The following is a 60,948-nucleotide window of genomic DNA, read 5'->3' as shown; positions in this document are numbered from 1 at the left end:
CTATTGACAAAATGACATTTATGAAGACTGGTCGTTTATGATGCAGCCATATTTTGAAAACAAGGAGATAATACATGTTAATCTCGGGAGTGGGAAGGATTCTAATAGTAACCCACACTTATAAGTCAATCTATAATAATAACCCACTACTCTAATAATAACCCATGGGGGTTAATATTAGAGTCAGAAAAACTATTGACAAAATGACATTTGTGAAGACTGGTCGTTTATGATGCAGCCATATTTTGAAGACAAGGAGATATGCATGTTAATCTTGGGAGTGGGAAGGATTGAGTGTTTTTTAGTTTACAAAATAAAGTTAGAGTTCAAACAAATTTATTTATTCATACTGTTTTATTATTTTGGTATGATTTGCTGACCGGAAAAGTTGGGGTGGGTTACTATTTTCAGGTGCCTAATTTAAGATTAGTAAAAGTAACCTACTACTCTAGTAACCCACTACTCTAATAGTAACCCACTACTCTAATAGTAACCCACTACTCTAATAGTAACCCACTACTCTAATAGTAACCCACTACTCTAATAGTAACCCACTACTCTAATAGTAACCCACTACTCTAATAGTAACCCACTACTCTAATATTAACCCACTACTCTAATATTAACCCACTACTCTAATAGTAACCCACTACTCTAATAGTAACCCACTACTCTAATAGTAACCCACTACTCTAATAGTAACCCACTACTCTAATAGTAACCCACTACTCTAATATTAACCCACTACTCTAATATTAACCCACTACTCTAATAGTAACCCACTACTCTAATAGTAACCCACTACTCTAATAGTAACCCACTACTCTAATATTAACCCACTACTCTAATAGTAACCCACTACTCTAATATTAACCCACTACTCTAATAGTAACCCACTACTCTAATAGTAACCCACTACTCTAATAGTAACCCACTACTCTAATATTAACCCACTACTCTAATAGTAACCCACTACTCTAATAGTAACCCACTACTCTAATAGTAACCCACTACTCTAATAGTAACCCACTACTCTAATAGTAACCCACTACTCTAATAGTAACCCACTACTCTAATAGTAACCCACTACTCTAATAGTAACCCACTACTCTAATAGTAACCCACTACTCTAATAGTAACCCACTACTCTAATATTAACCCACTCTAAAAAACAATTAGAAGATTTACAGTATCTATTTACATTGTACATGAAGCCGACGGAATATCACTGTCACTGAACCTGACGCTACCTGTCATAATCACACAGTCCTTCATTTACATAGCAATAATTAGTGTATGTACGTGTTGTTGAGACCTAGACGGATCGAGAGAACCTGGGAACCTGATAGGCTATCCTAGCGAGATTAAACTTCCAATCTGTCCATAAAACAAACTAGGTTGTGGGACTCTTCCGGTGGTCCGTTTATTTGAAGGAGCATACTCCTTCCGACAAGCTGAGTACCTTACTTTTTAATTCTATAATGAATAACTAGGCTAGCCATGCTCTAGGCCTAACGAATGAGATTGCTACCGGGCTAAAAAGGGACCCGATAAAACGTGCATAGTACACAGTAGAGACAGGCGGAGGAAAAACGTTACAATATTTTTAAATTCATGTTATTTAATAGCATCACCATATAATACTATATAATGTAGTAAGGATTGAAACAGGTTTTTCGGTAAAGGACAATAATCCTTTATATGTTTACATTTTATGTAATTTAATAGCATCACCATATAATATAATAAAATAGATTTTAAGAGTCGAGGTAATTCAATATTGGAATATTTAATTATTTCAGTGCTGCCATATCATTTTTGTATGGAAATAGATAAACACTATGGAAATACATATTAGGCAAATTTATGATTTGGCTTAAAATTATGAGAAACCCATAATAAAACACAAAATTATGATGGACAAATCATCGACCCACAATCCACGAAAAGCCATTGTTCTGGATTTCCATTTCATTTCTAGATTACAATTTGTCAAAACACAATCACAGTGTGATGGTCTTTCTGAATATCATTCTGTACATGCTCTGAAACATGTAGACAACTATTTTGTAATTACTACAGAATTTTTTTATCCAAACTACTGAAATCAATTATAGCAAGTTGAACTCTGAACTCATAAGATTTGAACTTACTAGGAAATATTTCAGGATAAACCAGCTGGTTAGGACACAAAGGAAGACACCCACAATGAACAGCTTCAAGCCTAAAAGAAAAGGAAGAACAAAATTAAATTTAACTTCTTTTTTAAATAATTTCACCAGTAAACTCACTAGGTAGGGTCTTATAACAGTCAAATATAGTTTTATTATTAGATCAGATTTCATTATTGGTCACTATTTTTTAAAAGCTGTTCAAAAATATACTATAGTTCAACACAGGGGCACGGAAATGATTCTTGGAGTGGGTGTTGAAAGTGATATTGAGGGTGAGGGATGGTTCCAAGTTCTGGAAATGTTGGATATGTTAAATCTCGATCAAAAGGGCTGTTTAAGAACATCAATGTTTTGTTTGTTGATCATCATATTATAATAGCACTAAGCCAAAGTTTGTAAACTGCAAATCCGATAATAGCGCTGTTCAAGCTGGGGCACCTTTTATTTCTCCTTTATTCATTTAAGCTCTGTTAGAATGGCACATTTTTTTATGAAAAATGTGTTTTTTAGACCAATTTCTTTGCAAATACTGAATGCTGCGTAGAAATTCTCGAACCATTTTACTACGTCACAATCAGGTCATTTAGATGTGAAGACAGCAAGTGGTCAGCAGCATGTGCACTTACATGCACCATTTCAAAAATGATTATCGAACGGGTGGTAACCCATAACAAAAAGTCTTAGTAGATATAGCTCTATATCTACTAGCCTTATAAGTTATTGCCTTAATAGATATAGCTCTATAACTATCTAAGCACCTACTAATAAGTAGATTAGGTAGATTTTAGATAGTTCCTAATAGGTTTTACCTCATTAGCATAATTCAAAACCCCCACTAATAGTATTAGATAGATTTTTCACTATTTTTAATCTTTGAGTAACACATTTGTATACATCTATCTATTGTCTACTTATAATAGCTATACAAAGGGCTACCAGCAACCTATTAATAGACATAAACAAACTGATAATAGCCAGTAACTGTTAATAAACTATCTATTTTATACAATAGATAGATATGGACTATCAGATAGCTATTAGAAATCTATGAGTATCATATCTATCTACTGTCTACTTATTATAGCTATACAAGGGCTACCAATGACCTATCAATAGACTATTAACAAATAATTAATAGCCAGTAACTATTAATCAACTATCTATTTTATATAGCTGGGAAGTAGTCATTCCATCGTTGACTCGTTGAGTTAAAATCCTTAGTAGGCGAGATAAAAAGGACTACTTAAAAACAATTAGGGCTACTAAAAATAGAGCTATTTCTACTTACGACTACTTAAATCTACTAATTTTTTTTGCTATGGGAAGTATTCTTGCTCGTTTCTACCTCATGCACGCTGCGAAACATAAGCTTGAGCCATCCCTTTAACCATTTTTCTAAACACCAAATGCAATGCTAGGTTATGTTAGCATACATTTCTTTCTAGGCCTAGGCTATAACTAGCTGAAGCTGTGATGGGCCGATATACGGTATGCCTGGCCAGGAGAGGCTTCTAATTCGATTATGGTTTTACAATATGAATTTTGATTGATTTATTTGGATATTTAATTATTCGTTTTATGTAATTTCTTTTCAGGGGATGTATAAGGAGGATGAAGTTGCAATCATGATTTACTTCTTTCTAATTACACCACCAGAAAACATTGTTATTCATCCTAAAGATTAAACATTCTTTCCACCACAAATCAAAATATTACACAAATTGAACAACAGGAGACTGCAAGAATATTCAACTACAGTAAGTCGCTGTTTTCCAGTCGCAACTGGTATTAACATGCTTTGGAAGCTTTACAAAAGAAGACAATTCCCCAGACTACAATGAAATGCAGTAAATGTACTACTGTACACAAAATATGATAGAAAATAACCGACTGACATTAAAAAATATTAAACAATAACATAATAAACGTCTATAATATTTACACAAACAAAACAAGAATGAAGATACAGTATATACAGTATGTATATTTAAATATATTAAACAAGATTCAGTTTTCTTTTTCATTTGCGACTGCATGCTTCAAAAGTTCATTTTACAATGCGCACTATATTATTATTTTTCCTTGACTTTTTAATTTTGTTTTTTAATTTGCTGGCTTTTAGAATTAATGAAATCAAAATAGACACTCACATTAACTATTAATACTATTAACTTTATCTTATAATTCTACAGTATATAATGGGTACGTACTGTATATCCACTCACATATTGATTTAAGAAATACAATAGGAACAACTTTATCTTATAATGCTATATAATGGGTATATACTGTATATCCATTTCTAGATCATATATACTGCATTGTACTATATTACTTTTTGATTCCTAAACCTCAACGTCAGTAACTAGACAATGCCAAAGTCAACATCTTAATTTAAAAAATGTGAGGTGGTTGGTTTTTTTTCCTGCCAGCAGAGGCGAGGAGAGTGCAGTGTGTTAAGTAATAATGTGGTAGCTATGTGAAAACAACATATGGAAAATTAATTAATGTCAAGTTTAATTTTCAAATAAGATACTAAATTTACAATAATGCAGCTGCTATTATTCTACATGCAGAGAGCGTGTTTTTAATAATGAGAATAATTTTAATTAGACTTAGAGGCATTATAAGATCTAAAAATAGAGAAACTTGAACCAAAACACTATTTGTTAAAAATTTATAATTAAAAAAAACCAACATTGATCACAGAATGTTATAATCCAGCTACATTTCAATTTATATTAATATATAATTAAAAAACTCCATGAATTTGATGGTTCGATTTGATAGGCTATTAGAAATTTGTTCATACATAGTTACAGTATAACTTATTATTACTAACACGTTTTTGATTGGTTCAATTTGATAGGCTATTAGAAAAAAAGCATCAAGTTTGTTCATACATTGTTATGTAATTACACCTTATTATTACTAACACGTTTTTGATTGGTGCAGACAACGTTCTATTGTATTATACTTGGATGGAACATCTATAATACGCACATCAGAAGATGAAAACGTACAGTAGTTCCTTGTTACCACAAATATTGGTGTACGACAAGTTGCATTTGAAGGCACATCATACAGTTTATTTTGTCAATACGTATTTCCAAAACGTCGCAATGCATACGTTTGCAACTTTGGTTGTCGTTCTTAATCTCCTGCCTATTGTCGTTCTTTCGACCAATTCATTATATAAAGTTATCCAGGCACAGGCTCTTGAGGGTTGGAGTTACGAGTTGAAGAATATAAACCGTGTAAATTGTTTGCTGGAATGTTCCCACAAATCTGATTGCTTGTCGGTCAACTATAACCAGAAAGATCGTGTTTGTCAAATCAGTAAGCAAATATTGGAAGAAGCATCAGTTGAAAACAACGTAATTCAAAAGCCAGAGTTTTGTTACATCGAAAGGGTGAGTTAAATTTTCTGATTTAGTGTACTGATAGAATGAACAACTTATGTAGTGTATTCAACAAAACTTGGTTTCGGGGAAACGCCTATTAGTAGGAATTGTTTTGGCTCCTGAAGGTGTTTTCTTACTTTGGTGATCTATTGTATCTCGGGTTCTGTTTTAAATTGATAGCTAGAATTTAAAACAAATTGTATACAGATTAAGCAACGCCATAGCAATTAAATTTACAGAGTGAAGTAATGCAAACATGGTTGGACCTCCCCAAAATTTATTTAGTATATAAAAGTAATAAACAAAAATATTATGAAGAATCACTTAAATCCAAATATAAATTAAATCCATATATAAAATAAAAAAATATCTATCAATATAAAAAAGAGAGTCAAGTATAAATTTATTTTACCATTTAAATATCATGAGGGATAAAAAACAAATGCTAGTATGGATGACCATAAGAGCAAAGCTTGTTTACCTGTAACCCATATTGTAGTTCATTAAAAACAACAAGGACAGGAAAAAGGTGCAGGTGGGGATTTTTTAAATGTTATAGTTTAAAAAAAGGTTCAATTGCAGTCACTTTGATACCTCATATGTATGGTTACGTGTATAGATATGATATTTCTTTTTAATTGTATATAAATCATTTGAAGTAAATTTAACATAAAGATTACATTTATTACTGGTACTGTATACATAGTAAATACAATCTATGTGTCTTCTTTTAGTTAAGACAAAATTTAAATGTTATTAATATATTTCTATTTTTAATATTTTAACATACTAATATTTATAAACTAGACAAATTTTCCTAGGACTTAGTAGTAAGAAAAGTACAATTTGCCTGCTGGCTATACAGAATAGCCAAGAAATTGTCATATCGGCTATAGTCTAGTTTGAAAGGGCACTTCAAGAAAAAGGGGGGTTTGTTCATAATCAAATATCTTATTACAATTGTTTGTTTATTAATTTCATATTCATACATAATTTTCATTTAAAAAATTATAATTGTCACTTCTGAGAAATTTTGGTTGGGTTTTTTCCTCATTTAGTGTTTATTGAAGTAATGATTGCAAAATCTGTATTTTCAAAACTTAATTTTCAACTGTTCTTAAGGATATTAAATTGCAATAGATTTAAACTTGTATTTTTTTTCACTTTGTAGATTTCATTCTTTGTGAATTTGCAACCATAAACCTTTATAAATCAGATACTAAATAGAAAGAATATTAAATTCAAGCAAGGATAGAAGAAAATTTCAGGTGCAACTAAGAAATCCACTAAGAAATTCAGACGTCAAATTCCAACGTCAATTTTTAAAGAATCGCCTTAAATGTGTTAATAGCTTGAAGATTTGTTTATACGAAACCTAACTTTTAAATTAATGATGTTTTTTTAAATAAATGAATTTAACAATTATTTCTTCTCTTTATAACTCTTTGAATAATTAATTTTATAAATAATATTTTATATTATTTTATGAATTTTAATATTTTCACTTGACCTAAACTTTCAACAGTGTTTCAAAGGTTGAATAATATTTTGATTTGTAATAAAAGAATAAACTGATGTAATTTTATTTTTGTTAATATCAAAATACAATTTTTTTAACCTGGACAAAAGTGTCCTGTCCACGACGTTGGAAAAATCCCGTCTGTAACAACATATAAATCATATTTATTAATAAATTTGGAGTTAATTAACATTCAGTTATCTAAAACAACTATCTGGCAACATCATAATACAAAACAAATTTTAAGATTTCTTTTAAATGAGGAGAAATATTACAATACCTAAACCTTCTTAAAAGTCATGTACATTGCCTGTCTGTGACGCATACAATTTTAATAATTTTTTTGTACAGTCTTATAAATTGGTTTGACTTTCATAATTAACATTCATGGCCATATATGTTATGTATTCTTTTTTATTTCTAAAATATGGCTAGTTATATTCTCAAAAATGTCACGCCCATATTACAAAAATACTTTGGAATGCCCCCATGTTAGTGTTTCATCTATAATTACGCCCAAATAATTTTGAATGGGAAACCTGTGAAAAAGCAATATTGTCAATCATAATTTGAATATTATGTGTTGTCTACTACACATGGTTTAAGTATATTGAGTGATAAGTAATATTAGATTTGAGCAAAGAAGAAACTTTAGTAAAAAGGTTCATCTGGATCTCTGGATACTGTAGTATTCAAATATTTTCCAAAAGAAACAATTATTTGAAGGAAGAAACTTTATTTAGTTCTTGATTTACTGTCATGGTGAGATGTTTAATATCTTTTTATTTATTTTTTATTTTTTTTAATTTTATTTCCAAACCCAACCAACCAACAATTCTCGATCAGAATACATTTCTACGCATGCATGATGCGCGACTGTGTAGTGGACGTATGATCAAAAATAATGTCTTTGGTTGTGACTTCAAACTAGCATATCTACACTAATTGGCCAATGTGATGCACCTACATTATCATGTGGTCACTCTCCATGGGAAGTTCACTATTTCAACTACTGTAAAATGCTGTTCCTCTCTCTCTCTCTCACCAAGAAAACTAGTTTGTAATTATTAAATTACTGTAATAGCTGCATTCTATATCTATATACTGTCATTACTGTATGTTAATTATTTTATATTTCATTTTTCTTCATGTCCGGGCCACTGATTCCAAAATGAGTAAGTATACAATTTATTATTAAATAAATTTATTTCTTATATGGAGGTTCACATTTATTATTAGTGATTGGCTGCTGGTCGTGACTGTTGCTGTTGAATTTGCCTATAGGAAATGTTCTCTTTAATATTCTTAAAGTATTTTCACTTGTATTTACCTACTATAAAATTAATCTTATAACCAAATGGACGTTTCACTCAATGTATAGGCTTATTTCAATGTTATATCTAATATGTGATCTTCAAACTTTGTAATTTTAGAGTGTTTTATGAGGGATTGTAGTACGATTTTACAAAATAATCCTTCTGCTGTGAGTGGTGAATATGTGATACACCATACATGTGATGGAAGACCAGAGTTTACTGTGTACTGTGACATGAGGCATGATGCAGGATGGACAGTAAGTATAGGCAACAATTTATGTAAAGATATCAGAGGTAAATCTAACATCATTGCCACAGCTTACTAATTCATTACTAAAACACACATCACAATACGTTACTGTAAGAACTGCCAGCCATAGAGACACCAGCAAAACAATTAATAGAGAACAATGGTATGATTTCAGATAGAATCCGTTCCAGAAGTACAAGGACAAATTTACGATATTCAAGCCATTGTACAAGCATCTCTCATAATTAATAAACGGAAAGGGGATTCCATTCACATATGACGTCGCACTTTAACGAATGACATCAACATTCTACTCATTTACACAACATAGTTAAGCGAACAGTTGTTTAGGAATGTTTAAAACTTGCATATGGATAAATAGCTTATTGCAATGAACAATTCCTAATAATACAGTATTTGGCTTTATTAAAAACATAACTTTAGATTTATCATTTTGTTCAACAGAAATTAATGATTCTTCCACATTTTTTACTAACGTTACTTTTCAGAAATAGGGTTCTCGACCCACACATAACTATACCTGCGCACACGCAGAGCGATTTGTTGAAGTGTTGTCTGGAGGTCACAACAAAACTATGTTCTAAACATAATGCAAGAACAATCACACTAAATGTTCAAAAACTTGCATAATTATTGTAAAATGAGTGTAATCAAATTGTAGAAAATGAGGAACATCAAAATTAAATTGTAAAATATTGACGTACCTTAATCGTAATATTACTGGTCAGATTCTTAATTCATTTACTTCTATTTACTCAAGTTGATGGGCTTGACATCACTGTTTTAGTAAGAATGTAGATTACTATCCTTTCATTATCAGGTGATACAGAGAAGACAAGATGGATCAGTTGATTTCTACCGTAATTGGGCAGAATACAAAGAGGGTTTTGGAAATGTGAACACAGAGTTCTGGCTTGGTAATGAACAAATCAACCGTTTAACAGCTGATGGCAGTTTTGAGCTTCTATAGAGATGACTGACCACTTGGATGACATGAAGTTTGCAAGATATTCTCACTTTCGTATTGATACTGAGGACTCTAACTATGCTTTGAAAATCAGTGGATACACAGGAACGGCAGGTTAGTACATTCAATCAATTTTTACACTAAAAAACACATTTCAAGTAAACAAAGAATTAAAAGTATTATTTTTCTTTATAGGCCTCACCTTTGTACCTTGCATTAAAAATACACACTGTGCACTTTTGTTGTTGCATTTATCACTTTAAGAGTATTAAAAACTGAATTTTCAAACCAATTATGACTACCTATAATTGAGTTTAAACTAGATGGTACACTCGTTCGAAAACCACTTCTATTCGGGGCAAATCATAAATTTGATTTAATCGTCAATAAATAGTAAATTATCTAACTCAACTTAATTAGTAGGCCTAATGGTTTTCAATTGTTTCTTAGAGCCAAATTCATACTTTAAGTCGGTTCCTACCCTACCCACCAAAGTTGTTCTGCGTTTAGGGCATGTGATGCACCGTAGGCCTATCCTCTACTGGCTTTACAACGCTCATGCCAGTGAGGAAAGGGTGATGATGTGGGTGGTTTAACTGCAATAATAAAGATTTGTACATAAAATACAGCGACTGAAAACTCTAGCTCATTCCATTTAAAAACAATCTATGACCGTGTTCGTACGGCGATTGAAATACACGTTTATTTGGTTTTTACCCTTGGGGTAAAACCCATACGACGTTCGTACGAATAAACAAAGTACCGGTAAGCTGACACGAAACCAATTAAGATCGGAATTCTTAGGTCAAAAAGCGCCCTCTGTGCGTCGACCCATATCAATTGACATGGCGTGTTGACAAATTCAACTGGATATTGCATGTCGTTTCGCGCGCGAATCGTTCAATTATTATTTTTCAATCGACAACCAGACCTATATATTTATAATACATCGAATACAATTTACTTTTTAAATAAATAATGATCGAAAATCCTGCTAACGTATGTTGTTTGTTGACCACGTGTATTTATCGTGCGAGCCGAACTATTGTTGTGGAAATTCCATTTAATGTACACGCACTGTACCCCTCTTGTAAAAATCACCACGTGTATTTATCGTGCGAGCCGAACTATTGTTGTGGAAATTCCATTTAATGTACACGCACTGTACCCCTCTTGTAAAAATCACCACGTGTATTTATCGTGCGAGCCGAACTATTGTTGTGAAAATTCCATTTAATGTACACGCACTGTACCCCTCTTGTAAAAATCACCACGTGTATTCATCGTGCGAGCCGAACTATTGTTGTAAAAATTCCATTTAACACGCACTGTACCCCTCTTATCGTGCGAGCCGAACGGTTGATGTGGTAATTCACAGACACCAGGCTACCACAATACAGAACTCCCTGCCGTTACATGTACATTATAAGCCACCGATTCGCAAGTTCAGGTCACCGGAAAAAAAACCAACGAGTTGATTATTTATATATAATTTTACAAAACAATAGATATACATTCGCATTAACGAAAAAGAACATTTTAAACAATAATTGTTAAACAATCAGAAAGCTTATTTGAGGTCGCGATTTGACATGATCCCGTTAACGCTTGATTAATTATACCCCGAGGCAGCGTGTAATTGGAATGGGATTGAAATAACCAGTAAAGTTGGTGGATTTTTCGTCCAGATGGTTTTCTAATTTTTTATAGCCAGAGGCGGAAGTTAATTGCCACACGCGACCTCACAGTTGGAAGTACACGGTAGTTTCAGTCCCGTCCGAACGGGCCCAAAATCCAACCTCTGCAGCACATATTGAAAAAAAAAATGGATCAAGTTTCTGTTATGAGTATACAGTACTTGCCTTTACGACGCCTGAGGGAATAGACACTTGTGGATCAGAGATTGGAATGTTCCATTCATCACAAATCAATACACTTGTATAAACATATATTAAATCTATTAAAATAGTAGGCCTATTTTTTAAAGAAAATCGGCCTGTCTTCAACATTATGATGCTGTACTCGAACTGTTCAACCGGTTTTCAGTCATTAAAAACAATTATCGTAGGAGGAGATAGGAAAATGCGAAGCATTCTCGTAATATTGTCTGTGGGTATTTTTCAAGATGGACATCCATTAGACAGTGTATACCACGATCGAAAAACACCCCTATTTGGGGCAAATCGTTGAACCTAAATTCGTTTTAATTGTCAATAACTAATTATCGAACTCAATTTAATTAGTAAACAGGGTTACATCAGGTGGTTAAAATCAGTACCGAAAGTACGAACCGACTTTATATACCATCGAGAAAACATTCTAGAAATAACGCGTGATTTACCGAATTTTGCCCTTACGTAAATTTATATATAGATGATAAGAACATTGAATGGGATTAAACGGTTTAAACAAGCTTACAGAACAGTAAATTTAGCATACCTTAATGTTCACACATTTATATGTCTTCATCACAAGAATCCCATGTTGCATCTAGTTATGTACCAGCATTTATAAATAGTCACTGGAATATTGACTGGGACATAATGACTCATACATGGCCAATGTTCCAATTTAATTTTAAAGTACTACACCATACTTTAGATAGATTTGAGATACAAAAGATGTTAGCTTGCCAACGAAATGAATAAAAATGGAACACTTACCACAAATGAAATAGAAAATGAGGAAAAAATGTTCTAATAGTATTAAATCAAGTTCGGAAATGTTCACTGCACTGACTACGGTAGGTCAGGTATAATGAAGTTTTCCTTTGGTACTGTATAATATAAGCTATAAAAACAGTTGTGTTTAATAATTAATTAATTTTTAATCATGTGCAAACGCGACTCTACAGCTCACTCGGTTGGTCGGTAAACACTAACTCAAATTTGAACACGTGACCGCAGCCATGTATGGCCTTGTTTTATTTACAAATCATGTATTATGTGAAAAATATAGAAAAAGAAAAACAGAAATTTGAAATTGATAAAGATAAAAAGGCAACATGAAATCAAATCTGAAAGAAATTGGACCAATATTAAAGAAAAGCTACTATATACACAACCAACTAAAATTAATTAATCAAACTAACAATTCTAAAAATGATATCAAAATGTTCAATGGATTAGCTCCAACATTTAACAACATTTCAATTTAATATTTAAAAATGTTATTATTTTAAATGTTGTAGTTACTAAACACTTTGGAAATTAGTTTTCGCTTCCATTGTTTTTTTTAAATCAGTACATTTGTATTGAAAGTATATTTCAGTTAAAATATAAAAATTATATTAATGTTTTATTAATGTCAATTTTATCATATTTTCATAATTTCATGTTGTATGTAATATACTGTAGTATAGTTTATTTGTATTTTTCTTGTATATGGTTTTATCTTAACTGTTTATGTTGTATGGAGTGAGTGCAGAATCTGTTTGGGCTTTAGCCTATTCTCATTCCTGGTTATTTTTACATTGATGATCGAATAAATATTATTATATGAATTAATATGGTTCATATACATTAAAAGGAAAACAAGTAAAATAATAAGCAAACATTGAATGAGCAACAAATTATAATTATAATATAGTAAAATAAATCAACCATATTGTATAATTTATAGAATAAGAAAAGACAAGAACACTATTTTTGAAAAAAAAAAAAAGTTTTTTGATTTTAAACAAATAAAAAATCCCCTAAAACAGGATGTGAAAAAAAACATAAATTAATTAAAACACTCATTAGGTATGCATCATTTTACATAGCATATATTAATTTTTTACATGTTTAAATAAAACAATTGTATTAAAAAAACTGCATGTATGCAGTAAACTAAAGATGATATGTTTTGTTTGTTTAGGTGATTCAATTTACAACCAAAGACAGAGACAATGATAAGTACAGTGTTAACTGTGCTGAGCAACACAAAGGTGGTTGGTGGTACTATAGCTGTCAGTATTCAAACCTGAATGGGCTTTACCTTACACCAGGTACATATGATATCGAAGGAATTTCCTGGTCACGAAATTATATCAGTCTAAAAATGACAGTGATGATGGTTAAGAGAGCACCATAACAAATCAGAATCTGTAATCATTAAATATTACTTATGAATTATTACATTTAAGAATAATATTTAGTTCATCTTTTGTTTCTTTTAGCTATTATTTATTTTAGTTTTATCATTAAATAATTATTGTATTATAACAAAAGCTAGTTAAATTTTTAATCCAAGTGTTAACAAATTAAAAAGCAAATATATTTTCATATCAAATAACTTTGATTTTTAAAAATTATGATATCATTATTAATTTTATTATTAGCATTTTAAGTTATATAATAATAGTAACAATGAACATGTGCTATTAATTCTTATTAAATATTATATCAAATAATATAGTCATATCAACTTTTGATTACAATAATTGATTGCATAAAATTATTAATTTTATTATTTTTTAAATTTATTCAAAAGTAACATTATTATTATTCCATGTTTTTAATTATCAATAATATAAAATTAGTATTTCTTGTATTTTCATTAATGATAATTAGTATAATTGTATGAGTATTTTCAGTAGATATTTGCTGCAGTTTTAAAGTGATGTGTTGAATCTTGTTTTGAAATGATTAAAAATGAAATAAAAACTTACAATGAATGTAGGCCTACATGTTATATATCTTATTATATTGGTTTTGATCAAAGAAATTAGTGACATAAGCAAACACGAGATGAATGTTTATGTATTTTCCAAGGTAAAGGTGAAAGTAAATTTAAGAAAAACTTTCATTTTTCATGTAGTGGGGCCTGTAGCAAAGCGAATTTTGTTAAATGACAACCCTAGATGACTGGAAATGGTAATCTCGCAATGGTGACCAATTTTCAACGTATGATAGAGACAATGATAAGCACAGTGTTAACTGTGCTGAGCTATTCAAAGGTGCTTGGTGGTACGATAGCTGTCATGTTGTTGTTTAGGTGATTCTTTGGCATACCACAATGGTCAACAATTTACAACGTATGATACAGACAATGATGTGTGGAGTGGTAACTGTGCTGAGATACGCAAAGGTGGTTGGTGGTACAATAGCTGTGCTCTTTCAAACCTGAATGGGCTTTACTTTACACCAGGTACATATGATTGGTCAGGCATCAACTGGTATCATTTCCATAATAATTACAACAGTCTCAAGAAGACAGTGATGATGGTTAAAAGAGCACCATAAGAAAATTAATTATAACTTTAGTAATTTGACTTTAATTTGGCTCATAAATATAAAAAATGGAAAAATATTGATTTTATTAAAGATGCAGTGAGATCAAAAATCATGTTTGGTTATCATACTTTTTGTGTTATATTAATTATTTTAAATGAATAATAAAACCTTGGTTTAATAACATAATGACGAAATAAAATTAATTTGAATATACAGTATCTTAATTTAATCACATACAGTACATAAGTTTATGATTACGATAATTTATTAAATAATAATTATAGTATTGTCAGAATTGTTAAAAATATATGCCACTATATAATACTACATATTAATATCAAATTTCATTATTATTAAAAGATACTACTGTACTTGGATGTGTTATAATGTTTAGTAAATCATAATATTGGTATTTATTTTAGTTTTACTAATTTAATTAAAAGGTTATCTGGTGTTAAATGGTTATATTCTTTATAATTCATTCATTCAATCTTTTATTTTGGAATTTTGCAAAGTAATATTGGATATAAATTAATTAAAAAATAAACTACTAATTATTAAGTAAAATTTTGCCTTATCATTAAATGATTATTTATTATAATAATCCACATTTTATAACATCAATAATAAAATATATTGTCATATCAACTGTAATTTATTTTTTTGGGAATTTTTTATTAGTTAGTAACAATGGATGTTTTATTATTAATCATTTTTAAATATTATAGTAATACCAAATAATTTAATCAATTCATTCTGTAAAAAAATCTTATTTTATTATTTAAAACTATGCTAATACATACATAATAGTAACATTATTATTGTTTTAATATAATAATAACAAATTGATATCTAATCATAAATCAGTATTTCCTATATTTTCATTAATAATTAGTAGTGTTTTAATCTAATATTTGCTGAAGTTCTTAAATTGAATCTCGTTTTGAAATGATTAAAAATGAAATAAAAACTTACAATGAATGTAGGCCTACATATTATATATCTTATTATATTGGTTTTTATAGAAATTAGTGACATAAGCAACACAAGATGAATGTTTATCTATTTTCCAAGGTAAAGTGAAAGTAATTGAATTTGAATTGAATTATTATTATTGCTTTTTAATTAATAAAATCAAATTGATATCTAATCATAAATCAGTATTTCCTATATTTTAATTAATGATATTCTAATTAAATGTATTCTAGTAGTTTTAGGAGTATTTGTAATGGTGTTTGCTGAAGTTTTTAAATTGAATCTTGTTTTGAATTGATTAAAAATGAAATAAAAATGTACATGTAGCTACATATATCTTATTATATTGGTTTTGATCTAAGAAATTAGTGACATAAGCAAAAACAAGATGAATGTTGATGTATTTTCCAAAGTAAAGTGAAAGTATCAAACAAAATTTAAGATCTAAATCTAAAGCTTTGAATGTATTAGTGTAAAAAATCACTTTCAGCTAAAACAAAAAAAAACATAAAGGGGTTTGACCTATTAAAGATGTATTGTCCCCCAAAAACATGAAAAAAAAAGGTTAATTAAATCAGACTTTGAATATGTTATTTTGTGGTTTTAAAAAAGTTAATCAGTTCCATATAGAAAAAAAAAATGTTTTCACCTACAAATTGATTAAATAAATGGTTAAATTCAACCAAAAACCCACTGGCTGGTCAATTTGGCCATTCTTTGCTTTAAATTACAGTTTTTTTCAGATAAATACATTTTTTTTCAATCCAATTTTTGGTCAAAGTCGATAACTATTATGTTACATTAAAATGGCATATTCAATAAAAATGTTGTTAAGAATTATTTTTTCAGGGGGACAATACATCTTTAACCCCTAAATGTTCTAATAAAAGTTCAGTTGCTATAGCAACAAAAGAAAGTACGGTTACAAGAGGGCAGTAATAAAGAGAACACCAATCTTTAGGAGTTCATACTTAGGACCTTGCAGCACCTTAAATATCAACATATGCCATGTTGTATATTTATTGAATGTTACTACGTTTCAATGGCCCCGTTTCTGCTGCCAAAAATATACCGTATATATACGGTATATTTTATATACGGTATATTTTTTGGCAGTAGAAATGGGTCTCATAAAAAATATACCGTATATATTTGCGGTATATATACTGCATAAATATCCCCATCGTTTGTAGATATTATACGGTATATTCCAAAATATACCGTATATTTCGTTCCCCGTTTCTGCTGCACCCAAAATATACCGTAAATGTGACCCGACTCATGACACGAGGTCAAAAACTAACAGAGCGCGACGCGTTTGTTTTGGTTTTTCTGCTGCATTGAAAGTTGAAACACACGTGTAAAAGCAAGCAACAGATCAAAATGTCACTGTGGACCGAACAAATCACTATTTTTCCAATTCAATTGTGGGGGGAAGCGAAGGTTGGGGGGAGACTGCATGGCAACAGAAGCGATACCAAGATTTTAATTACAATAAATCGAATGTTTTTACACAACGTGATGTAAAATCATGGTAAAATACTGTATAATAGAAAATGGAAATTAAAACGGCAATATAGGATAATATAGCATAATATAAACTCAATTTGAATAACAGAGTTTATTTATAGTGACATTTCTAGATTGTGCTTGTATGTGCGGTGTAAATTCGTTGCTACTTCTGCTCATTAGATTTAAAATAGAAAGCAATGCTACGACGTTTTGAGAAACCATCATTGTTTTGTTTTTGTCAGCATGTACCGGTAGTTAAAAACCTCACTACACGAGGTCAATCCATACTTCCGTCTCACGAAATGCATTTTGGGTAATGAAAGCCAACTTTTTTACAACCCACCCACGAAGTATGTGCAGCGGAAACGGTGCACGAATTTCATATACGGTATCTATACGGTATATTTATACGGTATATTTATACGGTATATTTATACGGTATATTTTGGGTTGGCAGCAGAAACGGGCCCAATGACAAAAGTAACTGAGCAAAAATAAAACAAACTGAAATAATTCTAAGGGCCTGTTTCTGCTGCAACTGCTCAAAATACGGTATAAAAATACGGTATAAAATACGGTATTTTTTATACCGTATTTTTTAGTACCCCGTTTCTGCTAACAATACTTCTTGGGTGGTCGTGTTAAATTTCATCTTTTTTACCCAAATTGCCATTCATTTATTTGATCGATAATTAAAAGTTGCAATAAAGGAAGTTTTACGTCTCACTTTCAACAGCCTAGCCCTAGTGAAAGAGATGTTGTGAGAGCACAGAAAACATCGTAATGGGGACAATTAATTCATTCCCTCCCCGAGTTATTGTATTTTGCAATGTTGTACTGCTTTCGCAGGCTCTTCAGCTTTGAGTTTACTTGCTTTGGAGACAAGTCTATTCCATACTCCTGCTTTATTTTTTTAGAAATGTCTTTATAAATGTGGTTGTCCCTTTTATTACCTTTTAGTTGGCCAGACATTTTAGCTTCCCCACACAAATTTATTTAGTAAAACTGTGACGTCTTCGCTCCCCATTTTCGCCGAATATATATATACACGTGTGTAAAACAGCTGACAGCGACAGAAAATAAAAATACGAATGTTGACCTTTTGTCATGTAAAAAAAAAATACGGTATTTTTTATTGGCAGCAGAAACGGGTACAAAAAATACGGTATAAATTTGTAAATACCATATTTTATCCACAAATTTTGTGGGGAAAATACGGTATACAAAATACGGTATATTTTTTATGAGCGCAGTTTCTGCTGCCAAAAATATACCGTATATATACGGCAGGGCTGCAAATTAACTTTTTTACTTGGTAGCACTATCAAATTTGTATGATGGCTCATAATAATTTTTGGTAGCACCACCAATTTTTTTAGTAGCACCTTTTCATCGACAACTAACCCCCTTCCCTCAAACCCCATCCGCGCAGATCCGTTTTTAGTTTAGTGGGGGGGGGGGGGGTGGTGTATAAAAATGAAATACAGTACAACCTTAGGCTGGGGGTCAGGGGGCTGCCAATGGCCCGCTTTAGGGGGGGGATTTTTGAGTAATTATAGGTTGTTTCAATCGATTTCTGAGCACATAAAAATTCAGCACTGAAGAATTCAATTAATTTGGGTTATGCACATTTAGGCACTGGTCCTGATGCGCCAGTTATATTCACGCAATATCTATTATTTTTACGGTACAGAAAGAAATTACTGCTTTGTATATACGCGTAACCTTTCATAGCCTACGCGTAAATAGATCGTAGGTCATTGTTCGCTAAACATATCCTGTAATTTCCAAAGTATTGTTCGTTGGCATGCCTACGATTTTATGATAATATCTACGCGTCGATCGTAGGGTGGTTTGTAGGGTTAGTAATTTGTAAACACCAATGGCATCGCCTTTAGTTAGGAGCATAAACAATGGAAACAAACATGTATTGTTGGCTAATTAAACTCCTAGACGTTAATTTTTGTAGCCGCCCTACACATCGGTTGTCTTAATTTGGCAGGACATCCACCGACGAGACGAAATCGGGCCCGAGGCCCTCAGCTCACGCAGAGAGAGTTTCGGCGGCCTACATGATTCAATCCTACCTTGGTTTAGCGAATTATAAAAACAACACCTTGGCTAGGACACCAACAAAATATATGCAAAATAAATATATATTCCATGTTAAGATTTAACATAGGCCTTTGTAAATTATTATTACGACAAAAGACCCGACCAGAATTTGGAGGGGAAAAACGTGCGAACCGTGGGAACAGTTTAGAGATGTATTACGTTTCATGTGACGCAAAATTCAGGTACACTGTTTTGTAGCCATCCCCCTCGTGCGAGAGGTTTGCGGTGGTAAAACAGAGTATCGCGTTTCATTACAGGTGACCAAAAAACTAGGTGTGTATTAATTACGGTCTTCTGTTGGCAGTCTTTTTGAGCGACCGATTGAACGTTCTGATACTATATTTAGAATGAATTGTTTACGATCTTTTTGTTTGCTTGTTTCTAGATCGACTGGACGTTCGCTATATTATTTTTATTAGTTGGCATAGTTCATTGTGTTGGATCGTGTCTCTACGTTTACATTGTGGGAAATTTATATTCGCCGTTGAGAGTAAAAAAACACACACGAATGAAACATTTACGAATAAAAAATATTATATTATATATTTCTTAGTAATTTACAAATTGGTCCTCCTCCGCCAGTAAAAAAAAACACATTAAATAATAATTTTCACACCTTGTTACTTACTAAGAACATCGTGAGGTTGTTTATTGAGGTTACTAACGAAGCCAAACAATGTAACCTACAAAGCCAACAACGTAGCCTGTTTTATCTACGAAGCTGCTTCGTAGGAAAAGTTGCGGTATTTTCTCTGATATATAATTTTCGATAATCAGAATCTGGAATAAAGTATTAAATCTACTGATAAACAATACTGCTGTTTAATCTATATAATGAATAGATATTATTATATATATCATTAATTACATTATTTATTAATCATGATATAACCATTTATACTGCCTAAAAAATGCTGATGACTGCGCGGCGACAATCCTTTGTATCTACTGCGCCCGCCCTGGCTAGGTACAATTGTTTTTATATTCCTTCTTAAAACGGAGGTGATTTTTCCACGAGGTTTGTGTCGTCCGCGCGTCACACTGTGCTGTGTGTTTGGTGTCCTTTTGTGTGATTGAGTAAGGCAGCATGCATTAAATGGACGAACTTCCAATCACAACGAGTGTAAAATGTTTAAGGGCTTTGTACGCCTGAATGAACCCGACTCCTTTGCGGCGGCGGCGGTGACTAGTGGAAACTCCTGAGCCTTCCGTAGTAGAGAGATTAAATTACACAGTGTTTGAAATAGGGAAAACACACCCGACTTCAATTTGAAACAACTTGCACAAGCAGACGATCTTGTCGCGCTATGCGCGACTTATTCTGTTTCTTTAGTCGCAAACAGAAAAATTAGGTCGCAAATGCGACCAAATACCCCTTAATTTGCAGCCCTGTACGGTATTCAAAAAATACCGTATAATATACGGTATTTAGTTGGCAGCAGAAACAGGGCCTAATTAAATACTTGCATGAGGTATATTCTCAATTAATTGTAAAACCAAAACAATACTGGGTATGACTAAACTAATCAATCTGTGATAACTGTAGAATGGACACGAGAAAGCAAAGAGATTATGGAACGGCTATTTCAGAGTAAACAACACAAGTGTGGCAACTGAGAATGGACCAGAGACGTGATTTACTTCAACTTTTAGTTAATAGAATTTTTGAATATTTTGTTTATACATTCTGACGTAATAAATATACATCAGGCTTCCAGTAACTATTTCAAAATTTATAATCGGAGTAAAGCTATAATGGTGAACGCAAAGAAATTATAGAGTGGCTATTCCATATTAGTACAGGTTCCAGGCTCTCCTTGAATATTATTCTGGTGCTACAACAAGACATCTTGGAAAAAACTTAAAACTGGAGTCCATAGGCCTTGTGTACATTAAAAAAAAAACATCTTACGGTAGAGTTTAGGGGGTTACCCCAATGTACTGGTCCATTTCAGCTCCTGTCGTTTATGATAGGCATCTGGACCATGGCTTCTGTGTGTCTGTAGAGGGCCTAATCGAACTGTTAAACAATAATTAAAACTACTCACATTGCAACACCGTAAAACTCGTGCTTGGCTGTTGATACAGCAACATCGCCCTCTATCAATACTTGATAGTAGTCCTCTTTTGACTGCTGATAACCCCAATGAACTATATTATCTTTCAGACTCTCATAAGCCTCAGTGAAAATATCTATATAAAAACAGGTAGATCCCACTTTGTGAATTAAAATACTGAAAGATTAGGGCGTATCAATCTGATCTCTAGTGCACATGTGTAATTCAGGGACTAGTGCTGTTCCGCCGTACTACACAGAGTCGCTATTCAATCAAATTTGAACAATACTATGATTTATTCTAGCTTCTTTGGGAATGTTAAACAGTGGCAGTACAAATAAATGATATATTTTATAATATTTTTAAATCGCAGACAATATTTTTTAACACTGCCCTCTACTGATTTTATCGAATTTGAAGAATACAATAATTTATTCTAGCTTCTTTAGGAATGTTAAACAGTGGCAGTACAAATAAATGATATTTAATGTTTTTAAAGGGGGGTTCCGGGTTTAAAATGAATAGTAAAAAATGTAAAATATATTTGTTTGTCTCTTGAACAGTAAAAGTTTCAATTTATATAAGCGCCCAGTGAAGCAGAACGAAGGCTGTGAAATGAGGCCAGATTACAAGTGCAGCTACGGCAAAATCACAATGTGGTTACAGAATAGGAAATTCGTGAAATGGTCAATCTTCCGACGACTCGTTATCATTAACCATATCAATTACTTTTGTAAAATTATACTTATCTGATGTAATTTTAGTCGGTCTTCCCATTTATAAAGTCAATTTTCTATGAAAATCCATCAAAACAGTGAAAAATTAGATAAGTTTGCACTTTACGTTTGCCGATTTTCGCACTGACTTAGGGAAAGCCTTCAAAATCAATGAAGCGTAACGTATACATTCCTGCTGAGCGAGGAGAGCGAAACGACGATACACGTGCTCTCTCTGCCCATGCCTGGCATCGTCACGTGATAAGCAGATACAGTTTACAATACCAAACTGGTCGGGTCGAGTATACCCGGTCTAAATTACAACATGAACGATGTACAGTATTTGATTGAAGGTCGACTCGACCTACCGGAATGGTATAGATAATATAGCTCGAATGAGAGAGTTGGAATATTTGTAAACATAAGTACAGTATTGCTAATTTTAACAAGTGTAGCCTATAGTAAAAGGCCTGGTAGTATCAATTCGCATAGGGTCTACTACACTAGCTAGCTCAATTTTTAACTGGGCCGGATAGGCTAGGTCTCCTTTCTACTACCGGTCTACTTGCTTGATGCAGTATCCGCTTTTTTGGAGAGTAAACTAGGCCTATTTCAGGCCTACTTATTAGACGATCGGGACACCATACGTGTGGACGGCGATCGGACCTTGTTTTGCCTCAATATTTACAGCCGATTTTTGTAGAACGTTTTAGGTTTAGATTGTTTAGGAGTTTGGTTGATAGGATGGGTTTGGAATCCACTGACTTTTGTTATTTATGGGCCAATCGTTTAGTAATAGGCTGGCTAGGCCCATGAATGATGGCCCCAATGTTTTAACGTAGCCATCGTGGCATGGAATCCCTAGTCAGAAATGACTCTCACCCATGAATAATGATTTAGGCTAGGCCTTCATTCATTCATTCATTCTTTATTTAGCCTTTAAAATCGAAATACATTTAAAACAAGGTAACAAAAACAAGACAGGTGAAAATCTAAGGAGGCAAGGATATTAAAGCAAAAACAATTAAAACCGCTGTAGCTCGCAGGCTTGCTTATCCAGGCCTAGCCTAGTACGTACGTGAAGCCGATATACGATCTGTACTATTCGAGGTATAAAAATAGTATAATTTGTGACTCCGTAATCTGTACTAAATTTTGTATTTCATTAAATGTCAAATAAATATATGCTACTACTGTTATTATTACACTTTAGGCCTAGCTTAGAAAATCTACAAAAAATGTATTTCACAATGATCGGGTGGTCGTCGTTTGACAGGGGAGAGAAAACACAACGTACAAGCTTGACGTCGCGAGTTTGGAATCCACTGATGACGTGATTTTGTGAATATCTCATGAATATTAATGGACTTCCCTAAGCTGCTGAAAAACAGACTTTCCATGAATTTACCCTAAAATGTATATGAAATTTAATTTTTTTAATTTCCCGTTATTACTTCTTCATTCTGACATGTCTATATTGTTATAATATTTTTTATTTAATAAATAAACGATATTTAAAAGCAATTTTAAACCCAGAATCCCCCTTTAAATCGCAGACAATATTTTTTAACACTGCCCTCTACTGACTTTATAATTACCTGGAATTTCTGAGTAATGTTCCCCAAGAACAGAAATCCTGAAGTCTTCTCCACTATCTAGAAGTTTATAAAGTGTTCTAAAAAAAAGGTCAGGATTCTTGTCGTGTTCCCTACAAAAGGAAAAAATGTGAATAAGTACCACTACTAAAAAATCCAGGTAAACTAGGCACAAAATAGTAAAAATTCAGACAGTGTAAATAAGTACAGCAGTGTAAATAAGTACAGCAGTGTCAATAAGTATAGCAGTGTAAATAAGTACAGCAGTGTAAATAAGTACAGCAGTGTAAATAAGTACAGCAGTGTCAATAAGTACAGCAGTGTAAATAAGTACAGCAGTGTAAATAAGTATAGCAGTGTCAATAAGTATAGCAGTGTAAATAAGTACAGCAGTGTCAGCAGTGTAAATAAGTACAGCAGAGTAAATAAGTATAGCAGTCAAATAAGTATAGCAGTCAAATAAGTACAGCAGTGTAAATAAGTATGGCAGTGTAAATAAGTACAGCAGTGTCAATAAGTATAGCAGTGTAAATAAGTATAGCAGTGTAAATAAGTACAGCAGTGTAAATAAGTATAGCAGTCAAATAAGTATAGCAGTCAAATAAGTATAGCAGTCAAATAAGTACAGCACTGTAAATAAGTATAGCAGTGTCAATAAGTATAGCAGACTAAATAAGCATAGCACTCAAATGATTATAGCAGTCTAAATAAGTGATGCAGTCAAAACATGCACTAGGACTGTACCATCTATGAGCCCATACTATTTTTAATGGGGATGACAATTGTGATAAAACTGAACTGCAGCTAACTGTCTGTTCTCCGGTGACACCTGATTTAATAGCCCTGTCTTTGGATTTTTCAAACACCTCCTGACTTTCATGTAATGAACTGGCCTGTTCCGCTAACGTCAGTCCTTCCATAACATCTGCTATTGGATCATTCATTATTGGAAATTCTATTGGAAAATACAACACTTTTGATTTTGGTCGTATCTTTTCAGCGAGGCCTTTAGGACGGAAGTCAGGCATAAGTTTTAAAAATGTCCCAATTGATGACAAGAAAGATTCCATGTTGTATTTTGAGTTGAATAAAACAATGTCAGCAGTTAAACTAAAAGAAAAATGTAAATTAACATTAAATAAATTTTATACAGTATAAAGTTTTCCTTTGCATATAAATATTGACCTCATCTGGGCATAGATAGAAGAATAAATTATGGACTGAGCAAAATACTTTTCAAAATAAAGAGAGATAAAGATAACTGCAGATTAAAATAAGCATTTGGGACGTCAACAATATTGTTGATTTTTCTGAAAATCAAGGGGAATAGTCTGTAAGTATTCAGGATGACAACTTTAAAATTACCATTAAAACACAACACTGTGTAAAGTACGATCAAACAATCAGCAGTTACCTACACACAGAACATGCGCAACATATGCAAAAAATGTTACGTCACTGTGTTTTACCAGCCAGAAAAAGTATGATCGTTTTGCTGTTTTCTGCGCACGTCCTTCCCGGGCCGCGTAATTTTTTTTTCCAGGACGAACGTGGGCAGAAATCATGACTTCTGCCCACGTTCGTCCTGGAAAAAAAACACACTCCCGGGCCAACTAGATTAGTGAGAGGTGCCATTTTATCATAAATTTTATGTGCGAGTACCTTTTCTGACTATCTAGGTATTTACCGAACGCTCAAATGCTTGTGTCTGAGCCTCCTTCTCCCCACCCCTATATTTCAAAATCGTGGATCCACCCCTGCTATCCTTCTCAATTCCCTACTATAAATTTAAAAACTAACAATAAATGTACAGTACCATGTTATTATTTGATTATATCCATATTGAAAATCTCTGTCTTTTTGTTTTCGGACAGGGTAAACCAGCTGGTTTTCATGGAAGTAAACAATCTTGGTCAGCCGAGACAAATCAGGTCGCAGTGCTACCAACTCTGCTAAATTTAATACTGAACTGGTAAACAAAATTCTAAGGGAAGAAAAGTGAACAGTTAATAATTTTATTTTATTTTATCTAATTTTAGCAACATTAAAACAATACATAAACTTTGAGTGTGCCAAGGAGTGGCAAAAGAGGTCAAAGGACCACTGTCGTCATAAGGTGTGCCACACCAGCACTCAAAGCATACATTAAAACATAAAACAATGTAAATATGTAATATTAATACCATAATTATATACATTAAAGAGGCATAGTGTTTTTAAAGTGGTCCATTAACATGTTTTTAAATTGTACCCAACTTCCGCATACAAAGGCGTCTTTAATATTGACCGATAGTGAATTCCACAAACGAATAAATCTGGTTGGGATACAATGCTTTCCTATCAGTTTTGAATGCAAGATGTTTAAAAGTTAGAACATCCAAATGCCTACAATTGATAGTCAACATATTTAAAATAAAACTATTCTGTAATTTATACAATATATTTGTAACAAAAATAACGGTAAAATAATCTCGATTTGATTTCAGTCTAGTTAATCGGTCAGAATATGGCTGATCTAAGATTCGTTGATGAAGGATAAATCGACTTGCCCTTCTTTGAATTTTCTCTATCTTATTAATATGACATTGACGATAAGGATACCAAACAGGGGAGCAATATTGAATATGGGGAAGAACAAGACATTTATAAAGTTTAAGTAAAACAGATGTAGAACAACCTGTGGCAATTGATCGTATAAAACCTAACATCCTATTGCATTTCAAAGTTACATTATCTACCTGATGTGCCCATGACAAATTATGGGATATTACCACACCAAGTAACGTAATGTCATTAACGTTCATGAGTTCATGTCCATTTAGAATGCAAGATGGAACAACGGGATCTCGTTTTCTGGACAATGACAGCACTTGACATTTATTAGGGTTAATGGAAAGTGAATTAAGTGCTGACCACCAGGAGATCGTGTCAATGTCCTGTTGCAGAGATAAACTATCTTCCTCCGTCATTATACATTTAGCAATGCAAGTGTCGTCTCTGTATATTGATATGGTTTTGCACGTAGGTGCATATGTAGATCATTAACATATATGTTAAATAACAGGGGTCCAAGCACAGACCCCTGAGGAACCCCTGATATTACACAACTCTTGCCGGACATCTTTCCGTTAAAAACAACTTGTTGCTTACGTTCAGTTAAAAATGATTCCAACCAAGGCAACATGGAACCACCAATTCCATAGGTTCTTTTCAGTTTGGAAATCATTGTAGAGTGCGAAATGGAATCAAATGCACGACTATAGTCCAGTGCAACAATATCAATGCGTGGGACACCTTTGTCAAGTAATAATCTGTATAATAATATTGTTTATTACAGTTCCCCGATATTTTGAGTCATCTCTTACTTCCTGCTAATAAGGACAATTTCTCCAGATTATTATTATTACATGGAAAAAACATCTAAATGAATGATTTAATATTTAGGTTACTACTACTCTACTAGTAGCTTGTTTGTTAAATATAGGTAAAACTGGATTTTAGTAACAAATTTTCCCAGTTTGCAGAGTCCGGTAACCTCTGGCATATCCATTGTTTAATATTGTAGTATCGATCCCAGGGGGCTGGCCAATGAATGAATGACCTGAACATACCAACCATCTACGGGCGCCTTGATTTAGTATGCATGACATATGGACGTCTGGGGCATGCGCAGATGGTTGGGAGAAACCTGAAATCAGGGCAGTTTTGCCATGGTGACAATATAGACGGCTATTATAAGCAAGTACTATATTATTGATACGGGATATATATATATACATTGGATTTGCCCCAAGTGGGAAAGAATTTCCCAGGTAGGCGAATATCTGGTGTACTTTTACATATAGCATATAGGGTAAATACAATACTATTTTAATAAATATTTTAATTATGCAAATGCTGATGATTGTTTTTAATAGCGCCCTCTATTATATTCCGATGAATATTTTCTAACTTTTATGGTAACCTCTATTGTTTGGGTATCTTCAAAATTGTTTCCTCGATTTTTACTTTTTGAAGTTGGCACCTCTGTTATTACAACAGAAAGGGTATTGATAAAAAAATAAAGATTATGACCTTTGCTGTCAAAATATAATGCACAACTCTTAACCTGTATTCTTGGCTAGGTGAAATTACTTCGGAAAAATATAGAGCTGATGTCCGTGCTCTCCAATGCCACTTCTTCCCTGGCAAAGTGTATTTGACAGCGCATCCTTCTAGGCCTTTCTCAAGAGTGTCGATCAACTGAGAGTGGGAGCCAGCATAGAACGCCTCAATCAACAATACCCTTGACATCTTTACAACTTTCGTGTCATAATACGTCAACTAACAAAAGATCCTCAATTAATTATTATAAAGATGTATTTTGATGTCATGTATAGCATGGTGTAACCATTGACCTTTACTTCATGCATTGACTATGCTGTAAAAAAATGAGAGAAATAAAAAAATAATCTGATTAAAAACATATAACAAATATTAATAAACTTGTGATAGCCTATACCACTCTAGTATAGACAGGGAGTTACAACTCCCTGGTATAAAGTAGGGTGTCACGAAAGCTCAGACCACGAAAGCTCAGACCCCCTAAGACCTAAGATCACGAAAGCTAAGACCCAACACCTAAGATTACAAATACTAAGATATACTACAGCTTAAAAACAATACTTGTTTATCCATACATAATTTTAAACACAGTAGGTTTCATTTATTACCATAAATATAATTTAATACTACCGCAAAACATAGATAAACTCACATTATTTTCGCCCGTTGAGTGAATGTATATTTTTTCTTTACAACAAACAAACTTGACGGGTTGTTTGTTGGTATATATTTACTCCATTGTGTTGGTTCAGAGGATGTTTTTCTTACGCACCTGCCTTTCTTGTATTTTGACTCCAAATTTGTTGACTAACTTTATCCTGAACACCACACATTAAAATTAGGACTTATAAGTACTTTCAGAAGGAGAAACACATAATAACAAATAAATAAATCCTTTAAATTGATGATTTTACAGATGTGTTTCTTTGTATACTGTAATGTAACTCCTCGAGCTCCCCCCATCCTGAATACCACAGCTTAGAATTAGTAGGCCTACTTTAATGAAGAAAAATCACATAAAAGTAACAATAAATCCATTAAATTGGTGATTTTACAGACGTTGTTTTTCTCGCATTTCGCACAATCAATGTTCAATATTTTGGTTTCTATGGAACGCCAAAAGAGCAAAATTAATTAGAGGGCTAAAAACTCTGTGGAATCCATTTATATTTAACGCATTATTTGGTGAAAATCAAGTACAATTTCAATAGATTTTGTCACTGTCAGTAAGGAAAAATGTTACTGTTGATAATGTACACGGTTTCGTTAACCTTTTAAAGAATAAAATAGAAAAATTCATCATAATATCCTTAGTAGGATGTCCTAGGTCTAGACTAGGTAGTGATGTTGATTTAGGATCGATTATTATTCTTTGAAGAAAACAGAACAGTATCAGCAGTAACATATTACAACATTTTTATTGACAAATTAACAAATATATTGAAATAAAACGTGTTTTTCACCAATAAATGCATGAGAAATTGACGCATTCTACTGAGTTTTAGTCCTCTATTATCGTTGCTCTTTTGGCGCTCCATAGAAACAAAAATATTGAACATTGAATAAGTGAAATTCGCGAACAGTGTGCGAGAAACACGCCTGTAAAATCATTAATTTAAGGATTTATTTGTTACTTTTTATGTGATTCTTTCATTAAAGTACTCATGAGGTATACTTCTAAGGTGTGGTATTCACACGATAAAGTTAGTTATCAAATTTGGAGTAAAAATACAAGCGAAGGAAACTAGCGCCACGTTTATTAGTACGTACATGGACAACAATAAATAAAAATCGTTCGTAATATACTTAGCTTACTAAAACAGGAATAGTGTATCATTATTAAATATTACACCAATTATTATTATATCAAAATTGATTAAATTATTTTCTACATAGGCCTCTTATCTAGGTTAGGGCTAAGCATAATAAAAATTATTAGCTAAAGTTTAATTTTAGGCCTAGTATTACAATTGTCCGACGTAAGTCTTTTTTCACACGCGCTCCAGAATTCTGTCGCAATTTTTTTCTTTGCGGCATGTTATTGGATCGGCATATCAGTTACCTTTTATTCCAGGCCCGTAGCCAGAATGCATCAGAGGGGGGTTTTCTTGACACCAAGTATTTTGCGAGCGCAGTGAGCAACTGTAGGCTGGGGGCCAGGGGGCCGCCAAGGGCCCCCGGTCGGGGTCCAGGGGGCGAAGGCCCCTGGAAGCTTTGGCTCTCAGAGCAATTTCGGTTGTTTTAATAAGCTTACAGAGACATTTTTTACCTACTAAAATCTGAGTTATGCAGAGAAATTATATAGTACAGTATTATGGAAGTTAGTAGTACTGATCATGAAATACAGCTTTATTGTTGCAAAAAAGTATATTATATTAGGCCCTTAAATAATTTCTTATCCTATAAACATAAAAAACAAATAGTACCGTATATTTCGGTGTACAAGTCGCACCTGTTGTGTATAAGACGCACCCATAACGGAGACTGAAATATTAGTATTTTTTATGTAGTCGATGCATAAGACGCACTTATTTCTAGGCCGAAATTTAAACATTTTACAATCAAAACAATGGTATTTTAATAATAAAACAACGATATTTGAGACATATTTATTAAAATCAAATGATATAATTTTGTTTGATTGCCTTTATTACATCGTAATCAGTCTCTACTTCAACTGAACGTTCAATGAAAAGGGAAATCCCCATATTGTTTCAGTTACGATGCACTGTGTGGGTAGGGCTAGCCTATGTCTATTTAAGTAACTTTAATTTCATATTATTTAAATATATACCTTCTTATTGTGTGTATGACCATTATAAAATCAATCCAAATTATGTTCAGTTTTTTGGGCTGATAATGAACCAGGAATATGTTGGGTAGGCCTATATGAAAATCTTTCCTATTTCCATGCATGCATTACAGCAATATGAGGAGAGGAGAACACTAACCATGTGCTCCTTGCCTGGTGGCCAGCACTGTTGGCCATATACACTATGATATTAGGGGAAGCTACTTAACACAATAACAACACACTCTTTTAGATATCGCTTGACATACGAACTATTGCCTACATGATTATAAAATTATGTGATTGTTGACATAGAGATGTACGGTAATAAAAATAAACCACCGTGATCAATGGAAATAGTTATTGTGTAATTAAAATGTGACACCACCGTAATTAATGGACTCTTCCATAAATGTGTTGCGCTGTGATGCTGCATGCTGCAAGAAAACACACCCACGAGTTCAGAGAGTATTACTAGGCCTGGTATCTAATGCGTACTGTAATATTAATTAATACAGTCGAGGATGACAATTTACCTTAACTAAAAATTCAATAAACTTGTTACCACACTGTGGTTAGACAGGAGTGAGTAACTAGCTAGGCCTACATTGCAGAGTAGTACACTATTTTAAATTAATTTAAGTATTAGTAGGTAATTAAATTAATTAGGGTAACATTTAGAGGTCAAATTTGCGTGTCAAAAGTGCGTCTTATACACCGAAATATACGGTAGGCCTACGTACACGTACCAATTTAACTCAGCACCATTTTTATTCAAGTTTACACAGTGAAATTCTTTGGTTTAATGAAAAATATTTCCAGGAAAAAAATAAAAATCCCCAAAAAGATTGAACTGAACTGAACGTGATCTTGTGCGTTCCGAAAAGCCCGGCCGAAGCACGCGATTGGTCAGTCCATTTTTCTGTCATATTTATAACCATCATCTCTCAACAATCTCTCGATCTCACGCTCAGCAGTGACTTTGACATCGGACATTCTGTATATTCGATCGATTTAAACATAGTCAATAGAAGTAAAATGACCAAAAAATCTGCTATAATTGATAATTAATTGCACGATTTTGGAAGTGGGGCCTTTGTTTTTCAAGGGGGGTTCGCTGGTAAAAGGGGGGTTCGCGCAAAAGGGGGGGTTCGCCCGAACCCCAAAAAACCCCCCTGTCTACGGGCCTGTATTCACCGCCAGTTATTGAACTTGTCCTGGCAATCGCTGTTCACCTTATTTGCGAGAGAGGTACACGTGTTGTTCCTAGAGAATGGAATGTCAAAAATGTCTTTGGCACGCCGCTCAGAGAGAAGTCTGTGCGTTGCTGCTGAAACCACGTGCTATAGTAGGGGAATGCACCACAATCCTCTGAGCTGAGGGCTGAATCATTCCGCTACCTGCTAATAGTAAAGAGGGATTTTCCATCTATCGGGTCTACCGGATCTAGGCGCAGGGGTGTGACAAAATATTATTTTCACTCTGCTATGTTCGAGAGACATGTGAGTGAACACGCTCGAAATGCCAACAAACATTGCAGTCATTTGATGAGTGTGTCGCTATAACAATTATTGTTTATCGAAAGTTGAAGACTGTCGTTCAGATTTTTTAACCGTAGTTTGGGCACTTTTGTAAAAGTAAAATTTGACACGATATGACTTGAATGAAAAAAACAATCGTTACATAAAAATAAACAACATGATGAGTGTATACACGAATCTATTTAGATACGCTTGTATCGATTGATTATTAGGCCTATAATATAGCATAATAGCACGTTAAGATATGCCTCGCACCTTTTTGAAATTGTAAACTATATGCCTCGCACTTTTGGAAATGATAAAATGATGCCTCGCACAAATATTTGGCATGCCTCGCTTGCCTCGCACTTTGTCAACACTCTATCGTATCGCAGTTAGTTGCGTATTCGCTTCTTGTTGCTATACGCTTGGGTGCACACGTAACAACACATTTACTGATGAATTATTCATGTTTATTTTGTGACGTTTCATGAGGGGGTCCCCAACTTATGTACGAAAAAAAAAAATCGCGCGCGGGTCAGCCATTTAAAATTTTACTGAGAAGATCGAGTTAAGACTATATATATTTAGGAACCATGGCGGTACGGTAACTTTTATATTTTTTAGGCCCCCAACAAAGTATGATCGCCACGAACCACGCACTTCATAGCGTCACAAGAAAGCGCTAGGCCCCCTAAACATTCCATCGCGTGGTGAATTGCAGCATCTCCCATTGTCGCTATGGCGTGACGTAGCTCAAGTCGGACTTGCGCGAAGAAAATAATGTAATTTGTATACAGTTGTAAATAAAGATGATTTTCATTATTATAATTTATACCAATGTATATTTAATTAAGCTAATATAAATATAGATATTTCATTCATCAATATCTGGCCAATATAACAACTCAATGATTGTTACGTTTTTTATAAACATCGTTTAAAAACCATTTAGTCGACCATTTAGTCTGCCCCCTCCAGGACTAAAAAAATCGATCAAAATCCGTCTCGATTTAGTCGAGGTTGGCCTGATTTAGTCGGTGATTTAGTTGAAGTTCGGTTTATGAATTAAAATGACGTCATTTTTTAAGTTTTAGCTCGAACTACGACTAAAGTCCGGTTTAAGAATACGGGCGTAAGAGTTATGGTAGGTGGTCTGTTTTATTAATTTTAGCCTAGTAAAGATACTAGGTAGTAGTAAATGTAGGCCTATATTATGTTAAAACGAAAGGCAGTTTGCTGCAGCACGTCGCTGAGGATATGCCCTACATATATTGCATTTTACTTGAGGTATTGCATGTACCATTCTGTTCGTGGGTGTTTGCTATCCACTGTCATTTCGCGTCAATTGGCGTTACTCTAGTGTTTCAAACTCACTTTCCGTCAAAGTCTAGGGGCCTACACAGTGACAATCCACGATTTTTTTCGCTGAAATGCGTTTTTTAGTAAGTAACACTGCTGATGCCTAGTTAAGTAAAGTACTGGTAAGTAAATAAGTTTAAAAAAAAAGATTTTTATTTGAAGGTCACATACCCTAGTAGGCTAGCTAGGAGAGGCTAGCCTACTAGTACTAGGCCTAGGCTAGGCCCTACTACTATTCTAGGCCTAGGGCCTAGGCCTAGTAGGCCTACTAGGCCTTTAGGCCTAGCCTAGGCGGCGCTACTGCAGTAGAAATCGAAGATATAACAGTGTGGTGCGAAACTGCAGCAGCGCCGCCTAGGCCTATATAGGCCTAGCTAGCTAGTTAGTAGTCTAGGACCGAGGCTAGGCTAGGCCTACTAAATAGAGTTAAATGTTATTGCGCACTCTTTTTGCCCGATTTCTGTTTTCTTGACTTACTTTTCAACTCGAAATTACGTTATACGAACACGTAAAAAGTGACAGGCTACGCACGTGTAAATTAAAAAAATATAAACAGTTCAACATTTTTAAACATGTTCAGTAATTTCTGTCAGTTGGTAGGTTGGTCGGTCGGTCGGTAAACACTAATGAGCACGCGACTGCAGCCATCTATATGGCCTTGTTTAAAGTAAATGCATAAGCACATCAAACATTGATTATTTTATCCAATTAAAAAAAAACACTAACCTGTGAGTAACCCATTCATCAGCTTCTCTTTTTTTACGTTCGTCCAAAAGTCTTCAATGTCAACGGAGTCGCTCTCATCTGTAAGGTCCGGCAGCTCCAACTCTGAAACTACAATTTCAAGGTGGTTTGCTATGTATTACTTCTAATAATCTGAAGTAAATTGCTTATACGTATCCTCCATTTATATTTGTGGGATGAGACTGGGCGGGGATTACACACATTTTTTTTAAATTGCTAATGATATAGGCCTACTGAATAGTCAGTCCATGAACTTACCATCCAATGAAAAACATGCCTTTTTCTGCAAGTCCGTTATAAGGATAGGGGGATGAATACCACATGCAACACACGTAAACTTATAAGACCGGTCACTTAAGGCTTCGAAGTGCTCCAAACCACGTAGTAATACTTTTGATGGTAGTTTTTCGTTTATGGTGTTTTCTAAAGCATTAAGGACACTACCGGCAGCCGTGTGACTCTGAAAAAAAAGAGATACATACTGGGTGATACTTCGCCCCAATCGAGATTCGAACCCGACGCTATAACCAATTGAGGTAGGCCAAAACAATAGATGCTATTTGTGGTTGTGAAGATGGTGGTGGTAATAATGATAAACGATAACTTACCATCTGACTGTGGCGTAAAAACACAAGTAGGTGCAAGGATATTAACCAGTTGTCGTTGTAATTATGAATTCCGTCTGTGTACTCTTGGTATCGGTAAGTCAATGAACACAAGTTGCATTGTTTGAAGTACAATCTAACATCTTAAATGAATAAATTTATATATTTGTATTGTTCTGCTAATACTACATTATTATTGTTATACTGTATTTAACAATACCTTATCCCTTTCGAACATGTCAATATATTTGGTGTTTTTCTATTACAGATTTATATTGATATGTAACTATAAACCTACTTTTAATAATTCCATGCATGGTAATGATTGCAGCGTGTCGTGTTATGAGTTTCGGTGGTCCAAGCATTGGGTTCCCTGGACACTCTGTACATCTTACTTCTGTCGGTATAAAGTCCAATCCAAGGGAATGTACGTTGATTTGTGTAATCTCCTTTGGAACGGGATAGGGTATTCTTTTGCTGGTATTGTTTAACCAGTAGGATACCATGTTTCTTTTCGTTGCATCTGATGGAGGATAAATGTTGGTTCTTGGTTTTGACGTTTGCGTTGTTGTGATCGGAGTTTTTTTCAACAGTTCCGGAGCACTTTCTAGCAGGTACCACTTTGACAGGACTTTATGTATACATGACCGCTCACCCATTGGACATTTACAATGCCATGAATTATCAACCGCCTTATAATGTACTATTATTCTTTTCAGTCTACTGTAGTAGCTTACTGTAGGGCAATAAACTGAAAAAAACAAAAAAGGGTTATCTTCTATCAGCTCTGAAATTGGATATACGCTGCATTTCCCACATATTCTGGCTGCTTTGTTCAAGGAAGCTGCAGCATCCAATGTTTCTTTTGAATGTAGTTGAGATAGCTCTTGTAACTTGTTCTCATTTAGTATGTTTTGCTGTCGATAAGGTTCGCTGCCAGCAACCGATAGAAGGTGTACGCATTCGAATGATGTTATACCACTGTGACGAGCGAGATTTGCTGACATCATACATTCCTCCACCTCACAAAACAGATTCATTGGCATATCTTTCCCGGCAATTGTTCTTTTTGCGACATGGATGTGATGACCAGATTTCTCATTTTTTTTAACGGCAAAAATGCCTTCATCTTGGTCAACACATACAGTTGACAGAAGAGCTAAATGGTGATTCGGTCTCTTATCATGAGCTCTTTCACGATGTACTTTCAAATTTTTTTTTAACATTATTTTACCACAGTCATCACAAGCAACTTCTTTCATGGATGACGGTTGTTTTGGGGCTATGGCATCGCAAACGTTCTCCTTTAGAAACGATTCTTCTACCGGTGCATCTTTTTCAAACAAGCATCTTTGGCTATCTTCAGTTTTTTTAGTGACCGATGTGTATACTAATTTACCAAAAGCAAATCTCTTTACCTCGCTTTCTGGTCTATGAGAACGAATTATGTGCATTTGTAGATGACCTGGCTTTATGAATGCACGGTACGTTGGCAAGCAAATCGGACATTGCCAGTGCGTCCGTATGTCAGATTTACACTTACATAGAAGAGAATGAAAATCTGCAAATGTAAGTGGATATATCAATTAATTATCATTAATACGTTGTACTACAAAAAAGTGCAATACATGCCTTTGAAACGCACACAATCTTTTTCCTACTTAAGGTCCAGAATTACCTTCAAAGAACAATAATGTTACTTACCACCGAACTCAACCCGAGAACCCCAGTGAACGCTTTTAATATGGTTCTTAACTCTCCATCTCAGGTTAGTATACGAACACATTGAACAATGCCATCCAAAACATCCTGGGTGAATATTTTCTGTGCATCGCTCAACGCTGTTAATAGCATGTTGTATATCTAATACGACTACACCTGGACGGGATATGATAATACATGTATACATTAATATCAAAGTAGATTTAAAATAAACAAATACTGTTTATATAAAAACACGCTCACACGGGAAATTTCTGTAAATACTTAAATGTACCTTTAAATACATTTTGATTGAGTGAATATGATATTATTCATCACAGGGAACATGTATATATCAATTTAGATAAGAAAAAATATATTTAAAGCAATTGAATACGTTTTCAACAAAAAACACGCTCTCAAGAAAAAATCCTGTAAATGCTCAAATGTACCTTTAAATACATTTTTATTGAGTGAATATGATATTATTCATCACAGGGAACATGTTTATATCAATTTAGATAAGTTAAATTATATTTAAAGCAATTAAATACGTGTTCAACAAAAAACACGTTCTCAAGAAAAAATCCTGTAAATGCTCAAATGTACCTTTAAATACATTTTTATTTAGTGAATATGATATTATTCATCACAGGGAACATGTTTATATTAATTTAGATAAGAAAAATTATATTTAAAGCAATTAAATACGTGTTCAACAAAAAACACGCCCTCAAGAAAAAAATCCTGTAAATGCTCAAATGTACCTTTTAAATACATTTTTATTGAGTGAATATGATATTATTCATCACAGGGAACATGTTTATATCAATTTAGATAAGAAAAATTATATTTAAAGCAATTAAATATGTGTTCAACAAAAAACACGCTCTCAAGAAAAAATCCTGTAAATGCTCAAATGTACCTTTAAATAAATATTTAATGAGTGAATATGATATTATTCATCACAGGGAACATGTTTATATCAATTTAAATAAGAAAAATTATATTTAAAGCAATTAAATACGTGTTCAACAAAAAACACGCTCTCAAGAAAAAATCCTGTAAATGCTCAAATGTACCTTTAAATAAATATTTAATGAGTGAATATGATATCATTCATCACAGGGAACATGTTTATATCAATTTAGATAAGAAAAATTATATTTAAAGCAATTAAAGACGTGTTCAACAAAAAACACGCTCTCAAGAAAAAATCCTGTAAATGCTCAAATGTACCTTTAAATACATTTTTATTGAGTGAATATGATGTTATTCATCACAGGGAACATGTTTATATCAATTTAGATAAGAAAAATTATATTTAAAGCAATTGAATACGTGTTCAATAAAAAACACGCTCTCAAGAAAAAATCCTGTAAATGCTCAAATGTACCTTTAAATAAATATTTAATGAGTGAATACGATATTATTCATCACAGGGAACATGTTTATATCAATTTAGATAAGTTAAATTATATTTAAAGCAATTAAATACGTGTTCAACAAAAAACACACTCTCAAGAAAAAATCCTGTAAATGCTCAAATGTACCCTTAAATAAATATTTAATGAGTGAATACGATATTATTCATCACAGGGAACATGTTTATATCAATTTAGATAAGTTAAATTATATTTAAAGCAATTAAATACGTGTTCAACAAAAAACACGCTCTCAAGAAAAAATCCTGTAAATGCTCAAACGTACCTTTAAATAAATATTTAATGAGTGAATACGATATTATTCATCACAGGGAACATGTTTATATCAGTTTAGATAAGTTAAATTATATTTAAAGCAATTAAATACGTGTTCAACAAAAAACACGCTCTCAAGAAAAAATCCTGTAAATGCTCAAATGTACCTTTAAATACATTTTTATTGAGTGAATATGATATTATTCATCACAGGGAACATGTTTATATCAATTTAGATAAGTTAAATTATATTTAAAGCAATTAAATACGTCTTCAACAAAAAACACGCTCTCAAGAAAAAATCCTGTAAATGCTCAAATGTACCTTTAAATAAATATTTAATGAGTGAATATGATATCATTCATCACAGGGAACATGTTTATATCAATTTAGATAAGAAAAATTATATTTAAAGCAATTAAAGACGTGTTCAACAAAAAACACGCTCTCAAGAAAAAATCCTGTAAATGCTCAAATGTACCTTTAAATACATTTTTATTGAGTGAATATGATGTTATTCATCACAGGGAACATGTTTATATCAATTTAGATAAGAAAAATTATATTTAAAGCAATTGAATACGTGTTCAATAAAAAACACGCTCTCAAGAAAAAATCCTGTAAATGCTCAAACGTACCTTTAAATAAATATTTAATGAGTGAATACGATATTATTCATCACAGGGAACATGTTTATATCAATTTAGATAAGTTAAATTATATTTAAAGCAATTAAATACGTGTTCAAAAAAAAAACACGCTCTCAAGAAAAAATCCTGTAAATGCTCAAATGTACCTTTAAATACATTTTTATTGAGTGAATATGATATTATTCATCACAGGGAACATGTTTATATCAATTTAGATAAGTTAAATTATATTTAAAGCAATTAAATACGTGTTCAACAAAAAACACGCTCTCAAGAAAAAATCCTGTAAATGCTCAAATGTACCTTTAAATAAATATTTAATGAGTGAATATGATATCATTCATCACAGGGAACATGTTTATATCAATTTAGATAAGAAAAATTATATTTAAAGCAATTAAAGACGTGTTCAACAAAAAACACGCTCTCAAGAAAAAATCCTGTAAATGCTCAAATGTACCTTTAAATACATTTTTATTGAGTGAATATGATGTTATTCATCACAGGGAACATGTTTATATCAATTTAGATAAGAAAAATTATATTTAAAGCAATTGAATACGTGTTCAATAAAAAACACGCTCTCAAGAAAAAATCCTGTAAATGCTCAAATGTACCTTTAAATAAATATTTAATGAGTGAATACGATATTATTCATCACAGGGAACATGTTTATATCAATTTAGATAAGTTAAATTATATTTAAAGCAATTAAATACGTGTTCAACAAAAAAGACACTCTCAAGAAAAAATCCTGTAAATGCTCAAATGTACCTTTAAATACATTTTTATTGAGTGAATATGATGTTATTCATCACAGGGAACATGTTTATATCAATTTAGATAAGTTAAATTATATTTAAAGCAATTAAATACGTGTTCAACAAAAAACACACTCTCAAGAAAAAATCCTGTAAATGCTCAAATGTACCTTTAAATAAATATTTAATGAGTGAATACGATATTATTCATCACAGGGAACATGTTTATATCAATTTAGATAAGTTAAATTATATTTAAAGCAATTAAATACGTGTTCAACAAAAAACACGCTCTCAAGAAAAAATCCTGTAAATGCTCAAATGTACCTTTAAATAAATATTTAATGAGTGAATACGATATTATTCATCACAGGGAACATGTTTATATCAATTTAGATAAGTTAAATTATATTTAAAGCAATTAAATACGTGTTCAACAAAAAACACGCTCTCAAGAAAAAATCCTGTAAATGCTCAAATGTACCTTTAAATACATTTTTATTGAGTGAATATGATATTATTCATCACAGGGAACATGTTTATATCAATTTAGATAAGAAAAATTATATTTAAAGCAATTAAAGACGTGTTCAACAAAAAACACGCTCTCAAGAAAAAATCCTGTAAATGCTCAAATGTACCTTTAAATACATTTTTATTGAGTGAATATGATGTTATTCATCACAGGGAACATGTTTATATCAATTTAGATAAGTTAAATTATATTTAAAGCAATTAAATACGTGTTCAACAAAAAACACACTCTCAAGAAAAAATCCTGTAAATGCTCAAATGTACCTTTAAATACATTTTTATTGAGTGAATATGATGTTATTCATCACAGGGAACATGTTTATATCAATTTAGATAAGAAAAATTATATTTAAAGCAATTGAATACGTGTTCAATAAAAAACACGCTCTCAAGAAAAAATCCTGTAAATGCTCAAATGTACCTTTAAATAAATATTTAATGAGTGAATACGATATTATTCATCACAGGGAACATGTTTATATCAATTTAGATAAGTTAAATTATATTTAAAGCAATTAAATACGTGTTCAACAAAAAACACACTCTCAAGAAAAAATCCTGTAAATGCTCAAATGTACCTTTAAATAAATATTTAATGAGTGAATACGATATTATTCATCACAGGGAACATGTTTATATCAATTTGGATAAGTTAAATTATATTTAAAGCAATTAAATACGTGTTCAACAAAAAACACGCTCTCAAGAAAAAATCCTGTAAATGCTCAAATGTACCTTTAAATAAATATTTAATGAGTGAATACGATATTATTCATCACAGGGAACATGTTTATATGAATTTAGATAAGTTAAATTATATTTAAAGCAATTAAATACGTGTTCAACAAAAAACACGCTCTCAAGAAAAAATCCTGTAAATACTTAAATGTACCTTTAAATACATTTTGATTGAGTGAATATGATATTATTCATCACAGGGAACATGTATATATCAATTTAGATAAGAAAAATTATATTTAAAGCAATTGAATACGTTTTCAACAAAAAACACGCTCTCAAGAAAAAATCCTGTAAATGCTCAAATGTACCTTTAAATACATTTTTATTGAGTGAATATGATATTATTCATCACAGGGAACATTTTTATATCAATTTAGATAAGTTAAATTATATTTAAAGCAATTAAATACGTGTTCAACAAAAAACACGCTCTCAAGAAAAAATCCTGTAAATGCTCAAATGTACCTTTAAATACATTTTTATTTAGTGAATATGATATTATTCATCACAGGGAACATGTTTATATTAATTTAGATAAGAAAAATTATATTTAAAGCAATTAAATACGTGTTCAACAAAAAACACGCCCTCAAGAAAAAAATCCTGTAAATGCTCAAATGTACCTTTAAATACATTTTTATTGAGTGAATATGATATTATTCATCACAGGGAACATGTTTATATCAATTTAGATAAGAAAAATTATATTTAAAGCAATTAAATATGTGTTCAACAACAAACACGCTCTCAAGAAAAAATCCTGTAAATGCTCAAATGTACCTTTAAATAAATATTTAATTAGTGAATATGATATTATTCATCACAGGGAACATGTTTATATTTCAATTTAGATAAGAAAAATTATATTTAAAGCAATTAAATACGTGTTCAACAAAAAACACGCTCTCAAGAAAAAATCCTGTAAATGCTCAAATGTACCTTTAAATAAATATTTAATGAGTGAATATGATATCATTCATCACAGGGAACATGTTTATATCAATTTAGATAAGAAAAATTATATTTAAAGCAATTAAAGACGTGTTCAACAAAAAACACGCTCTCAAGAAAAAATCCTGTAAATGCTCAAATGTACCTTTAAATACATTTTTATTGAGTGAATATGATGTTATTCATCACAGGGAACATGTTTATATCAATTTAGATAAGTTAAATTATATTTAAAGCAATTAAATACGTGTTCAACAAAAAACACGCTCTCAAGAAAAAATCCTGTAAATGCTCAAATGTACCTTTAAATAAATATTTAATGAGTGAATACGATATTATTCATCACAGGGAACATGTTTATATCAATTTAGATAAGTTAAATTATATTTAAAGCAATTAAATACGTGTTCAACAAAAAACACGCTCTCAAGAAAAAATCCTGTAAATACTTAAATGTACCTTTAAATACATTTTGATTGAGTGAATATGATATTATTCATCACAGGGAACATGTATATATCAATTTAGATAAGAAAAATTATATTTAAAGCAATTAAATATGTGTTCAACAACAAACACGCTCTCAAGAAAAAATCCTGTAAATGCTCAAATGTACCTTTAAATAAATATTTAATTAGTGAATATGATATTATTCATCACAGGGAACATGTTTATATTTCAATTTAGATAAGAAAAATTATATTTAAAGCAATTAAATACGTGTTCAACAAAAAACACGCTCTCAAGAAAAAATCCTGTAAATGCTCAAATGTACCTTTAAATAAATATTTAATGAGTGATATCATTCATCACAGGGAACATGTTTATATCAATTTAGATAAGAAAAATTATATTTAAAGCAATTAAAGACGTGTTCAACAAAAAACACGCTCTCAAGAAAAAATCCTGTAAATGCTCAAATGTACCTTTAAATACATTTTTATTGAGTGAATATGATGTTATTCATCACAGGGAACATGTTTATATCAATTTAGATAAGTTAAATTATATTTAAAGCAATTAAATACGTGTTCAACAAAAAACACGCTCTCAAGAAAAAATCCTGTAAATGCTCAAATGTACCTTTAAATAAATATTTAATGAGTGAATACGATATTATTCATCACAGGGAACATGTTTATATCAATTTAGATAAGTTAAATTATATTTAAAGCAATTAAATACGTGTTCAACAAAAAACACGCTCTCAAGAAAAAATCCTGTAAATACTTAAATGTACCTTTAAATACATTTTGATTGAGTGAATATGATATTATTCATCACAGGGAACATGTATATATCAATTTAGATAAGAAAAATTATATTTAAAGCAATTAAATACTGTACGTGTTCAACAAAAAACACACTCTCAAGAAAAAATCCTGTAAATGCTCAAATGTACCTTTAAATAAATATTTAATGAGTGAATACGATATTATTCATCACAGGGAACATGTTTATATCAATTTGGATAAGTTAAATTATATTTAAAGCAATTAAATACGTGTTCAACAAAAAACACGCTCTCAAGAAAAAATCCTGTAAATGCTCAAATGTACCTTTAAATAAATATTTAATGAGTGAATACGATATTATTCATCACAGGGAACATGTTTATATCAATTTAGATAAGTTAAATTATATTTAAAGCAATTAAATACGTGTTCAACAAAAAACACGCTCTCAAGAAAAAATCCTGTAAATACTTAAATGTACCTTTAAATACATTTTGATTGAGTGAATATGATATTATTCATCACAGGGAACATGTATATATCAATTTAGATAAGAAAAATTATATTTAAAGCAATTGAATACGTTTTCAACAAAAAACACGCTCTCAAGAAAAAATCCTGTAAATGCTCAAATGTACCTTTAAATACATTTTTATTGAGTGAATATGATATTATTCATCACAGGGAACATGTTTATATCAATTTAGATAAGTTAAATTATATTTAAAGCAATTAAATACGTGTTCAACAAAAAACACGCTCTCAAGAAAAAATCCTGTAAATGCTCAAATGTACCTTTAAATACATTTTTATTTAGTGAATATGATATTATTCATCACAGGGAACATGTTTATATTAATTTAGATAAGAAAAATTATATTTAAAGCAATTAAATACGTGTTCAACAAAAAACACGCCCTCAAGAAAAAAATCCTGTAAATGCTCAAATGTACCTTTAAATACATTTTTATTGAGTAAATATGATATTATTCATCACAGGGAACATGTTTATATCAATTTAGATAAGAAAAATTATATTTAACTAGATGGTACGCGAGCGAAGCGAGCGTGCCATCATATGGTTCTCGAATACATAGTAATTTCAGCGTAAAAAAACTGGCGATTTCAAAATGTAGGCCTACGTACCGCATGACTATAAAACATTTATTTATGTATTTATGTAGTCAACCAAAATTAGCACCGTGCGAATTACTTCCAAAAGAGAAACTTCTCACAAAATGAGTCCAAATGTTTCATTTGGACTCATTTAAACAAACCCAATTTGTATTTTGTATCTAACATTATTGAGGGTTGGGTTTTTTTTTTAATAGGCCTATAAATAACATAACACTAAATAGAGTAAAACATTTCCGATTTAATAACTGTTAAAATTGTCACTGTCATAGTCGATTGAAATAGTAAAGTACATGTAACGATACACCACCACGACGTTTATATTTTTTGTAATTATTAATCAATACAAACGTTGAGAAGCAACTGTCAGTAATAAAGTATTATATTATTATGTGTTTATAATCTAAAAGTAGGGGCTACCCACACTCACAGTAATAAAGTTTATTAGTATATTTGTTTATATTATAATAAACAGTAGGCCTACCAACGCACACAATAAGAAATTTGCGATTCAAATGGCTATCAAAAGTGGTTAATACCTATTTACAGTATTGTATAGGTTTACAATACTATTTATGTTTATTCTCAAAGGGCCCATAAATTGACCTACTTGTGTTAAATCATGGAGGTATGCAAGCATGGTTAAACCAAATAATTTGGAATGTTCCATTCATCGCAAATCAATACATTTGTATAAACGTATATTAAATCTATCAAAATAGTATTTTTTAAAGAAAATCGGCCTGTCTTCAACATTATGATACTCTACTCGAGCTGTTCAACCGGTTTTCAGCTATTAAAAACAATTATCGTAGGAGGAGATAGGAAAATGCGAAGTATCCTCGTATTATTGTGTACAGGTATTTTTCATGAGGACATCCATTAGACAGTGTATACCACGATCGGAAAACACCCCTATTTGGGGCAAATGGTTGAACCTAAATTCGTTTTAATTGTCAATAACTGATTATCTAACTAAATTTAATTAGTAAACAGGGTTACATCAGGTGGTTAAAATCATATATAGAAGCAATTGAATACGTGTTCAATAAAAAACACGCTCTCAAGAAAAAATCCTGTAAATGCTCAAATGTACCTTTAAATAAATATTTAATGAGTGAATACGATATTATTCATCACAGGGAACATGTTTATATCAATTTAGATAAGTTAAATTATATTTAAAGCAATTAAATACGTGTTCAACAAAAAACACGCTCTCAAGAAAAAATCCTGTAAATGCTCAAATGTACCTTTAAATACATTTTTATTGAGTGAATATGATATTATTCATCACAGGGAACATGTTTATATCAATTTAGATAAGTTAAATTATATTTAAAGCAATTAAATACGTGTTCAACAAAAAAACACACTCTCAAGAAAAAATCCTGTAAATGCTCAAATGTACCTTTAAATACATTTTTATTTAGTGAATATGATATTATTCATCACAGGGAACATGTTTATATTAATTTAGATAAGTTAAATTATATTTAAAGCAATTAAATACGTGTTCAACAAAAAACACGCTCTCAAGAAAAAATCCTGTAAATGCTCAAATGTACCTTTAAATACATTTTTATTGAGTGAATATGATATTATTCATCACAGGGAACATGTTTATATCAATTTAGATAAGTTAAATTATATTTAAAGCAATTAAATACGTGTTCAACAAAAAACACGCTCTCAAGAAAAAATCCTGTAAATGCTCAAATGTACCTTTAAATACATTTTTATTGAGTGAATATGATATTATTCATCACAGGGAACATGTTTATATCAATTTAGATAAGTTAAATTATATTTAAAGCAATTAAATACGTGTTCAACAAAAAACACACTCTCAAGAAAAAATCTTGTAAATGCTCAAATGTACCTTTAAATACATTTTTATTTAGTGAATATGATATTATTCATCACAGGGAACATGTTTATATTAATTTAGATAAGAAAAATTATATTTAAAGCAATTAAATACGTGTTCAACAAAAAACACGCCCTCAAGAAAAAATCCTGTAAATGCTCAAATGTACCTTTAAATACATTTTTATTTAGTGAATATGATATTATTCATCACAGGGAACATGTTTATATTAATTTAGATAAGAAAAATTATATTTAAAGCAATTAAATACGTGTTCAACAAAAAACACGCTCTCAAGAAAAAATCCTGTAAATGCTCAAATGTACCTTTAAATAAATATTTAATGAGTGAATACGATATTATTCATCACAGGGAACATGTTTATATCAATTTAGATAAGTTAAATTATATTTAAAGCAATTAAATACGTGTTCAACAAAAAACACACTCTCAAGAAAAAATCCTGTAAATGCTCAAATGTACCTTTAAATAAATATTTAATGAGTGAATACGATATTATTCATCACAGGGAACATGTTTATATCAATTTAGATAAGAAAAATTATATTTAAAGCAATTAAATATGTGTTCAACAAAAAACACGCTCTCAAGAAAAAATCCTGTAAATGCTCAAATGTACCTTTAAATAAATATTTAATGAGTGAATATGATATTATTCATCACAGGGAACATGTTTATATCAATTTAGATAAGAAAAATTATATTTAAAGCAATTAAATACGTGTTCAACAAAAAACAGGCTCTCAAGAAAAAATCCTGTAAATGCTCAAATGTACCTTTAAATAAATATTTAATGAGTGAATATGATATCATTCATCACAGGGAACATGTTTATATCAATTTAGATAAGAAAAATTATATTTAAAGCAATTGAATACGTGTTCAACAAAAAACACGCTCTCAAGAAAAAATCCTGTAAATGCTCAAATGTACCTTTAAATAAATATTTAATGAGTGAATACGATATTATTCATCACAGGGAACATGTTTATATCAATTTAGATAAGTAAAATTATATTTAAAGCAATTAAATACGTGTTCAACAAAAAACACACTCTCAAGAAAAAATCCTGTAAATGCTCAAATGTACCTTTAAATAAATATTTAATGAGTGAATACGATATTATTCATCACAGGGAACATGTTTATATCAATTTAGATAAGTTAAATTATATTTAAAGCAATTAAATACGTGTTCAACAAAAAACACGCTCTCAAGAAAAAATCCTGTAAATGCTCAAATGTACCTTTAAATACATTTTTATTGAGTGAATATGATATTATTCATCACAGGGAACATGTTTATATCAATTTAGATAAGAAAAATTATATTTAAAGCAATTAAATACGTGTTCAACAAAAAACACGCTCTCAAGAAAAAATCCTGTAAATGCTCAAATGTACCTTTAAATACATTTTTATTGAGTGAATATGATATTATTCATCACAGGGAACATGCTTAAATCAATTTAGATAAGAAAAATTATATTTAAAGCAATTAAAGACGTGTTCAACAAAAAACACGCTCTCAAGAAAAAATCCTGTAAATGCTCAAATGTACCTTTAAATACATTTTTATTGAGTGAATATAATCATTCATCACAGGGAACATGTTTATATCAATTTAGATAAGAAAAATTATATTTAAAGCAATTAAATACGTGTTCAACAAAAAACACGCTCTCAAGAAAAAATCCTGTAAATGCTCAAATGTACCTTTAAATAAATATTTAATGAGTGAATATGATATCATTCATCACAGGGAACATGTTTATATCAATTTAGATAAAAAAAATTATATTTAAAGCAATTAAAGACGTGTTCAACAAAAAACACGCTCTCAAGAAAAAATCCTGTAAATGCTCAAATGTACCTTTAAATACATTTTTATTTAGTGAATATGATATTATTCATCACAGGGAACATGTTTAAATCAATTTAGATAGGATAAATTATATTTAACTAGATTGTACGCTCGCTTCGCTCGCGTACCATCTGAGGCGTGTCCACAATGGTTCTGGAATACACAGTAATTTCAGCGTAAAAAAACTGGCGACTTTAAAATAATGTAGCCTACGTACTACCGGACTAATACATTGTCAGAAAACGAATAAATAGACACGATGATTTATGTAGTCAACTAAAATTAGCACCCTGGGTATTACTTCCGAAAGAGAAACTTGTCATAAAATGAGTCCAAATTTTGGACTTAAAATAAACCAAATGTGTGTTTTGTATGTAGGCCTATGTTTAGGGATTGGGAAGAGGATGTGAAGTAACGAAATATTGTTTCATGTTTTATAGGCCTATAAATATTTAATATACCACTAAATACAGTAAAACAATTGCGATTTAATACTTTGTTAAAACTGTCCCTTTTATAGTCAATTGAAATAGTAAAGTATGTAACAATACACCACTACGACATTTATATTTTTTATAATTATTAATTATAATACAAACGTTGAGAAGCAAATTTTCGATGCAAATGACGACCAAAAATGGTTAATATATATTTACAGTACAGTATTGTCCCACTATTGCAAGTTTATTCTCTAAGGGCCCATAAATTTATGTGTTATACTTAAGGGCTCATAAATTTACCTACTTGTGTTAAACCAAACTGACAGACTGAGGGATTGGAATGTTCCATTCATCGCAAATCAATACAATTGTATAAACGTTTATTAAATCTATCGAAATAGTTTTTTTTTTTTAAAGAAAATCAGCCTGTCTTCAACATTATGATGCTGTACTTGAGCTCAACCGGTGTTCAGCTATTAAAAACAATTATTTTTCATACGGTATAAATTTGTAAATACCGTATTTTATCCACAAATTTTGTGGGGAAAATACGGTATACAAAATACGGTATTTTTTTTTGAGCGCAGTTTCTGCAGCCAAAAAAATACGGTCTATAGGCCTATACGGTATTCACAAAATACCGTATAAAATACGGTATTTTCTTGGCAGCAGAAACAGGGCCACAGGGAATATGTTTATATCAATTTAGATAAGATAAATTATATTTAAAGCAAATAAATACGTTTTATAAAAACCAAGCTCTTAAGGAAAATTCCTGTAAATGCTCAAATGTATCTTTAAATACATTTTTTTATGATATTATTCATCACAGGGAACATGTTAATATCAATTTATATAAGATAAATTATATTTAAAGCAATTGAATATTATCTAAATTCAGTTTCTATTACTTGATTATAAGAAATTGGATAAATAGGCCTACAGCATTACTTACTGAAAGGTGTAGCCATCTGTGTGCTGCAATTTCACACTGGTACGGTAGCAAACAAACTTCTAAATTATTTTATTTAGTTTATATCGAAATTTTCAGCAATGCATGCGGTGTAAGAAACAACCATTTCTTTTACTACTTTTTAATAAATTAATCTGTATTTATAGAGATTTAGCAAAACAAATTAGGGGTTGCTAACCAATCAAATTGTAAGAAACAGATTCGTATGTACGTACCCATCAATCAAACAAAACAGTGTGGGTAAGTTTCATCAACCTGTCATTTTTGTAGGGCATTATCCATATTTTGATTTCCTTCCGTTCCTTAGCCTTATTTACATTCCTCGTGGTTTATGCAATGTCCCCTGTTGCCCCCGACCTCCTTTCCCTTGAAATCTACATCCTCTAATCCATCAAATTTTAACATTCCTAAGGGATGACACTCCTGGCCTCCCTCCCTCAAATAAATAGAGATGTTATAAAGTGAACTATAATATCTCTATGCTCAAATCAAAACGTATGCAATGAGAACTTGATAACTCGATGAAATAACAGTATATCGTAATTTAATGTACTAATAATAATTAATAAATAATTAATTTATAGTTTAATCACAACCTACATTCATTAACAGAATCGGACATCTTTATATTGTATGTAGGCTCGTAGCTAGGAGTACCTAATAATTCTAGAAAGGCCGTAATATATGTTATCCCCTATATAGTTATTAACTGTTATAATATAGAGGGAGTGTAATCTGTCACGGGGATACCTAATATTCTAGTAAGTCCGTAATATATTGCACCCCATAAAATAGATAGTTATTGAATGTAATAATATAAGGGGTCCAATCTCATCTGTCTCGGGGGTAGACAGCCCGTAATATATTGTATCCCTTAATGTATATATTTACTGTAGGGTTTAATCTGTCACGGTGATACACTATTTCAGCATAGGATTTTGTATCCATTTGCAAAAAAATGACAAAAGGGGAGAACCAAGAATTATTATTTATTAATTAAATTATTTGATTGAAGACAGTGTTTAGTTTTCGAGATCCTAGTGGTATAGGTACAATGCGGTATGTCCATCTTATCTGACCAAATTGAACTATTGTGGTTTAGTGTTAAAATAATTAACATTCTTAGATCGATTTTTCAAGTGCAATCTTTCACGGGGGTACCTAATAGTCTAGAAAGTCCGTGATATATTGCACCTACTAAAATAGATATCTATTAACTGTTATATTATAACGGGGTCAAATCTGTCACGGGGGTACCTCAGACCGTCCAAAATATATTGATTCCTTTATTATAGTGAACAGACGTTACAAAAAATAAATATACAATAATAATTCAATTCAAATTTTATTTCAGACAAACTTTCCATAGCAACAAAAGAAATGAAATACAGAACATTTTGTAACTAAACTATCAACAAAAATAAATTATAAGAATATTTGATTGAACACATTGTGCTGTTTTCTGTGGTCAAATGAGGTACACCGACTTAAAATATATACATTTTGAATCCCCAATTTAAATTTTGTTGTTGTTATGTATATACTCAAATAGACCAAATAAATAATGAAATGAAATGAAATCAATATTAGTTTTTAACGTAAATTGTTGTCGTGTAAATGAAATTATGATTGGGCCTTTTTCTTTATACATCTCGGTATAACTTTTAAAATTATTATTAGACCTATTACATAATGGGTGGGTGTTGATCTTAAATTAAGTACAGAAATGTATTGTGTATAACAAAAACACAATAATGCACTTTCGAAGAATATTATTGTAGTTTCGTATATTGATAACACGACAATTTCATTTTATTAAATGTACTCGTGGTATAAATCTGTGAACATTTTGCATTTTTAGACTAGAAGTGAATATTTATCAATAGGCCTAAGTAGTAATAGAAAGTTTGTGTAGCAACAATGTTATTCAGTAGGCCTGTAGTATATAAAAGAGGACATTTTAGAATTGGTTTGGTTAATGTAGGCTACTCAAATTTAATCTGATTTTTTATTAAACTGACCTTTGGCCCCGAATTTCAAACTTGAATGATGAATCCTGTTCATAAGTATATGTGACGTGAATTTCGTTAATGTACTAACAATTCTAATTAAATGTCTAATTAGCACTAATTAAGGGCGTTAAGTAAATTTAGCACAGGAATGGTCACTTAAGAATTATGGATATTAATTCCTGATAGGTCAGAGAACATTTAGAATTGGTTTGGTCCATTATGAATTACCGGGACACTTTCTCTTCTTTTAAATTATATTTCCATTTTGTGTACATAATTAACCTGTTATTTTTTTTTTTTATATTAAAATTCATTTAAATGAATAATTGTTGTATGTATTGTTTGTTTGTCTAGAGTTCTAGAGTAGAGGATACGCCCTTTGGTGATATCTGTCATCGCTCTCCTTGGTGCTCTCTTTTTTCTCACCACTGAAAGGAATCAATACATAATTAAATGTCATCACAAATAATGAATTACATTTTGAAATACTACCTCCTACCCATTTTGTTTCAAAGAAACACGAAAAAAGCAAAATATCTATAGAAATTCAATAATTATGCTATACTACATAGCAAGCCTCCACGAGGGGATGGGGGTTGAAAATACTTCGTGTCCGATCACTCGATGAAAAATTGCCTTGATTATTTCTTATTAATTGTATATGGCAATTGAAATAAAATCTTAAAGCATACTACAAAAATACACCGTAATTTATCAAAGTAGAAACGTAAAAGAAAACACGAGTTTGTAAAAAAAAATAAAACTTTACACAGCAGGTTTCTACAATACAGCAAATATCTTTGAATACAGTTAAAAATCCATGGAATAAAAATTAATATATAGAGGGCAGCAATCAGGAAATTGTTTTCCTAAAGCTGCAGTTTTCAATATTTATTATAAATTTGACCGCAATTACCCACAGTACAATGGTATAGCCCGTGCTATTCTTTAACAGGCAATACCTCAAGACAAATACAATATATGTATGACTAACTCTCAGCGACGTGCTGCAGCAAACCGCAATTGGTTAAAACTGTTAAAGAGAGCCAGGCTAGGCTTGACTTACTCTCAGACTCTGGCCTGACATAGCCTAACTGTACACAATACAGGCCTGCCTAAAAAGCCTCTAGCTAGACCAGGACTCAGCAGTCAGGAGGTAGGCCTAGGCTAGGCCGTACAGTACAAAATACAAATGCTTGGCTAGTAGTAGGCCTAGCTAGGTCTTGTTGTTGATGAAAGTGAAAGGGAGCCGTAGTAGTAGTAGTAGACCTAGTATAGGATCCCGACCTATATAGGCCACCATGTTAAATACGGTATACTTTCACTGTTCAGGAATTTAACATTATTCAATAAAGTAATTAAAATGTACTTTTCTATTTAATTAACCTATAGTATATTAAATATTATTATTCCACCATAAATTGTATACAAGTAGGCCTAGGCCTGCCTAGTATCTTTTCAGGAATTGACATTATTTATAGTTATTAATTATTAAATAACAATAATTATGCCTATTAACTACTATATAGGGCCTACAGTAGCTAGGCCTACATACAACTTTTTTTTAAATGTAATTGGGACCGGCGGCCCCTCCCGCCCTGGGTTGGTTAGTGCCTACTAGCCGAGCTAGGATTCACTAGTCCAGACTATGCCCACCCAGTAGTAGTAGTAGAGTATGTTAAAGTGTTGCAAACTTTAAATGAAAAGGAGAAAGAAAGCCAGTCCTTGCATTGTTTATTTTGGCATTGAAACATCTTGAGAATAAGGTTCTCTTTTTTTAGACTTCTTCTTGTATCAAATAAAAGTGTGCTTGTTATGTTGTAAAAAATTATTAGGTTTTTTCTTAATTTACAGAGGAAATTTTAACAACATCAAAGTGGATGCTGGCTGTTGATGGCCATGTTGTATTAATAATAACATTGTTACGTGTGTGTGTCTGGATTAGAAATGCTGTTCGCTGCATACTACTGTTTTGGAATCCAGTATAATGCTGAGATGTTGCAGCTACGATGGATTTTTTCAAAGGTATGTTTTGCATACTTATTGTATAGTTTCACTGGCTTTTATGCTGCTACTGGCTTGAATTTGAACATCTACAGTAGTGTTTTTAATTATTTTTAGACCAAATGTAATATAACACTTGGTGATATTAATGTGTCTTTCATTTGAAAGTGACTATAAAAGCAAGCTTTTTAACAGTTCACAACTATAAATATTAGAATGCTTTATTTTTTTTCCTAATAAAATGCAATTTGCTTATTCTTTTCCAGTATCAAATTTATGATAAACTACATTATTTTGTTTCTTTCAGAAGCTTTATGCTAATGAATCCTGACAAAGGGTCAAAATCAGCAGTCAGAAAAAATAAGAAGAATTATTCAATACATCCTAAGGTTCTCACCATAATCAACAAAATGAGTGACCTGGAATGGACTACATAAAAAGTAGGTGGTTTAAATATTTATTTTGAATTTAATCATGATTTATTTTGAGATTTAAAATGACTTAATTTGGGTAAAAATTACAACAATCTGGCTCAGCCCATTTACACTTTCTTTTAATTAATTAAAATTGATTGTTTGTAGAACCCCTAGCAAAGGTACATTTATCAGTGTTTTCATACATAGAAACCGTATTTATTCAAAGAAATGTTCAGAAGGGAAGGAGGGACATTTATTTTTAGGGTGTAAAATGGTAACATATATTTAGTCAAAATCTAACACCCCTTCAATTTAAAACCTACAATACAAGTAATATTAGGATATGATAAAATACAGTACAGTACATACTGTATTTTTTAAATTTTTAAATTGTAGATCATTTGCAGTTAATATAACTACCAAGAAATGTGTAATAACCCTGGCTATAAAAGTATTGTGTGTATTATATAGCTTTAAAGCAACTAAAGCAACTCATGTTATTTTTACAACACTGCAAGCCGGCCATGGGTGTGAGTTACCTGTGCTTTATTGTAGTAAGTACTTTTGATTTGCTCGAACAACAATACGCTTATGATTATAATTATACAGTTTAAATAATTATAATTAACCTTGAATTGAAGCTAACATTTCATTACAGTTGTATCGCCTGATTCATCTGTAATATATGTTGTGGAATAATTAATATTTAATTTTATTTATAATATATTTTTATAATTTTGACAGGCATGTTCATCAAGCAACATGACAATGAGCATTGACTTGCCAGGATAGGCTCCTGGACTTTGATCTTTGACGATGCAGGCCACTGTTGTTTTTTTTTAAATCAATAATAATCTTTTTGCAATTCATAATCAAATTTAAGTACATTTCATTACATTTATACATTAATTTAAAGAAAACTAGAATTTGTTTAGTTTTTATACAACAGACAGACAAAAAGTACAAATCTATTACGTGTAACAATAAAATTTGGTTTGTAATATGTGATTTAGGACTTTATCCTGTAATCTGGTAATAGAATCGTAGAATGTGTAATAAATAGTGTACCTTGTTAACCATAACAATGCTTTGCTTTATTCATTTCAGTCTTACATAGTAATGTGAAAATACTGTACAAAGTGTTGTACATTTCGGAATAAAAATCTAAATATTGCTATCGTACAGTAGATGAAAAACTTGTTTCCTGATGCACTGTATGTGACTCATCTGTATACAAAGAAAAGAAAACAATGAAAAATTTACGGTAAAAGGCTGGCAGCAGTTTTGCCAAGGAAAAACCGTAAAATACATGGTTATTTTTGGAAAACCGTAAATTCTTTAACAGTTCACTGTAATTTAATTTACGGGAAACTGTTTTAATACAGTCTACTGTAAATTATTTTAAATTTCAATGTAATTTTGTTTACAAAATCCTGTAAATTGAAAATTTTTTTTTACAGTATATTGTAAAACAAAATACAATTAACCGTAAAATAAATTACAAACAAATGTTAGTTTTGCGGTTTTTGACCGTTACACAATTTACAGTTTAACCGTCAATTTTACGGGTTTTCCTTGGCAAAACTGCTGCCAGCTTTTTACCGTAAATTTAACAATTTTTTTTTACAGTGTAAGCGTCCAAATCTTCAAGCGGTAAACAACTGCGTACGAAGTCTGCAGTGAAATTACTGTAGCGTGAAAGCTGCGAACACTGCAGTTTGTGCACTGAATTAAACTGTATAGTGTACCTCTTATTAAGCTAGGGATTATCATACAGTTTACTAAATATTTAGGGCTAATCATTGGTTGCGGTGTTAAAATTCCTGGAAACATTTGTGTGAACAAAACTAGATCGAATTGCTGTCATGAGTACTGATTTGTTGGGCCGTGATTTCAGACGCCTAAGTTATCTATCTAGACTTATTTTTTCGAATAAATGTACGTACCTATCAGATACACTTGTCTTGTGTCGTATAACAAATAAATACTGTAATAGTTACTGAAGTTACTATTACAACCTCGTCAATAAAAAAACAAATATGTACTGTATATGTTTATTCACCTATTTTTGAAAACGCATACTATAAAGTTTCCTTTGTCTATAAAATGACGTAATCATCATAATGCACATTGTTTACAGGAGTAATTAAAAACCAAATTGTAGTTGGAGAAAAGAAACTACGAAGCATGTTTATGTTATGTTGTGTGCCGTTATGTTTTCACCATTGACAGCCATTGGAGTAGAGCTGTATCATAGAGGTTGGTGTTTGCCTTCCAATCCTAAGGTCCGGGGTTCAATCCTGATTTAGTGCCGCCATATATGGTTATAACTCACACTCTTTCACTCCCTAAGCCTCAAATGAGACATAGTTTAACTGAATGATGCTTATTATATACTCTACGATAATTGATTTTTTTTTTTTTTCTATTCTTGTTTACGTAACCATGTATATATACCATATATATACCAATATCACCAACGACAGCAACCAATGTTATATGATTTAGCACATTGTAAGGAATACGAAATGACCTATTACACTATCCTTGGCCCAGGCAGAACCCTCTAAAGTTTAACTAGAGACTCCCCTTACCATAAGTATACCATATGTAACCTTAGATATTGTAGATACCATCAGCAACCAACCTGTAATGAATATGAAATGGCCTATATAGACAACCACTGCCTTGGTTGCTGGTGGTATCTACAATATCTAATCTATGCCAGTTGGGGGAAGGGGGTCTCCAGTCAAACTTTAGGGTGTCTGGCACTTGCGGTGCAGCAGACAATTAGTCTGTCGTTACCCATTTAGTATTGTATGAACACAACTTGTTCATTTGGCATTAATTTTGAGTGGTACCTTACTATTCTATGCTAACCCCATTTTTAGGCCCTCCCTCGGCGGGTCTGACGGGCATTGCAGCAGACAAAATGTCTGTCGCTGGTGGTATTGGTATAAGGATGTCAATGGGCATCCCATGATAGTGAAATTAGGTGGTATCTCTGTCATCTAAAAAAATGTTAATTCCACAAGCACATAAACAAAATAAAAGTAATAGAAAACGTAAAAGACAGTTGATAATGATGACACACAAATCGAAAATACGATGTGGATGTATATAAATGCTTATAAATACTATCTAATTCAATTTGAGCGTATTTATTTGGGCCACTTCCTTCAAAGCTGGTAAAGAGATGGAAACTTACGAATGGCCATTTGGTGGTCCCTGGACCTTAATTGACATACTTTATTTTAATGTACTCCCAATGCTAAACAAATTAATCTCGGTGACTGAGGGTCGAGAAACGGTAGGGATTAATATTAATTTTATTTTATAATTTATCTCATCTTCATAACTTTCTTTCTCTTTAGGAAACTTATGCTTAACAGAGTCTTATTACAAGTCTTTGGGAGTGGAGTTGTAATAGTAGGCCTGTTAAGTGACCCAATCCTTCAAATTGTGATAACATTCTGAAACTTTGCACAGTTATTCATTAGGGTGTCAAAAATATGAAATGGAAGGGTTGCACAAAATTTGGTCAGGGGAAAGCCGCCATTTTGGATTTCAAAATGGCGGACCCAAATTGTTCACTTTTCAGGTATATCTCTGCTAAATAGGCACCTAGAGTTCTGAATTTAGGTGCAAATTATATGGTAATGGGGTCAACAAAGATATTGGTATAACTAACATTTTAATTGCATGGCGGCCATTTTAGATTTCAAAATGGCGGACTTCAAATTTTCACTTTTTAGGTATATCTCTGCTAAAGAGGCACCTAGAGTTCTGATTTTAGGTGCAAATTATATGGTAGTGGGGTCACCAAACATACTGGTATAACTAACATTTTGATTCCATGGCGGCCATGTTGGATTTCAAAATGGCAGATTTCAAATTTTCATTTTTCAGGCATATCTCTGCTAAAAAGGCACCTAGAGTTCTGATTTTAGGTGCAAATTATATGTTAATGGGGTCACCAAACATATTGGTATAACTAACATTTTGATTGCATGGCGGCCATTTTGGATTTCAAAATGGCGGACTTCAAATTTTCACTTTTCAGGTATCTCTGCTAAAAAGGTACACAGAGTTCTGATTTTAGGTGCCAATTATATGGTAATGGGTAACCAAACATATTGGTATTTAACTGAAATTTTTATTGCATGGCGGCCATTTTGAATTTCAAAATGGCGAACTCAAAATGTTTCAGTACGGTACCTACAGTTATAATTTTAGGTACAAAGTATAATATAGTATTGAGGTCAACAAACATATTGGTATAACGTCTTTGATTGCATGGCGGCCATTTTGAATGTAGCTCAACCCGTACTGGCTTTACACTATTTGTTTATGTTCATAATTACATGCATTTAACACGGACACTTATTGTAGGTTACATTTTCCCTGGCAACCACACAGCTCTGTGCATCGTAAATCACTCTTTCTGCATTTACAGCATCCAAAATCACAGTTGGTGTGTCCACAGCGAATTAAAACCTTTGTGACATCTGAAAGTTCCGGCAATGAACTCCAAGCTGGACTAAATGTGTTGCCGTCCTTCCTCTATCCCCAGTTCGCTGGGTCCTGTTCAACCCTGAATGCATCTAGACAGTCGTACCACTTCCTGGCTTCCGTTTCACATGTTCTCTTAATGCCGCAGATGTTGGGGGATATTTTCAATAGTCTTTCTCTTGTTGTAAAAAGATATCGTCTTGCATCATTAAATATTCTGCAGTAGACATAGTTACAACAAACTGTTCTAGATAATCTGTGTCTGTTTCACTAACATGCCCTACAGACAATGACATCCTCTCAAAAAATGGAGTCATACATGGCATCTTTTTCAAAGTCTCGTTAAATGTAGCTTTACCTTTTCCTTAAACAGATGAAGTTCTATCACAACCGCTAATGGTATGAAAGAACAAGTAAGCGGCTGATGCTTGTGATCCAAGAGAAGAAGCAATCTCGTGTATTGGGATGTACTTCAAGTGCTTCCCCACTCCAAACTCGATCCGAAGCTCGTGGATGCCAGGTATTCTGTGGAAAGCTGACAACAACATCATTGTGTACAGTCTTGACAATGCGTGGAAAATTTCAGCGGCAAGTTTAACGTGAACAAACATACGTTCATCTGCCTCTTCTATGTTACATGGCATCAGCGATTGTATATTTACTGGTTTGTTACAGCTCTGTCTCCCAAAGACCCTACAAACATTCCGTGATTTGTGCCAATGTTCTCTACTACTTCAGGTAAAATAAATGAAAACAACTCTGATTTGTTGTCATCAAATCTAAAAAATGTGGTCCAATTGTTGGGCAAGCTCCCGCTGGCTTTAACGACCCTCCTTACACCAGAGACGCGGTTTGAACGCGTACCAGACTTTAAACTGTCGTTAAAGTATCTATCGAAAAACAAATCTAGTCGTGTCACTGATCGAAGTTGATGGTTGTATGACACTTGATATATACTCAATGAATGTCTTCGAATCATTGGGCCTGAACATATTGATTATTGCTGGTCCATCTAACAACCATATATAGACCATCAACTTCGATCAGTGACGTGACCAGATTTGGTTTTCGATAGATACTTTAACGACGGTTTAAAGTCTAGTACGCGTTCAAACCGCGGCTCTGGTGTAAGGAGGGGCGTCAAAGCCAGTGGGAGCATGCCCAACAATTGGACCACATATTCGAGATATGATGACAACAAATCAGAGTTGTTTCATTAATTGTAACTGAAGTAGTAGAGAACATTGACACAAATCACGGAATGTTTGTAGGGTCTCTGAGAGACAGAGCTGTAACAAACCAGTCTGTAAATATAAAACCGCTGATGCCATGTAACATAGAAGAGGCAGATGAACGTATGTTTGTTCATGTTAAACATGCCGCTAACATTTTTCCGCGCATTCTTGTCAAGACTGTAGACAGTGATGTTGTGGTTATTTCATTGTCAACTTTCCACAGAATACCTGGCATCCACGGGCTTTGGATCGAGTTTGGAGTGGGGAAGCACTTGAAGTATATCTCAATACACAAGATTACTTCTCTTGGATCACAAGCATCAGCCGCTTACTTGTTCTTTCATTCTTTTAGCAGTTGTAATACAACTTCATCTGTTCAAGGAAAGGAATTTGAGACGATGTCATTGTTTGTAGGGGATGTTAGTGACACAGATTATCTAGAACAGTTTGTTGTAACTATGTAGAAAGAAGGTAAATGATGCAAGACGATATCTTTTCACTACAGACTATTGAAAATATCCCCCCAACATCTGCGGCATTAAGAGAACATGTGAAACGGTCTTTTCTACAAGCCAGAAAGTGGTACAACTGTCTAGATGCATTCAGGGTTGAACAGGACCCAGCAAACTGGGGATGGAGGAAGGACGGCAACAAATTTAGTCCAGTTTGGAGTTCATTGCCGGAACTTTCAGATGTCACAAATTGCTGTGACACACCGACTGTGATCTTGGACGCTGTAAATGCAGAAAGAGTGATTTATGATGTACAGAGCTGTGTGGTTACCAGGTTTGAGCTACATTCAAAATGGCCGACATGCAATCAAAGACGTTATACCAATATGTTTGTTGACCTCAATACCATATTATACTTTGTACCTAAAATTATAACTGTAGGTACCGTACTGAAACATTTTGAGCTTGCCATTTTGAAATTCAAAATGGCCGCCATGCAATCAAAATGTTAGTTAAATAGCAATATATTTGGTGACCCATTACCATATAATTTGCACCTAAAATCAGAGCACTGTGTACCTTTTTAGCAGAGATATACCTGAAAAGTTATTGGGGTCCGCCATTTTGAAATCCAACATGGCCGCCATGCAATTAAAATGTTAGTTATACCAATATGTTTGGTGACCCCATTACCATAATTATAATTTGCACCTAAAATCACAATTCTAGGTGCCTTTTTAGCAGAGATATACCTGAAAAGTGAAAATTTGAAGTCCGCC

The 60,948-nt window shown here is 32.1% G+C and overlaps 1 protein-coding gene, 1 long non-coding RNA gene and 1 pseudogene across 5 annotated transcripts; 2 read left to right on the top strand and 1 right to left on the bottom strand.

Moving 5' to 3' along the window:
- Positions 1-1,992: 1,992 nt before the first annotated feature.
- On the bottom strand, positions 1,993-28,234 carry LOC140051248 (tRNA-queuosine alpha-mannosyltransferase-like). The gene is made up of 7 exons (XM_072096395.1): positions 27,946-28,234; positions 25,654-25,821; positions 24,582-24,947; positions 23,841-23,950; positions 21,518-21,662; positions 2,154-2,224; positions 1,993-2,045 (listed from the first exon to the last, which is right to left on the bottom strand). Exons 1-7 carry the CDS (start codon positions 28,128-28,130, stop codon positions 1,993-1,995), a joined length of 1,098 nt encoding a protein of 365 aa, XP_071952496.1. The 5' UTR covers positions 28,131-28,234.
- LOC140050240 (angiopoietin-related protein 2-like) lies at positions 5,460-14,876 on the top strand (annotated as a pseudogene).
- Positions 28,235-33,175: 4,941 nt separating the features above from the next.
- On the top strand, positions 33,176-55,112 carry LOC140053293 (uncharacterized). 4 transcript variants are annotated; one of them, XR_011846163.1, is made up of 5 exons: positions 52,486-52,706; positions 53,405-53,575; positions 53,862-53,994; positions 54,367-54,524; positions 54,715-55,112. It is a non-coding gene; the product is annotated as an uncharacterized lncRNA (long non-coding RNA). The 4 variants fall into 4 exon arrangements; XR_011846169.1 differs by lacking the exons at positions 52,486-52,706; positions 54,367-54,524 and adding an exon at positions 33,176-33,399 and having other exon boundaries at positions 54,715-55,098; XR_011846157.1 differs by lacking the exon at positions 54,367-54,524 and having other exon boundaries at positions 52,500-52,706; positions 54,715-55,088.
- The last annotated feature ends 5,836 nt before the right edge of the window (positions 55,113-60,948 follow it).

Source organism: Antedon mediterranea, chromosome 1 (genome assembly GCF_964355755.1).
Source record: "Antedon mediterranea chromosome 1, ecAntMedi1.1, whole genome shotgun sequence".
NCBI lineage: Eukaryota > Metazoa > Echinodermata > Crinoidea > Comatulida > Antedonidae > Antedon > Antedon mediterranea.
The sequence above is the reverse complement of the archived record's forward strand: the minus strand, read 5'-3'. Positions and strand labels throughout refer to the sequence as shown.

Excerpts from the sequence above, each read along its gene's own strand:
- LOC140051248 (XM_072096395.1), bottom strand. The coding sequence starts at position 28,130 with ATGTCAAGGGTATTGTTGATTGAGGCGTTCTATGCTGGCTCCCACTCT. Across the intron at positions 25,822-27,945 it reads TCACCTAGCCAAGAATACAG|AATTTTGTTTACCAGTTCAG; the intron begins GTTAAGAGTTGT and ends TTCTTCCCTTAG. Across the intron at positions 24,948-25,653 it reads TATAATCAAATAATAACATG|TTTAACTGCTGACATTGTTT; the intron begins GTACTGTACATT and ends TTTTTCTTTTAG.